This window comes from Hypanus sabinus, chromosome 9, assembly GCF_030144855.1.
Source record: "Hypanus sabinus isolate sHypSab1 chromosome 9, sHypSab1.hap1, whole genome shotgun sequence".
Taxonomy (NCBI): domain Eukaryota; kingdom Metazoa; phylum Chordata; class Chondrichthyes; order Myliobatiformes; family Dasyatidae; genus Hypanus; species Hypanus sabinus.
In genome coordinates, this window is record NC_082714.1 from 33,000,973 (window position 1) to 33,073,061 (window position 72,089).

Below are 72,089 nucleotides of genomic sequence, written 5' to 3' on the forward strand. Positions count from 1 at the left end.
ATCCATCACTTGCTCCCGTGGCATCTCATGACCATGATCGGGGGGGGGGGGGGGGGGCTAAGCAGGTGTTACACCTTGCCCAAGGGTGAACTGCAGGGCAGCAGAGGCAAGAAGCACCTTATACATCCTTTGGTGGAGATGTATCTCTACCCTGCCACTTGAGTATGCACAAAATGGACGAACAGATACTTATTGATACTTATTGAGTTTCTATTGATAATTAAAAACATCAGTAGCATGACTTTAGGTCTTATAGGAAGGTTGGGGATAACAAAGAGACAAAAGATTAATTAACAAGATATAGGGCAAATGGTTTTTTATTATAGATACATAGATTGAAGATTTGTTAGATATGTGACCTGAAATATTAACCCCATTTCTCTTCCACAGACACTGTCTGACTTGTTTCGTGTGTTGAGAATTTTTTCTTTCTATTTCAGGATTTGAACATCTGCAATTCTTTGATTTTCAATTACTACTTCAGAAACAGAAAAGGTTAAAGATGTAACAAGTATAAGAAGGGAAATGGGAGGAGTACATGATGAAACAGAAAGATGGCCTGGGGTGGGTTGCATTGTTGGCTGAAACAAACTATTTGTCATCAGCTTCTAGCCACAGTGACTCACCATGCAAGCTATTTCCATTTGTTTCACTCCCAGGCTCCCAATGCACAATAAAATTGGTGGAATGACCAGAGAATAAGTTCATCCATTTTTTTCATTTCATCTGAGTCCTAGTCAGTACAGATTAACCTCATCCTAGACATTTAGTGGTTCTGTTCATTGCAGAGTTAATGGAGGCGTGATCCGAAATGCCTCAGCAAGTTGCAGAAAATCAGAACACATCTTGCATCAATTCCTCACCACAAGTCACTCAGTCATTTTACTGATGTTGGTGAGCAATATCCAATTGCCATATTTCTCCTGCAGCTTCTGGAATAAATATTTCCTGTCCAATAGACATGAAAATTACTTTTTAGATGGATCACTTTGGACTATGCATGCCAATATCAGAGAGTCTATTCCTTTTGTATGGTATAGATTCGTATGTGCTACCATTGTAAGTGAAATTACTTCTTGCAGCAAATTGTAATGTGAATATGAAATCACAAGTCTGTTAAAGTAATCTCTTTTTATTAATACATAAAAGTATCTCTCTTTAAGAAGCAAACAGGTTGAACCTGTTTAACAAAGAATTTGAAAAAGTCCTGATCCAAGTTTTCATCTCAAATTTAACATTTAATCAATTACTGTAAATAGGTGACAAACATTTTATTAGTTCTAGTTCTTGAACAAATTCCGTACTTTTAAAAATCACAAATGATTAATGGATGGCTATTTGTATTCACTCATCCTTTGTATTACGGAAGATATCCTGATTCTGATTCTTAATCAACTGCAGTTATTTGGCAAACTTTTCTGGTAAACATACTCCAGATGAGTTGGTCATATTCTCAATAACAGATTCGTATGTTGAAGCCTTCTTTAAAGAGACATAACTGATGAATACTTTTCAATTCCATCCGCAGTAGGTTATTTATTTTCTTGTACGGCAATCATCAGCTCATAATCACACATGTGTAATGTTTGAACAAACTTATTATTGAAAGCATCACTAGTGTTAATAATTTCTGTAAAGAAACCTGGAAGCAATATCTACACTTTATTTTCACATTACAAAATATCAAGGAGTATGCTTTGGGCCTCAGTATTGAGAGTGCATAAAAGAATTGTATGGTGTGACAAGCAGAGGTCTTTCAATCAGACTTAAAAATCACCACTATGAACTGCTTGGGCAAAACTTTTTTCTGTTTATGTTGGCTTTACCAACCCACAGAAATGAAAACTCAGGAGATTTTCCTTTATTTCTCATTGAAATTCTGTCTCAGTCAATTTTTAATTCTTCCATTGTCGCATGGACAGGGTGAAAGGTTGAAACTGGGAACCAAGTGATCATATATTGAGATAACTTGAAAAGAAGTTAGACAAAAGTATAATGGATCCAAAAGAGTGAGTTTAATGAATATCTAATTTTCCAAAACCTTTCTGGTCCAGGGTATTACTTAAAACTATTTTTTCCATCTTAGGTTTTGGCCAGCCATTCTATTATGATATCGTATGGGTCTCTGCCAAACTTCCTTAATATTACTTAGGAAGATTCAGTGTGTAAAAAATGTAGTATAAGTGCAAACAGGGTACTTCCTTTGGATACAGTAATAATTAGATTTTTATTTCCATTTTATAAACTTCTGAATCCAGATTCAGGTACGATCATTTCTTAAAATTAATAGCTTGACTGAAACTTTTACTGTGCTGGAAGTTATGCTCTGTCTCTCAGAGAAGGTGGGGGCATCCATCCATTCCTCATGTGGAGGAAGACATCTCCAGAAATATAATCTCTTCAATGCTGCCACAAATATACACTCAGCTGCCACTTCATTAGATACCTCCTGTACTTAATAAAGTTACGACTGAATGTATGTTCATGTTCTTCTGCTGCTGCAGCTCATCCACTTCAAAGTTTGATATGTTGTGCATTCAGGGAACCTCTTCTGCACTCCATTGTTGCAGCACATTCTAACTTGTTATTTGAGTTACCGTTGCTTTCCTGAATGCTTGAAATAGTCTGACCATTCTCCTCTGTCATCTCTTAGTAAGAAGGCATTTTTGCTCATAGAACTGCTGCTCACTCAACGCTTTTTTAAATTTTCACACCATTCTCTGTAAACTCTAAAGGTTGTTGGGTATGAAAATCCCAAGAGATCGGCAGTTTCTGAGATACTCAAACCAGCCTGTCTGGCACCAACAATCATTCCACAGTCAAAGTCACATAGATCACATTTCTTTACCATTCTGATGTTTGGTCTGAATAACAAACACCTCTCTTCAACACATCTGCATACTTTTATGCATTCAATTGTTGTCACATGATTGGCTGATTAGACATTTATATTAATGAGCATGTGTATAGGTGTACCCAGCAAAGTGGCCACTAAATATACGACAAGTCCTGCAAATAGTATGATAACTTCATTTATAACTTGCCTTTTTATTTCAAATCACACTTCTGAATTGTTTCAATATGTTTCTTTAACCCAAATATCTAATCTTGAATATTGACAATTTCTATCTCATTATTAACCTTGGAAATTGATTCTACAGGTTCAAAACCTCTGTGAAAAGGAGTTTCCTTTTTGTACTTGGTTCAAATCTATTAGACATAAATTTGAAAACATGATTTGATTGGTCTAAGATTAGTAGGCTCATGCATACAAGTCTACATTTAATAGACTATTGAAAACTTGCACAGTATTTTTCCTAATTATTTAGAATTATTTTAAATTTCTGTCACATCACTATCAGTAATTCATTTTATTCATCTTTTCAATTCAGTGACTAGCTAAATGCTCAAGGGAATTGAATTTCTAAGTTAAAAGGCCATTGAAATTCAGTCATGTTGTTCAGGACTATTAGGAGGACTCAATTCAAGCCTCCTCAGCAAAAAATTGTGAACGCAAGGCTCCTCAGATATTGATCCTAATATATGTTTGTAATTTTACTGGTAAAGTATGGACAATCTGTCCTAAATGTGGACTCTAAATTTGTATTATTGATAATGCTTTATTAGCCTAGGTTTGGGCCTGGGTCTAGACAGCAGTTGTAAAGCCAAGTACTAACATTTCTCATGGACATTAATGTCAATAAGATGTTGCACAGCATTTCCATTTGCAGTAGTCTTAATTGTAAGAGCTCTTTGGTTTTCATACTCTTTGATTAAGAACGTATTTTGTTTTTAATCATCTTTCTATATATTGAATCAGCTAACAAAGATCCTCAGTTAAATGTTTTTAGAAACCAGCATAGAATTATGGATGTAGCAGGACAATAAAAGGACTGTAGAGGCTGGAATAGATATAGAATATAATGAGATCATTTGCCTTATGGTGCTATTCATGATTTTCAGCTACTGCACACCCTTGATCTTTCCCCTTGTTTCTGTGATTTCTTTCTCCCTTTAAAGTATGCCCAATTCCCTTTTGAAAGTTATTACTGAATCTATTCCCTGTACGTTTTTATGTAATTTAATCCAGAGTAAAGTTGTTTGAAAAGTAAAGTTTGATCTCTTTTATTGCCTCTCATTGTTCTGGCAATCTTATTAAATCTTTGTCTTTTGGTTTTAACTCTTCTAAAAATTGTAAAATTTCTTTATATTTATAATAAAAAATATGCGTGATCTTCCAGAACTCTATCCAATCTTCTCTTTAACCTTTGCAGCTCTAATCAAAACAAACCCAAGCACTCCGAGTCACTTTTAAATTGAGATTGTAGTATGACCAATACCTATAACCACATTGCAATGAAGCAATTGCAAGGTAAAATATGTATTAAAACAGGTAATACATTGTAAGATTTGTAGGAATAAGAATTTGAATGACAAAGCAGCAAAATGAAAGGAATAGTGAGCAAAAAAAATACTGGTCATTTTTAAAAATAGTTAGTTAAATGTGAAGCTTCAGGGTAAAAGATATCTAATCCCGAGAACAAAGCTGACTTCACATTGACATATAATAGAGAGTGGCAAAAAAAAGTAAATTACTCCCTCTGAAAAGAAGTAAGTAAAACGTGAGACCAAAATAAAGGCATGGAAAGTTACATCCAAATATGCAATATGTTGCACAACAGAGAAGTTAAAGGCTGCAAAAGAGAAACAGTGGGATGCAATAAAAGACCTCGTGTGGGCATTCTCAAGAAGTTCTGTTTACAAGAGGGGATTTCTGTGATTCAGAGGTATTTTATGATGGCAACTACAATGCAAAGTCAGCATCTATTGCAGTTGAATTGCAGCTAGGTTATCCAGAATAACTTTAAGACATGATCTGTCAGCCACACCCAACTATAGTGAAGGCAAAATAATCCATGATTGTTACGGTAATATAGACAGGATGGTTGGTTGTCACAGAAGAGTCAAGTAAATGGCTACTGGCCACTTGGTCCTGTCTTCTTTGATTGTGTTTCACACAGTTTGTATGCTGATTTCACAAAGTGTTCATGTTATATAACTGCCATGATTATTAAATAACTTCATACCAAATCTTTTCCTTGCCACATTGGAGGAAGCAATTCTGATTTATACTAATGATGCATTGTGTAAATGCAAATGCACCATGAATCTAAAATCACTGATCAAAATGTTTTCAAATGGAAAATGAGAATGATTTGCAGAGGAAGGAATTTTCTTTCTCTCTACACTTGAATGAGTGCAGATTGCTTCATCTCATTAGGACCACAGAATTGATGTTTAAAATCCATTTTGCTTTGACACTTTTTTTAATATCTGTGCACCTAACATTAAAATAATGTCCTTCTTTAAAACAGCAGAGAGCTGATCAAGTGTAACACTAGTAAGTAAAATGGATGCCAAAAGCTAGAAAAGGCATATAGTAATGATTTCCAGTCATCAGATATCAGATAAGTGCAGAGACAACAAAAGGGTTTTGGAATGGGAATTCATGTAAAAGATGATACAGTTCTGTCTTGAAATGGGCAGGCACCTGGAAAACTTCTCCAGTGGACCTGAATGGCTTAAGTAGTCTGTTACATGTAAAGAGCAAATGAAGATTAATTGAATTTCTGTGACTGAAATTTGGCAAAGCAGTATCAATCATCTAAGATGCATTAGTACAGTGATTAGTCTCTCTCATGCAAAGACTGATAGTCTTCATTAAAAGTGACTTTTTAAACAAATGCAGAAGAAGCCGATTAATTTGTGCATTTCAGGACTTTATGTGCCATGAAAAGGACAGACAATGTAACCGAAATTTGTTCTCAAAACATGATAAATTTCAGCAGGCACACATAGATAATATATTTTATGTACTATAGGTGAATACAATCAAAATGAATTTATTTTTATGCCTCCTACTTGTCAAAAACCACTGTTCCTTAACTGTGCAGAAAGGTGTAAAATATTAATAATCTGTAAACAACATTATAAGTATGCACGTGACCATTTATCTGAATGGTACAAACCATCACCATCTGATCATTTTTTCAAATCAGTCTTAAAATGTATAATTACCTTTATCACCAATAGACTTAAGTAGATTTGTACAATTTCACATATAAAGGAGAATCCTTGGATATTACAGTGTTTATGTTTAAATCTACTTGTATGATCTGTGCTGATTTGGCCGTAAGAAGATAACTCTAAAGGATTAAACTGTTTGCTGAAAGTCCCTAGATATTGGAATTATAACATTAGAGACTCTCGCCCGTGTTCAGCTAGTTGCTTCTGTAAAGTTTGCTGAAAGTAATCTGCAAGCATTACTCCTTGAATTACCCAATTATCAACTAAGTTATAAAAGTCAGAACTGCACCAGCAGCTGTTTCCCGAAGTGACAAAGTATGCAGTGCTAAAAACCTGTGGTAAATATAAATAACAGAGCAGCATTAAAATAAAACCTTCACGTTCCATATTTCCATTGGCTTCAATCAAGGGAACACTTTGCAAATAAACTAAATCAGTGCAACTAATAAACTCATGCTCTAATTACTGGCTGTTGTTGTATCAACTGAAGCAAACGAAAAGCAACCATTAATTATCTAATGAGGCCAACAATATATCAGATGAGGTGGATCTGATTAAATATTAAACAGCAGCATATGGAGAGTGCTGTGAAGAAAAGCTAGTAATCTAAACAAGAAGCAGAGAGCCACATCATTATGGAAAGCAGCTATCAGTGCACTGCTTGCAGCAAATAAGTTAGAAATAGGTAAATAAAAATGAATAAAGTAGCAATGAGATTAGATACAGAAACCATGGGCAGAATTTTAAATTCTGTGCCTGAGTTTGTAAGCAAGTGTGGGGAGGAGGGTTGTGGCGTTGGGGGGGGGGGGGGGGGGGGGGGAGGGGTGTCAAATGCACTGAAATTGGCAGAATGTTGAGAAGTTTAAGAAAACTAGTGGATGAACTTAAAGTTCAATGTACAAAACTAAATTTATTATCAAAGTATGTACATGTCATCTTGAGGTTCATTTTCTTTCAGGCATTCACTATAGAACAAAAAAATCAAGTCAATCAATTCAGTTCACTTTTATTGTCATTTCGACCATAACTGCCGGTACAGTACATAGTAAAAATGAGACGACGTTTTTCAGGACCATGATGTTACATGACACAGTACAAAAACTAGACTGAACTACTTAAAAAAAAACACAGAGAAGGCAACACTAGACTAAAGACCTACGCAGGACTACATAAAGTGCACAAAAACAGTGCACGCATTACAATAAATAATAAACAGGACAATAGGGCAAGGTGTCAGTCCAGGCTTGAGGAGTCTGATAGCTTGGGGGAAGAAACTGTCACATAGTCTGGCCGTGAGAGATTGAATGCTTGGGAGCCTTTTCCCAGATGGCAGGAGGGAGAAGAGATTGTATGAGGGGTGCATGGGGTGCAAAATATAACCATATCAATGAAAACCCGATAGGTCAGGCAGCTTCAGTAAAGGGAAAGGGTGAATGTCAACTGTCCACTCCTGCTCATGGATTCTGCCTGATCCAGTGAGTTCCTATAGCTGTTTGCTTTTTGTTTCTGGTTCTAACATCTGCAGAACCTCATGCCTCCAGTACATTGGGAAGTTGCTTCCAACCTGTGACCTCTGATTTTAATCAGTGAATAGGACATTGGAGCCATCCCATCTGGAGAGGGCTAGGATAGATTGAATATCTGAATAGCTCAATTATCACAGTATTAATTTGGCTAGACATTCAACTAGAAAATCTATAGGTTTCTTGGGATTTTAGCAATTTGGCAGTAACAGTGCAGTGGGAGAGAATCTCAACAGAGGAGAACAACCCAGCTAACCTGGAGTAGGCACTGGCATATGCAATTGATTCCCACAACCTATGCATTCACTTTCAAGGGGACTTCATCTTACCTTCTCAATACTTATTGCTGATTTATTTATTTAGTATTATTCTTTTTTTCCCTCTTTCTTTTTGTATTTGCACAGTTTGGGGTTTTTATTTCACATTGCTTGTAATTCATCCTGTTGGATGTGGTCTTTCATTGATTCCATTGCGTTTCGTGTACTTACTGCAATGGCCCACAAGAAAACTAATCTCAGGTTTATAGAGTTTGTATGTTCTCCCTGTGACCACACAGCTTTTCTCCGAGTGCGCAGGTATCCTCCCACAGTCTGAAGACATACCGGTTGATAGATTAATTGGTCATTGTAAATCGTCCCAAGATTAGTCTAGCATTAAATTGGGGGATTGCTGGGCATCTCGAAGGCCGAAAAGGCCCTCTCTGCACTGTAGCTCAGCAATAAATACGGTGACATTTATGTATTTTATTATAAATTTACTTTGAATAGGTTAGCACTTTATCCTCTGGTGAGTAGGAGGATCAGGGAAGATTTGAAAGAGGTATATAAAATTATGAGGAGCATAGATGGGCTACATCCAAGCAGGTGTTTTCCACTGTAGTGGGGTGAGACTAGAACTAGAGTTCATGGGTTCAGGGTGAAAAGCGAAGTGTTTAAGTGAACATGAAAGGGAACCTCTTCACTCAGAGTGTGATGTGAGTGTGGAACCAGGTGCTGGATGTGGGTTTGGTTTCAGCACTTAAGGGATAGTCGGATAAGTACGTGAATGGGAGAGATATGGAGGGCTATGGTCCAGGTGCAGGTTGATGGGAGTAGGCGGAATAATAGTTCAGCTTGGTCTAGATAGGCTGAAGAGCATGATTCTGTGCTGTTGTGCTCAATGACTCTATGATAAGAACTGCTTCTTGAGGAACCTGGTGATGATGCTTGATATGTGACTGGGAAAACTCATAATCATCCTCAAATGCTCTGCATTGGAATCCCTCTTCTGGGGTTCTTCAGAGCTTCTTGGTGTTGGTGGCATGTAACCTTGTTTGTTTGGGAGGTTAATTGGGGCAACTTTGTCTGCAATGTTGATAGTCAGAATGAATGACCATCTGGACTTGAGGCTGTGAAAGGCTCTAAGTGGCATTTACTTCCCCTTGACCATTGATGTCTTCCTAGATCATCCAAGACTGTTCAATAACCAGCAGTACTTCCATTGCCTTAATGTGCAGCTAGAATGAAACAGGAAAGAAACATCTTTGTTCCTTTGTGTGTAAGACTTCCAGAAGCTTTCATGTTGCCTTCTCCAACAGCACGAGCAAATCCTTCCACAGATATTTGGGTCACAGCTGTACTGATTTCATTGGGTGATATCTCTCCAAGACATGTGGCACAGTTCTCTAGGAATCCAAAGCACACTTTCTCCCATTGTGTATTTATCTGCAGTACTCTCCCTGGCTGGTGCGTGGCGCTGTAAGCAATCCAGATGTTATTGGTTTGAGATCTTGCTCTTTGCTGAAATTTAACTGTAGTTCATCATCCTGTTTATGTTGATGTTACTGTCCTTGGATGAACCTCAGCCTCTGGCAGTTCATGATTCTCTTGTCTTTATTTTCAATGTCTAAATGGATATTATCATTAAAGAGTGCTATTAGATTAGAGGAAGGATGGTTAAACTAAGTGCAAGAAATGGAAAAGATTTGATTTTGCTGCAGTTCTCAATGTAGAGATCAAGGTACGTGATGGAATCCAGTTAGAATAAAGTAACTAAAGACAATAGGAAGTGAGGACTTGGTGGATTGCAAGATTTCACACCAAGGAAGTGGCAGAGATGTAAAGCAAAGGACGTAAACCTAACATAACTCAACATTCTTTGAGATAAGGACTCGTAAATGAGGTCATTAATGAATACTAATTTGCAGTTAGAGGAGAAAGGCGGAGAGGGCAGTCAAAACACAACAAAGGGTAAAACTGGGTTGAGGATCAGAGGAGAGAGAAAGGGAAAAAGGAACATGTGAACTGTTGGTAACTCAATGTTCCTGAAGACTGTCATCCTCGAAACATAAAAAACGAATTTATTATTTTCTCAAATGTTGGAAAAGACAAAGGAAAACTAAAGTTGCAGAACAGCAGTACGCAGAATAAATCATGATGCCCATGGCTCTGAGATGAATTTCAGGGGAGTGAAGTGGTTTCAGGACATGATAGCCTACATGCTAGAGTTGCAAATTATCTGGCTGCAGGTAAAATATCTCCTTTAGCTTTATCCTTCCAGATCTGCCTCCAACAAGGCAATAATCCTCATTTGTGCAAAGAATGGATCTAGCCGGAATCACAGAAATATGTCGTAAAGTTTGTTGTTTTTTTGCAGCTGTCCAATGCAATACTTAAAATATACTAGAAATTATAATAAGAAATATTATAATATATATCAGCTAGGGTTGCAAACTATCTCATTATAATTTATAGCTATCTATATATTTAGGAGATAGTTTAAAGCTTATTTTTCAATGCTGTAAATTAAAATGAGAAATGATGGGTGAGTTCCAATTGTAGAACAAGGTTAATACTTGTTAAAAGCTGCAGATGCATAAGTATTCACCCCCTTCAAGTCAGTATTTAGTAGATGCACCTTAGGCAGCAATTACAGCTTTGAGTCTGTGTGGATAGGTCACAATCACTATCAGTGACAGTGCAATATTTCTCCATTCTTCTTTAACTGCTCAATCTATGTCAGATTTCATGGGGATAGTGAGTGAACAGCCCCAGTTTTCCTCCAGGATTTTTCTGTATTTTGCTGCATTCATTTTGCCGACTACCTTCACAAGCAGTCCAGGACCTGCTGTGGAGAAGCATGCAGCCACCACCACATTTCACAGTAGAGATGGTGTGTTTTTGATGATGTGCCGTATTTGGCTTACACCAAACATCGTGTTTAGTCTGAAGACCAAAAAGCTCAATTTTTGGTTTCATCGGACAATAGAACCTTCTTCCAGCTGACTTCACAGTCTCCCACATGCCTTCTGGCAAACTGTAGCTGAGACTGCGTGTGTGTTTTTCAGCAGTGGCTTTCTTTTTACCACTCTTCCATAAAGCGGTGTCTGGTGAACCACCCATACAGCAGTTGTTGTATGTGCAGTCTCTCCCATCTCAACCGCTGAAGCTTGTAGCTCCTCCAGAGTTGTCATAGGTCCCTTGGTGGCCTCCTCACTAGTCCCCTTCTTGCACAGTCACTCAGTTTTTGAGGACAGATAGCTCTAGGCAGGTTTAAGCTGTGCTATGCTCTTCCCACTTCTTGATGATTGGCTTAACTGTACTCCAAGGGATATTCGCTGACTTGGAAATTTTCTTGTATCCATCTCCTGACTTCTGCTTTTCAATAATCGTTCCACAGAGTTGCTTGGAGTGTTCTTTTGTCTTCATGGTGTAGTTTTTGCCAGGATACTGACTCACTAGCAGTTAGACCCTCCAGATACAAATGTATTTTTACTACAATCAATTAAAACACCTGACTGTGCACAGGGCTCTAAAAACAGATCTCCATTTAACTAATTATGTGACTTGGTGCGTCATATTAAAGCGGGGGGTGAATACTTATGCAATCAATTATTTTGTTTTATATTTGTAATTGATTTAGATCACTTTGTGGAGATCTGTTTTCATTTTAACATGAAAGAGTCTTTCAGTGGTTCAGTGTCAAATAAGCCAAATTAAATCCGCTGTGATTCAATGTTGTAAAACAATAAAACATGAAAACTTTTAAGGGGGTGAATACTTCTTATAGGCACTGTACTTGTCCCTGCTCCCTGCACATCTATTTTCACTCCACTTTGACAAGAATAATCTTGAAGCCTGATTACCTTGATATTGTGTTAGACATGCCAGGTTGTGGAGTTACAGGTGGGGGTGATGTACATTTCTGCTCCAGTGATGTGCACTTTGAAATGTCAGTTCTAATCCAAGTCTATTCCATTTAGTAGAATCATGGGACGACAAAACACAATTGAGGGTGTTCTTGATAAAATGATCGGTATTAAAGTTGTAGACATTTCAGTGAATGCATTAGAATTTAGTAATTGAAGTATAATGTCCACTCAAGAATCATACAGTGGTCACTTGTGCCAATATTATTGGCAGATACATACAGCTTGTTACAAATAGACTGATGAGGACAAAATCAATCCAATTCAATCGTACACAATCCTAAGAGCAGGAAGTGCAGGTCAGTTCTCTATTTAGCTACCGTATTTTTTGTTTATTTGGCAAAAATAGAGAATTAATCTTGAAGTATCAAATTAGAAATAAATGTTAACAAAACACCAACTTGCAGCAAACTTAGTGAGCATGGAGCAAGAGAATGTACATTGAGGAACATTGCACTTCACCTTTAAATCCCAGCACTGACATTTATCTGTCCATGATTTACAGTACACTTGCTTTGTAATAAAGTAAATTTGACTTAAAAATCCCATAGTTCAACAGAATTAAAGACTAAAGGGACTGTACCACCCTGTTTTCTCACCTTCAATCACTCAGTGGATTATCAATTTTATTATATAGGGAATTCACACACAAATCCAAAAAATCCACTAAATATTTTGTCATACAGCATTTAGTGATTCTTTTGATTTGGTTACAGTATATATCTCCAATATAATAGAACTGATTTTCCAGCAAGAGATTGAGAGTGAGGATGTGGGAAGGTGCAATTCCATTAGTCCTTAATTCTGTTAAACCATGGGATTTTGGAATCAAATTTAAGTTACTATGAAACAACAGTAAGGTAACTCAGAGACATATAAATGTCAGTGCTGGGATTTAAAAGAAAAGTAAATCTCCTCTTTGGTAACTTTCATACATTTGCTATCTTAGCACAGGCACCTACTTATTTCAAGCCTTGGCATGAAGGTTCTTTTAAACCTAATGGCAATGAAGCAAATCTCCAGAATAGCATTTTCCTGTTTACTGCAATGTATCTGTATGAAGAGCAAAGAACAGTTGTGTTCCATTGAGTATTTGATCATCTCAGTGTAAGCTTATCCCAGTGCAGTTCCCAACAGGATAGTTGTGTAGCTTCTTAATGGTCTCAGCTTCCATTACGTTTGGCAGGTGTTTATTTTACAAATTTACTGATCTGAGAGGGGGGATAAAAAGTTTTCTTTTAAGCTCTGGACTCACTTGAGGCTTGTTAATTTTTAACATGCATCTCTAGTTCTGTGTTCATAGTTCAAGTCAAAAAGGCTGTTTATATTCCCACCATGTACATATGTCCCTTGATATTCTGGAGATCTGAACCACATTTCCCCTTAATCTTCTTTTCTCTAATTAAAAGCTATTCAGTTTTGTATTTTTCATCGCAGTTCAGCACATTAAATTACCCCTTTTTTCACTTTTGATAATTTTCTTTTAGGTATAAGAGTGCCTTCTCTTTGAAGGCATAGAGCCCAAAACTGCACCCAATGGGCTGAATTAAAAAAAAATCAATAAAACTGCCAATGCTGGAGATCTAAATTTAAAGCATAAAATGCAGGAGATGCTGATCAGTTTAGGCAGCATCTGCAAAATGAGAAACAAAGTTCATATTTCTGTTTGAAGAAGCCTGTCAAGTTGCAAGGAGGGTGGTGGGGAGTGGAATGTCTCTGACAATCTAAAGCAAGGGTGACTGTGGGGATAAACAAGATTATCTAGTCAATGAGTAAATAAGTGTAAGTAGCTGAGAGTGAGGACATAGACCAAAGAGTTTGGAAACCATGAAACACAGAGCAGGAAGCCATTCTCAGAAGGTGAGGATGAACAAGTCCTTCACTTTCAGCAAAATAAAAGAGAGAAAATAATGAAAATGGGGGGTGGGGGGTGGAATGAAGAGGCTGGACCAATATCACAGATGGATGGCTGACACAGACAGAGAAGCAAAGCTACAATAAATATGTAGTCACGTATTCATTGAACAAATGATCAATGCAGAAGGCTGCAACATGCAGTTTCCTTCCACATTCTTGGTGTATGAGTGGATTCCGAATCAGCTACTATAAGTTACTCCTGAATATGGGTAAATGGCAAAAAAGATCAAAAGACATTGATCAAAATGTGTGTAAGTGATTAATTAGCAGGGTACAGGGAAATAAAGAAAGAGGAAATTGGGACAATGGGATTGCTCTCCAGGGATCTGGTATGGATCTAATGCACTGGATTATGTATAAGACAAGAATGACCTCTTCTTGCTTCTAATATGAATGTTCTTCTCCCCTAGTGACAGAACAGGGTTTTCCCAAAGATTGGTCTGACCTCCTATTGAAGCTGAGTTATTGTTGTCCACCTGTCAAATGAGAGCAGCACATGTCTAGCTCAGATGGGCTCACAGGAACTGTGTGCTGAGGGGGTAGGGGAGAGGAGACTCTTTCCCAGACATCATTGCCATCAAGAAGGAATCTTCTATGTAGTCACAAAGTCACTACAGGACAACTGCAAGTGAAGAAGTACTTAGACAGGTTCATGAACCTTAAAATAATGTACGGTGAGATATATGTACTTTAATAATGAGTTTACTTTGATTTAGTCCTTGACTTAGGCATTGATAGGAAAAGTTTGAAGGGATATGGGTCAAAAGGGAGCAAATAGGAGTAACTTCAGTGGAAATCTTGGCCTGCATTGACCAATTGTGATGAAGGCTCTATATGGATATAAAGGTGATTTCTTTTACTATGCATTTATCACAGCATCTGGGTGATTCATAAAGGTCTGAGAGATGAGTGTGCATTGAGTTTGGAGGATGGAAGTATCAGTACAATGATATTACTTTTAGCTCTACATTGTGCTCTAATTAAACCCCCCTGACCTGGCCTTAGTACATTCTTGGCAACCAGCCAAAAGCAAATATTTGTAATCCTACCACTTCAGTTTTCAATTTGAGGACACACATTTCTGCAGGCCCCTTATGCATGGCCACAAAATGCCTCTTCAGTCTTAGCGGCATGTACACAGCATAAAATTAGCCTGTTCTCTATGCCTTGGGGGTAGTGAGGGGACCAAATACCAGAAAATAGAGATATTCAGTTCACACCAGAAAGTGATGAAACGCATTGACTCAAATTGTAGATTAGCCTTATCCAGTCATAGATATTAGTATTGGAGTTCACCAGCCGATAAGAACATTCTGAGGCAGGGCTAACTATTTACAGTCCTAAACGCCTTGCTGACCTGCAGGGACCATCCATTGTAGAAGAACAAGACCAGCGAGGCTTGGAAGAAGTCATTTGCTGCCACACTGTACAGTTGGAGCGCTCAGCTGGCTCACTGGTCATTTGGAGATCTCATCCAAATACCTTGATTTAGTGCAAAACCTAATCAGTATCTTATTTATTATTCCATTGACCTTCATATGCAAAGGGACATATCAGGTTTTGGTGTAAGTTGTCATGCTTCCTGCTTTCCAGTAATCTGGAAAAAACTTCATTCTCCATAGTTTAAGAGATTGCAAATCTGTAATGTACATTCAATCAGATTTTATCATATACATTGACACAAAGCCACTGCAGTACGATTTCATATTTTCTTTTTTTGTTTCATTCCACTTAAATAAGCTGAAACTCTGTGTCACATGCCTTCATTGATAGAACAACTAAAATTGATGCCTGAGGGGAGGAAAGGAAAAACAGATGAGAGAGAAATTAAATTCAACTTTCAATTATCAAACAATTTTAATGTTGGACTTTTCAGTAAGAAAGCAGCTTACAAAATGTACTGGCTTTTTCAAAGGAGCAGCCAGGAGAAAATTTATTGATGAAGATATGAATATTTCATTTTCCTTTCTTTTTAATGAAGACTTAATTTAAATCGTATGCTCTAAAATAAAATTCAGAAAATTAGCAACTACTAAAATACATGGTTGACAAGTCTGGTTGACATACAGTATTCTTGGAGGTTTCCCCAAATGATCCTCAATTCCAACAGGCACATCCAGTCAAGCACCCTTTGCATTTCTTCACCAATAACATTGCACCATGCGTATGTAAAAATCTACACATTTTAACAGTCCTCCATTGCTTCTTCTGGGATTTTACAGCAGTTTTCAAAATATTGTTCTTTAATTCATGGAACTTCAGATCGATTCTGGAAGATGTCAGTCCTAAACCCTAAACTGCATACTAAATTAAGTTTACTCTCAACATTTACCAGGTGATGCACCATCAATAACTCACTCTGAGACGTAAGGCGAGATAGCGGCTTTTATTGACTGGAAGAAGGAACCAGGAGTGAGTGACCATCATACTACGTCCTGGAGACTGAGAGAGAGCAAAGGCCTCAGATCGCCTTTATACAGGGGTCTGTGGGAGGAGCCACAGGAGCAGTCAGCAGGGGCATGTCCAGACAGGCACACGTAGTTCACCACACCAGGTATATAAGAAGTCACACAAAACTGAGTGGAATTGCTCCCTCATTAATCTGAAATACTAACTGTGATTTTTTTTCTCCGTTTTATGCCGTCTAACCTGCTCACAAGTTTTTTGCACAGATGCTTTTCCTATATAAGACTTATGTCCAAGGTATAATGATGCATAAACTGAATTCCTAGCTATTTACCTACTAACCATTTTTTACACCAGTCCTTTCAAGGTAGCTTCAGTATGTCAAGTATGCCCATAGACTCATTGGCCATGAAACTGAACTGTTTAGTACCAGCTGTTTCAAATTTACTTCCAAATTTGAGTTTCAAGTTTTCAAGTTCACATTTTTGTCATAATCTATGTGGTTTGGTAGCTCAGGTAATTAGGTGAAAATTCACTTAATCCCATCAATTCTCATGCAATAGCGATTTGATGTTACCAGATCAAACTGGATACACTAAAGAGATCAGAAATCAGGGTGTGAGGTATGGTTTTATGGGATGCTTTACCACTATAAACAAGTTTGGCAAACTATGAGTGTGAATGGGGAAAGCATCTATTTTCTAAAATGAGGTGGTGAATAATATGCTTATTTTATTTAAATAAGGACCAGTCTTTCAGATTTAACTTTGGGACTTCGGGCAAATCAAATGACAAATGATAAATCAGCAGATTATCTTATTTTCAAGGAAAGGGATAACCAATGGAATATAAAAAGAACCATTCATAATGAATTTCACTCTGTGTAGCATCATCTCTAATTCGTTTAAACTGAATCATCAATTCAAATTCAAATTGAATCAAAGAAAGTCTATCCTAAATGTTGCATAGATTCCCAATGAAATAGAAGGAGCCTGTTTGGCCCATCAAGTTGGTGTCAGCTCTCAGAGCTACCCCATCAGTCTTATTCTCCCACTTGTTTCCTTGGGAACTATGCTCATATGCACATCAAATACGGTAGTCAATTAACCGATCAACCAGCGCAGCTTTGCTATATGTGAAGAAGCCATAGTGTCAGGGGAAACTCGAACATCACAGAAAAAAAATACAAAGCCCACACGGATAATTCTAGAGTTCAGGAGCAAAGAAAGGCCACTGGAGCTGCAAGGTAGCTAAACAACCTGCTGGACTATTGTACTTTCTACTGAATAGTGGTTCAGATTTTAAGCATTGTTTATTGAGACCAGGAAAACAAATGATTTAGGAGAGTCCTTTATTCTGCTGGATATATGATAGGGAACATACACTAGAATTAAAAGGTTATAATTTTGTTTTGTCTCAATAACATATAGTGCTATTTTCTGGTGCTATATTAATTTGGTACTCTGGAATATAGCAGTTCATTTACAGAATTAAATAATCTTTTGTGTGCATAGCCAGAACACTGCTTCAGCAGCAGAAAGATTTATGTGAAAGACAAAATACTTTTGTATTTCCAAATGCAACTGTCAGTATGAGACCTGGTCATAACAGAACTGCAGTAATAGAGTGGAAAGCTATGAAAAACCATAAACACAGTCACTGCAATAGTAAGACAATCAATCAGACTTTATATATTACCTCAGTTAGGCCTGTACAACAAATCAGCCATTGCAACAGACAAAAGTGACATGATTTAATCCCCGATTTAATAAAGTGAAATGAATCAAATCAGCAATGACAGAGTCCTACATCCTCTGAGAGTACATGTTGCAATGGCTGTTCATCATACAGAATTTCATATGCAAAGATGCTGGTGACCTCAAACCCCACCCTAAACTACTAATGTTTCTCTTATGACTATCCTATGAATGTGCTGAGATCTGTGTTTATTAAAACAGCAATGATTTTTCAACTCAATTTTGGTTACTATCCAAAATTATCATCAAAAAATAAATTGTGTAAAATGCACTTCAAGGGTGAGCCCTTTGAAGATGCAGAAATATCATGCCAGTCACTCCATCATTTTACCATGGAACATTTAATTTTAAATTGAAGAAAACTTCAGAGCCATCAGCTGCATTTGTTCTTTAGCAAGATGTTCATTAAAGCCTCTCCAAAGCAGAGGCTGAATACTGAAGTTCTCCAATGGTTGCTTTGCATAAACAATGTTTCACCCTTCCCTTCCTAATATTAGTAATTTCATGCTGAAATTTCACATCACTTAGTTCCAATAAAATTAGAATTAGAATTTAAGTCTGATAATTGAAAATAAAGTTACATTTTTAACAATGTCGTCCCCCCAATGGAATGAGCAGCCAGAAGAAGTCATTGAGGCAGATACAATTACAACATTTAATCAATCAATTAATCAAACTGCATTTATTATCTATAAATTATACACCTTGAAACTTGTTTTGCTTACAGGCAGCCACAAAGCAAGAAATCCAAAGAACCCAATTACAAATAGAAATAGAAATACACTGTGGAGAGAGAGAGACAAGACAGACAGACAGACAGAGAGAAAGGGGGGAAGAACCACATATGCAAACGACAGCATTCTGATCTGGATTGAGTCTTTTGATCTTCTCCCAGCTGCCAGAGTTGTAAGCCCAACCTTGATCTCAAGTTATTTGTATTAGTGGCGCAAATACACCGCAAAACTTGCTGGGAGGACAGCTGCTAGGGAGAGAAATGAACATCGCAGGAGAGCGGGCAAGATCAGTCCAGCCCTCACCTCCATACTCGGGCTTTCCTGTCTATCTGCGCTGGCTTTTAAGTTGTCCAAGCAATTTAAGAAGCTATTTCGACAGCTACATGTATAGGAAAGATTCAAAGTTCAAAGTAAATTTATTATCAATGTAAATATATGTCACATATACAATCTTGAGATTCATTTTCTTGTGTGCATAATAAATCTATCGAATAATAACCATAACAAAATCAATGAAAGACTGCACCAACTTGGGCATGCAAGCAAAGTGCAGAAGACAACAAACTGTGCAAATACAAAAATAAATAAATAAACCATTAATATCGAGAACATGAGACAAAATACCCTTGAAAGTCAGGCCATTGGTTGTGGGAACATTTCAGAGGGATATGAGGCAAATACAGCACAGCGAGGTAACTTGGTCAATTTGGATTAGTTGGGTCAAAGGGCTGTGCAACTCTGATTCGATGACTCTTACTCCCCAGTCAGCAACTTTTTTCAGCCCAATATGCATGAGGTATACTTTCACCTAATCACAAACTATTAGCTTGGGTTTTGAACAAGAAACTAAAAAAGCTTGAAGGTGAAGACTGCAGAAAAAAATTATCTGATGTAAAGTTCTGAACTCAAAGAAAGATCTTGTACACTATACAATATACAGTAGTCAACTACAGTACTCAGGTACTATTATTAAAGGCAAGATGGCCATCTCCATCATTAAGGACCCTATCACCCAGGGCATGCCCTCTTCTCATTGATACCATCAAGGAGGATGCACAGGAGCATTAAGACACACACTCTGCATTTTAGTAACAGCTTCTTTCCCTCCCCATCATATTTCTAAATGGGCAATAAACACAAATACATAACTTCACTATTTTCCCCCTCTTTTTGCACTTCTTACTGAATTTATTTGTTTATAGAGTTGATTCTGGTTTATTGGGCCATCAGTTAATTAGGGCAATCAGGGCAATTATTTATTTGGGAAAACTGTAGAAGAACAAAACCTAATTGCTACTTAACTGGAATAGTAGACAATTGCTAAACAGTTTCTGGCTAGCATCAGTCATGTACATTTATGTGACTGTTAGACACTACACCGACCTTAAAGTGAACAGTTTTTAAATAGCATGAGGTGCAAGTATTTATGTTCAGAAAGCAGTGAGTTTTGCACTAATAGTTGACAAGAAATATACAGTAAGATGACTCAGAAATGTTTTACTCACTAAGGTTTCAAACATTCAGGCTTGGTGATGCTAGAAACAGCCTGGAGTAAAAATTAAATGATTTCACTACTTCAACAAGTTAGAAACGACAAAGAATTTGAAGGTATCAACAATCATCTGGAATGTTACAATGAAATTGAAGATTTGGAGGATACAATTGTTGAAAGCATTGTAGAGCAGTCCATTAACTGCTCTGGATGCCTGAGCTGATTTTGTTCACTTACAGTCAAGCAAAAGAAGACCACAGCATACACTGGATGAATTCCACTATTGGCAACTATTAGGAACTAAAATGCTGTTTTATAGTACTGCAGTAGTAATGGTAATGCTCTAATTTGTTCTGTATTTCACTTAAATACATAATTACAATAGTTTGTCATTTTTATATCTTTTTAACTATTTTTATGAAACTTCTGCCAATTGGGATAACTGGCGAAATTGTCAAAAATGTACTCGTCCCAATAAACCAAAATCTACTGTGTATGTGTGTGTATATATATATATCTTTTTGAATCTTATAGTCTTTTAATTATGTATTGCACTGTACTGCTGCCACAAAACAACAAATTTCATGACATATGCCAATGATATTAAATCTCATTCTGATTTTTATCCAGTAAGAACTAGCCAATAGACAGCAACAACAGGAATTATTGGTGTAAATGGTCCTAATTGAGGTCCAAGTCATTTTGTTAGATTCATTATTATGACTGGTGGTACTGCAGCTCTCTGTATAACATAGATTCATTCTCCATGATATAGCTGTTGTCATCATTATCCAAGGATGGGGTGAAAAAGGGTTTTGGAATTTCTTTCTGGATTGCTGGAATTGGGACTAAAGCTTTGAAATAGCATTTTCATACTTCAGTGACACACACCCAGACTCTATTACCAAAGAAATTTCCACCCTACCACCATTGCAGTATAGGTTTGTTACATCTCTTGGCTATGCCCTAGTGTGCCATTAATAGTGAAGGAAGATGAAAGATACTGGAGATAAAACGTAGAATATTGAACAGTACAGCATGTAACAGTCCCATCAACCCATAATGTTGTGCCTACCTTTTAATCTACTCCAAGATCAATCTAATGCTTCCCTCCCATACAGATCATCATTCTCCCTTCATCCATGTGCCTATCTAAGAATCTTTTAAACATCTCTAGTGTATCTGCCATCCCTGGTGACCTGTTCCAAACTCGAACCACTTTTGTGTAAAAAGCTGACTTCTGACATCCCCCTAAAATTATGTCCCCTCATATTAGCCATTTCCACTCTGGGAAAAAGACGTTGGCTGTCCAGTCTATCAATGCCTTTTATCACCTTATACACCTCTGTCAAGTCCCCTCTCAAACTTCCTTCACTCCAAAGAGAAAAGCCCCAGCTTGCTCATCCTTCCCTCATAAGACACGTTCCCTAATCCAGGCAATATTCTGACAAATTTCCTATCACCACCTCTAAAACTTGCATATCCTTCCTAAAACAGTGTGACCAGAACTGAACATAATTCCATGAATCCCTTGAAATATAATCCCTAGAGTCCCTGAAATGTAGAATCTCTTGAAAGGGAAGCACATATTTTCCCAGATAGAGGATTGAGAATTTCTGCAACTTACTTTGTGAGAGTCGACCACCATAGTCAACATCTGTTGATGGCATTTCTCAGAAATGAAGATGATAGACAGACTCAACTTTGCTTGCTCATTTCACACAATATGAGAACAAGCATGCATTTATTAAACAGTTGACTCACTTTTCACTTTTCAAAATTAATTGGAACTGATGAAGATTTTCAAACTGAAGCATTACCTCTGTTTCTTCTGTTACAGATGCAGGCTGGCCTGCTAACTATTTCCAATATGTTCTGTTTATTTTAGATTTACAGCTTCTGAATACTTTTAGTTATATTTGGAAATTAATCATCTTTGGCAGTAAAACATGTTTATATGATCTGGTCATGAGTTTTACTGCGTTTTTGGCTTTTTGGCTTTCCTCCTATCAAGGTCATTATTAATAGTCAGATTTCTTACATTGAAGCTCTTCAAATATGCCCAGAGAAAAGTTTTTTTTGCTTTGTTTATGCACTGACATGCTGAAAATTGTCAAATACAGTATATTTTGTATACTTGTTCCTTTGTGATCACGTCAGAGAAGAAAATATGTCAATTAATGACTTATGCACAAAAGGTCCAGCACAAAATGTCATGACACTTCTAGAAATGACTTTGAGGCCACAGAGTAACAGCACAGTGAGTGTTGTTATTGAGAGAAATTGTAGCCTCCAAAATGGAGGCTATGATTGATACACATTATAAATATCTCTGCTTTATGCTGCATATATGATTATTCATAATTTCAAACAACTGTGTTACACATAATTTTGTCACATAGAAAGGCCTGGACATCAAATGAGAGGAAGAGATCATTGTGAGTCATTATAATCAGAGTACTCCTCAGTTAATAATGCTGAAGACATCAGAATATATCTAATCATAGAAGTCTGCTTTTCTGTGTAATACACTCAGAAGTAGACACCTCTACCTTATCTCTTTCATATATCCCATAATAATAAAGGAACATTCACTTAATCTGGTATCCATCCTTTAACATGACAGCATGTCAACTCTTTAATTCTACATAAATGTGTGAATAATTATCACAGATTGAATAAATCAGGACAGAACAAGCAGTCCCTAAAGTTCCCTAGACTAACAGAGAGAAACAAAATATCATTTAAGCACATTTTTGGCATAAGAAACAGAAAGATGAAATCTTAAACTCCTCCTTCCCAACAATAAGCTTCGTTTTTGTTCTTTATCCAGTATATTCTTTAAACTTTTCTGATAACCCCTTGTACATACAATCTCAAATGATTAACATCAGTTGTGATAGAGTTCTTTCTCTGCCAATGGGCCGTATTTAAATTCTACACAGAAAACAATCTCTAGCATGGAATTAAGAGAAGGGGGGGAGCAGCGACGAGAGGAAGAAATCTTCTTCAAATTCAGCATATCTTGAGGCAACTGTGCAATACAGCAAAGAAATAGGCTTTTCAAACCAGCGTATCTAGGTTGATTATGTTCCAGTCTAAGCATGTATCCTTCTATTCTCAACTTGCTCATCTGTTTGTCTAAGTGCCTCATAATCATTACTATCACATCTATTGTACCTAGACCATAAGATCATAATATATAGGAGCAGAATTAGGCCATTTGGTCCATCGTGTCCGATCTGCTTTTTAATCATGATTGATCCAGTTCCCTCTCAGCACCAATCTCCTACTTCTCCCTGTTTCCCTTCATGCCCTGACTATTCAAGAATCAATCCGCCTCTGCCTTAAATACATATATCCAATGACTTGGCCTCCACGGCCACCTGTGGCAATGAATTCCACAGATTCACCAGTCTCTGGCTAAACAAAGTTTTCCTCATCCCAGTTATAAAAGGACATCCCTCTATTCTGAGGCTGTGTCTTCTGTCCTTAAATTCTGGCACTATCTTCTCCACATCCACTCTATCAAGGACTTTCAATGTTCAATAGGTTTCAATGAGGCCACCCCTCATTCTTCTGAATTCCAATGAGTAGAAGCCCATAGCCAACAAATGCTCCTCATATGATAAACATCTCAGTCCCGGAATTATTTTCGTGAACTTCCTTTGAACTCTGTCCAAAGTCAGCACATCCATTCCTCAGTAAATCTGTTGTAGCGAGTGTAGTCTTTGCGGCTTTATGTTTGGGGAGCGATGCTGGTGATGCAAAAAGACTAAATAAGCTCATCAGAAAGGCTGGATCCGGCCTTGGCTACAACCCAGACTCTTTTGAGTTAGCGGTGGAGAGGAGGTCACTAAAAATCTATTACCATCATGGATAATCAGGCATATCTTCTCCATGACCTACTGGATAAGCAACAGAGCACCCTTTAAGACAGACTCATTCAGCTCCGCTGTCACAAAGATTGCTACAGAAAATCTTTCCTAACAAACGCAATAAGCATGTACAACAGTTCATCTCTGTGTGACAGGAGAACACACATCATAGTACAATAGGCTCTGTTTTATTATTTCTTACATTATTTTGGCACAGTATTGCACATTAGTGAATTATTTTTGTGTATATTTTTATTCTGTACTTTATTATTAGTTATTACAATTATATTTATTATAATTAGTTATCATTACATTGTGGCATTTTCTGCAAGTTTCACCTTTAAACCTCCATTGGTCTCGTGTATGTGACCTTCTGTCACAACCGTAACACAATTTCTTTAGCCAGTCAGATTTCCGTTGAGACTTTGCAAATTTGTTTTCACTTTCATTCCTGACTGCAGGGCAATTTCATCTCTGGTTGCTGTTTCAATTGATACAGAGATTTCAATTGTTCTTTCAAATGTGAGCTCTGCTTCAGTTAGAAGCCTTTTTTGAATGCATTCTTGTAAGATTAAGCACAAACTAAGTGATCTCTCATGCCTTATTAAGCCCAATGCTAAACTGAGAATGCTCAGACAATTTCTTCAATTAAACGACATAAACTGAAATGGACTCCCTTTCTTTTGATTCTGCTTAAGAAACCTAAGGCATTCTGCAATCAATACTGGTTTTGGTTCTACATGCTCCTGCAATTTCATTCATGATATCAGCAAGCTGTTTCTGACTGGTTTGGTTGGAGGTGTCATATTTCTAAACAAACTGTATGCTTTTCAAACTATTGCACTCAGTAACACTGGTACACACTTACCATTAGCTATTTCATTTACTTCAAAATACTGCTCCATTCATTCAGAATATTATGCTGTCCAGTTATCTGTTGTGCAATCAAATGTGTCTGTCTTTCCAATGTAGATAGCCATTTCTGCTTTTTAAATTTATTTTTATTATCACTATGCACTCATTCTTTATGGACCCATTAGCTTTGTCATATCCGGACTGTTTTTCAACATGACCATCTCTCTCCGTTTCTGAAGAAACATGCGCTGTGCTTTTTAAAAACTCTAACGTCACTCTCCCCCTTCCGAAACGCGCTGCAACTCAACAGGTAAGTAGTCATTCAGGTTTGTTTTAAAACTTCCTCTTTGCCATTGTTATCTTTTGTAACTACAGAAAAACATGGGAGCCTGGAATACTTGTGTACTTAGTTTTCTTTTAGTGAGTCATTCACATATGGCATGGTATAATGACATATGCCATTCACATACTTCTAATATATTACCTATAATACAACATGTAAACAAGCAAAGAATAATTAATCAAACATAAATTTACAACATCACTCAAATATTACTAAAGTATTAACTACACTACACCTCACACTTGTTTGACTTAAACACCATCTGCCATTTCTCCACCAAAATTTCCAATTGATCTATCCTTTCGTTGCTATATTGCTATATTGATCAATTGCTATATCCTTTCTTTCTCACTATCCACAACTCCATTAATTGTCATGTTGTCTACAAGTTTACCCATCAGGTTATCTATATTTTCATCCAAATCACAAATAGCAGAGCTTCCAGCATTGATCCTTGCAGAACATAATTGTTCACAGACGTGCAATCAGAGAAACATCCCTCCACCACAACCCTCATTTACCCTCATTTTTTTTTATATCTCTCTGATGCCCACTGCTCTATTTTCTACATCACAACTCTGTGACTAGGCCAGCTCAAATGCCATTAAGATGGATCAGCTGATTGTGTGGTGTCACGGCAACAGTCTTGCACTCAACGTCAGTAAGATCAAGGAATTGATTGTGGGCTTCAGGGAGGGTAAGTCGAGGGAAAACACACCAAGGAATCAGAAGTTGAAAGTGTGAGCTTCTCTGAGGATCTATCCTAGGCCAATGTGCTGGTGCAATTAAAAGGAAGGCACAACGGTGTCTATATTTCATTTGGAGTTTGAGGAAAGTTGGTGTTTCACCAATTACTCTTGCAAATTTCTACTGTGGAGAGCATTCTGATTAGTTGCATCAACATTTAGCATGGAGGGGCCATTGCACAGGATCAGAAAAAGCTGCAGAATGTTGCAAACTCAGCCAGCTCCATCATGGGCACTAGCCCTCCCAGCATCCAGGACACCTTTAAAAGGTGATGCCTCGAAAAAGCCACATCTATCCTTAAGGACATCTATCACCCAGTACATGCCCTCTTCTCTGTGCTACCATCAAGGAGGAGGTACAGGAGCTTGAAGACACACATTTCAGGAACAGCTTCTTCCCTTCTGCCATCAGATTTCTGAATTGACAATTAAGCCATGAACACTCCTCAGTATTTTCACTATCTTTTTGCATTACTTATTTAATTTATTTTTTATAATTGCCTATTCCTGCTATGCACCTACTTTTTTCTCTTAAACAGGGCTTCAATATCTCTTGAAAACAAAGGATCCCCACACTTGTTACCTTTACCTTTTATACTGACAGACACATACAACTTTGTACTCTCAAAATTTCAGTTTTGAAGGCTTCCCACTTTCCAAGTACACTTTTGCCAGAAAACAGCCAGTCCCAATCCACACTTGCCAGATCATTTCTGATACCATCAAATTTGACCTGTCTTCAATTTAGAATCTCAACCCATAGACCAGATCTATCTCTATGCACATTTACTTTGAAACTAATAGTGACATGGTTACTGGAAGCAAAGTGTTTCCCTACACAAACTTCTGTCACCTGCCCTGTCTCTTTCCCTAATAGCAGATCCAGTATCGCATGCTCTCTCATTGGGACTTCAAGGAAGCTATCCTGAACACATTTGCCAAACTCTATCCCATCTAGTCCTTTTACAGTATGGGATTCCAAGTCAATATGTGGAATGTTATAATTACCTACTCTAACAACCTTATGTTTCTTGCAGTAGACTGTGATCACTTTACAGATTTGTTCCTCTAAATCCCTAGGACTTTTTGGTGGTCTGTAATATAGCCTTATTAGTGTGGTCATCCTTTCTTATTTCTAAGTTCTATCCAAAACGCCTCACTCGTCGAGTTCTCGTCTGTTCTGAAGGACCACTGCCATGATATTTTCCCTGACTAGTATTGCCATACCTCCTCCTTTATTCCCTCCTGTTCTGTCAAGTCTAAAACAACAGAATCTGGGAATATTGAGCTGCCAATTCTCATTAATGGCTATAGTGCTCAGGTCACTAGTCGCATCATGCTCAACTCTTCCATTGTCTGAGCTCTTACCAACATCGGTCTCCACAACCTCTCCACTATATTTTTCTGGTTCCCATTTCCTTGCAACTCTAGTTTAAACTCCACTGTGCAGCATTAATAAACCTTCCCAGTAGGATATATGCCCTCCCTCCTACACCAACTCCTTAGCTATGTGTTATACTGTGTAGTCTTCTACTTCTGACTTCTAGCATTTTGCGCTCCCACTTAAGAATACTAAGGACTTGATTTGAGAAGTCGCAGGCCTGGCACCAGGAGGCAACATACAATCCGTGAATCTCGTTCTCACCCACAGAACCTCCTGTCCGTTCCCCGAATTAATGAATCCCCTATCACCATAGTGTGCTTCCCCTTCCCATCCTCTTCCCTTCTGACCCACAGAGTTAGATGCAGTGTCGGAGACCTGTCCACTGTGACTTCCCAACCAATGTGATATAGTTGTTGTTGAGGGGATGGCCACAGAGGTACTGGCTTCTTAACCCCTTTCCCCTTCTGGACTGTCACCCAGTTTCCTGAGTCCTGCGACTTGGGTGTAACTATCTCTATACATCCTGTCTATCACCCCTTCAGCCTGACAAATGATCCAGAGTTCATCCAGTTCCAGCTCCAATTCCTTAACACAGATTGTTAGAAGCTGCAGCTGGATGCACTTCTCACAGTTGTAGTCATCAGGGACACGGGAGGTCTCTCTGCCTTCCCACATCCCACAAAAGGAGCATTCCATTATCTCGTCTGGCTTCTGTACTGTCCTAAGTTAGCAGATATAAAGACAGAAAGATAAAGAACACTTAACCTAGAGCTTTACTCTTATTTTGTTTTTCTCCCTCTGATTGAAGCCTTGAAGAGATAAAGCCTGAAGGTCACCACTATGACCATGGCCACTGCGCTTTTAATTCGCTCTTGCTAATCAACTTCAAATGTAGATTGGTCGCTGGTCAAAGCTCTATTACACTGCTGCTTCCTATTCTACTCAGTGATATTAAACCTGATTCTGATTCAGATTCAAATTGTGTCCATAGGAATCCTTTACAATAATTTTCTTACCACTGACATGCTATAGAATATCAACATACCCCTCTCTGATACCACCATCATCTATGCCATTTTCCATAGTGGAATGCCAATCCAGTGTTCTTATTTAAGACCTTGCCTACTTCTTCTATATCCACACATAAATTTCCTTTTCCTTTTGCTCCAACTGTTTTTATAGAACCATAGAACCATAGAAGATTACAGCACAGAAACAGGCCTTTTGGCCCTTCTTGGCTGTGTCGAACCATTTTTCTGCCGAGTCCCACTGACTTGCACCTGGACCATATCCCTCCACACACCTCTCATCCATGTACCCGTCCAAGTTTTTCTTAAATGTTAAAAGTGAGCCCGCATTTACCAGGCAACACGAGTGAATCTGCAGATGCTGGAAATAAATAAAAACACAAAATGCTGGCAGAACTCAGCAGGCCAGACAGCATCTACGGGAGGAGGTGGTGACGACGTTTCTGGCCAAAACCCTTCACTTCATCTGGCAGCTCATTCCACACTCCCAGCACTCTCTGTGTAAAGAAGCCCCACCCCAATGTTCCCTTTAAACTTTTCCCCCTTCACCCTTAACCCATGTCCTCTGGTTTTTTTCTCGCCTAGCCTCAGTGGAAAAAGCCTGCTTGCATTCACTCTATCTAAACCCATCATAATTTTATATACCTCTATCAAATCTCCCCTCATTCAGAGTCCTTAATCTTACTTGCAAGGACATTTCCTTGTCCCTTTCTGCCTTAAATCCTGCTTCCTTTACATACCTCAAAGAGCTTATATGATTTCAACTTCCTAATTCTTTCTCATCTTAAAATATCACTTGTCCCCAAAGCCTTGGCATCCTTATCTTTCATCCTCACAGTACACGATGGTGTTTCCAAGGTCTCTTTGATCTTTCCTTACTGCTCTCTTGCAGACAAATGGAACTGATATTAAGCTCTCCTGGAAAGGAGATTCCTGGAGTAAGTGGTGGCAATTATTAGTTTGCCACTTATGTCATTCCCACATTCCCAAGGGTACATTTCATAGTTAGCTTTGCTCTTCATGGTTGTGGAAGATGAAGGATGTTGAGATGGCTTGGAATGTGAGCTTGAGAATGCTAGACAAGTCCACACAAGATTGCTTGAGCTCATTTGAAAGTGGTGGGGGGGGGGGGGGAAGGACATCAAGATTAAGAAGACACCAACTTACTGCCCTCTACTGTGCCTATTGTCTTGTCTATTATTTATTGTAAAGCCTGCACTATTTTGTGCACTTCATACAGTCCTGGGTAGGTCTTTAGTCTAGTGTAGTTTTTTTTCTGTGTTGTTTTCACATAGTTCAGTGTAGTTTTTGTACCACGTTGCACCATGGTCCTGAAAAACGCCTTGTTTTTACTGTGTACTGTACCAGCAGTTATGGTCAAAATGACAATAAAAAGTGACTTGACATGACTTGACTTTTGGCTGCTATAGTTTAAAGGCATCTGCAAGAATTTCTCGTTAAAATAAAACATTTACCTAAATGAGAACTGTACAAAAGTCACAGTTAAGCTATAATTTTGGTGGCCATGGTGACAACATAATATTTACATAGTGAGTTAAAATGACTGTGAGGAACAGAAAAATCCTTAAGAGAATAATAACAGGAGTAAACTGTGACTCTTCAAACCTGCCTTCCCGTTCAAAATGTTGATGGTTGATCTGCCCCAGAATTCATTTGCTGGAGGAGTTCTATTGGCTCAATAAGCAAATGTGCAGGAGAATGAAAAACAGAATCAGGGAATTTGGATTTAAAGGTATAACAGATCCTCAGGAATAACAAATCCATAGGCTTGAATTCCTCTCAGTGTCAGATTATGTGGCAGAGCTGGCTATAAACACAGAAATACTACTAATTGTCAAAACCCTTTTGTGATGCTAGATTCAAATATAGGATCATCAAGTTAATGAGAGAGTAGGGATCCCTCATTACTTTGGGATACTTTCCTCAACAGAATGGACTTAAATAAAAACCAGAACTATAATGGAATATCTGGATCAGCACAACTTATTTATTACAAAAGGAAAACTGGCTCAATCTTTCTATTATTTGTTGTGTAACAGTTGTTCAGGGATTTGGTGGTGACCCATGGTAGTTTTGCATATACAAGAGTCATCAAGGGCGTTCTGCAGTGTACTCAACTAGCATGAGTTAAAACTCAAATGGGAACTCAAATCTACATGATCATTTGCACCAGTCAGCGTGAGTTAAAAGCAGGTTTCAGATTCTCTAACATAATTATTTGCAATACTTTTGATCCCCTTCTATGTCACAAACAGCCAAATGTTTTGCAGTTACATGCAGATTTCTATTTGAACTGCTTCCCAAGTCGTGAGGTTATCTGTAAGGCATAATTCAATTCTTCGTCTAGCACACTGCCATGGGGTTAGAGTTTTAATCACATACATTTAATTTTGCATTTAATTTAATTCCTAACCATTCTGACTGTCCTTTGCTGATCAGTTTTGTAATTAATAATTCATGAGCAGGAATAGGCCACAGCCTGTCATCTTTAAATTCAAGATTACTAACATTCTCAAGCTTTTCATACATAGAAAAATATAAGAAGGTCAGCTTAAAAATGAAAGAGTGCTGATAATTTATTTATATTTGTGAAATAAACTTGAAGATCTGTTTTTACAGTGAATACTGATGACAATTTCAATGAACTAGCTTGAAGAAGGTGGAGTCCGTGACAATGCAAATCAGGTGCATTAAAATGTAGCATTGACGCCAAACCACTCCAGGTTAATATCTCTCTCTATTGATCTTAATTTTGCTCTCTCACACTGATGCAAGCTCATGAATGTGAGAGAGATGAATTAAGATCAGCAAAGATATAGCCAATGGCCCAGTGTGATCCAGCTTCAACTTTGCATATTAATTTGTATTTCTCTCACTGTTGGGCACTGAAATTCCTCTTGGGCCAATCTCTAATGCAATTTGTAACATCTGTTTCTTAAATAAAACTATTCCACAAAACACACAGAGAAATAAACTGAAGCCTTTGCATTCTTAAAGGGGGTCCTGATCTGAAAATGCACTATATCCAGAATAATGATAAAATGGGAAGGAATCAATTTGAATATGAAGTAATGCTCATTTAAGGAGCTAAAAGCATTATAAATAGAATTTCAGTTTATTTTGTGCTGTATGCTGTGCCCTTCTATTTCTGTTTGGCAAATCAAACTCATTACCGTTATGAATAAGTGCAACAATGCTTGCATGTCATTTACATTCATATAGATGCTGCTTAGCTTTAAACTTAAGAAATTTATATGCACTTTTCTTTCTTTAGTGACCTCAGACATAAAGTAACAATGCTTGGGAGGCTGGAAAGGCAAAAAGAACAGTTTGCATTAAAAAGAGGACCTTCTGATATTAAGTTTTGAAGGCAGGCTCTCAGCCACATTTAATAAACAAAAGGTAATCCTAGACAGAGCTATAGTTTATATAGCAAGGTGATCATTAGGATTGAGAACTGAGAGTTATAAATAAAGTTGAGGTACAACGTCTAGAAAGCTATTGTGAGCGTGAAGAGGCAATGTTGCACTGAATTGGAATCACAGATAGACACTTGTCATCTGTGGTAGGGATTACAAAACATAACATTGTAAGATAAGTGGCAACAGCCCATCACTCCTGGATAAGCTCCATGACTTTTATGCAAATTTTGATCGAAAGGACTATGTCACACCCATATGAGCCCCCTCATTTCTGGAAGACCCTGTAATCTCAGTCTCTGAGGCTGATGTCCAGGTATCCTTGAACAGGATGAATCCATGAAAACTGCTCCATCTAGTATACCTGGCTGAACTCTGAGGATGTATGTTGACCAAGTGGTTGGAGTATTTATAGACATGTTCACTCTGCCGCTTCTGTGCTCTGAAGTTCTCACCTGCATTAACAAGGCATCTATTGATACTAAGTGATACACAGGGAGAATGTACAAACTACACACAGAGAACACCCAAGGGCAGGATTAAGCCCAGGTTTCTGGCACTATGATCCAGCAATTCTACTAGCTGTGGCATTGTGTCATCCTTGTGGTAATGGAACAATATGACTATGATGATATTCTGTACCACAAATCATCAGTAAATATATACACCTGGGATTCTGCCTCTACTCTCTTTAGTGATCTCAAACGTAACTTGGTATCTGACAGATTGAATCAAAGTGGCTAAAGAGTGACTTTGTGCTGCTGTAGGTTCAGGCTGTATTGGATCATGCATTAGATACTTAACTTCCTTGTCTTTTCACCTAGATGTATGACTGTGTTGCCACAGAGATTAGGATTATCAGGGAAACTACTTAGCTCAGTTACTGTTTAGTTGTTACCGTGGCAGACTGGATATGGTTTAACTTGATTTGTTGCTTGCTTATCTTGCTCTGTCTACAGTTTGCTGCTTCGATTATGCTGCAAGATTTTGTTCTGTTGTGTATTAACTGAGATGGCAATTCTTTCATGATGTTAATGCAAAGGGTTTTCCACTTTTCACCAGATCTACACACCCACATGTGTATAGACACTTTTTGAGGCCCAGTAGTTAGAGTTACAGGTGTTCAAGAGTCGAACACTGTAAGAATCACTGTCTGCACTTTGAAGAGCAGATACCAATCCCCTAATGACACTTGTACAGTCCACGTACCAAAAGCTGGTGACATTTGCTAATAGAAGTGGCAGGCTGCAAGAGATAGATATATCCTCTTAGGCAGTCTGTACAAAATAATTATATCTCCTTTCGAAATAGTGATATTTTAAACAATTCCCATTAGGTTTTAGTGGAATGGTGCATGTATTTCACACTGAAATCATTTTCCTCTTCATTCCCACTTAATGATAGAAATTCACTATGACAAATGATGAGAAATATAGGAATAAATTGGCTCCTAAATAAAATTATTTGAACAATTTTCTTTATAAACAGCTTGCAATATAATGTAATGTGATTATTAAAGAAGCGTAATCAAGTGATGGAGATGCAGGTGTTCCTCATGGTTAGTCATAGAGAGTGTTCAGCATGGGTACATAGGCCCTTCGTCCCAACTCATCCCTTCTGACCAGGATATCTATCTGGGCTAGCGCTATTTGCTTGCTCCTAACTCATTTACCTCTAAACCATTTCATTCAGTCCAAATCTCTTTTAAACATTGTAGTTGTACCCTCCTCTGCAGTTTCTTTTGGAAGCTCATTTCATCTATTCATCAACTCTTGTATGGAAAATGTTGACCCTCAGGATCCTTTTAAATTTGTTCCCTCTCACCTTAAATCTATGTCCTCTAGTTTTAAACTTCCCTACCTGGGAAAAAAAAAACACCTTATCTATGTCCATCATGATTTTATAAACTAAACCTAAATGACTTTATAACCTAAAAGATTACCCTTCAGAATCCAACACTGCAAGATAAACCTATCCAGCCTCCCAGTGAAACTCAAGCCTTCCAGTCTTGGTAGAACTCTTGCAAGTCCTTCCTGCATCCTTTCCAGCTTAATGGCATTCTTCTTATCACTGGATGACCAGAACTGCACCCAGTACTCCAAGTGTGTATAAAGATAAAACTTCCTGATTCAAGAATGTGTTTACTACAAAATAGGTGATGTTACCTTTGAACGCTATTGCCGCTTGAAAGGGCCAGTGATATCAAAAATGAGGAGCCCTGTGCCCTTGAAAGCCACAAGCTGCACCACCTATGATTCAAAACCTCACACGCTGTGCTCTTTTAATCCATTTTACAAGGTGTAGGTGTCATCAGCGAGGCAGACATTTGTTGCCTGTGGGAAGGTGATGTTGAATTACCTTCTTGCTTTTTGATATAGACTCGCAAACTTCTGAAGAGCAGAAACAGACCTTTTGACCTTCAAAGTCAATGCTAAACATCAAGCATAATTTTTAATGTAAGCTAATAGCTAGCAAGACCATTTCAGCCATGTTGTTATGGATCTTGAGTCAATTATGGACTATACCATATCAGAAAGGCAGGTTTATTTCCCTGCGGGACTTTGGTGATCCAGATGGAATTTTTTGACAATCTATTGCTTTAATTTACTATTACAGCTATGGGCTGCTTTTTGCCACTTAAATCCAGATTATTCAATGAAGTAAATTTTAAATTGCACAACTCCTTTGGGGGATTTGAACTCACAACATTGGATTGTTAACTCGGGCATTAAGGTCAGTCATTTAACCACTTGCAGCAGGTTTCCATGAAGCTTATAACTGAAGAGAATGCAGCAGAATATAGTGAAAATAAGGGAAGTATTCCTTGAGTACAGGTAGGTGAAATGGCTTTCTGTGTAATGCTCCCTTGGTCCTTCACTCAGAAATCTCCACAAAAACCCTGTATGAGTTTTGGATGTTGTCTTTCTTGCTATCTCTGGTTCCCATCATGAAGGTACCATCCTGAAGCATCTATAACTATAGCTATACCAGAGGCAAACCACAGTTTAAGATCAGCTATATAACTTTCTACAGAAAACATGAACCAAATTGATAGAATGCAACAAAGAAGGTATGCTGGAGTGTTAAGCACCAACTAGAAACACAGAATTTGCAAGTACCATGTGCTCTGTTGAAACAGCACAGGTGAAAAGGCCCTTGAGCCAGTTATACCATGTTGTTTTGTTGAAGATAAGCCTGTGACAGCAAAGAAGCATTAGGCATTCAAAACTTGAAGTATATCCGGCAAAACATGGATGACCCTAATTTAGCTGAACAATGCTTGAACTCCGCCCACCAGTGGTAGATCAATTGGTTATTTATGTTTACATTTTCAGATAATGGGAGAATTAAATGAGACCAAAATGGTTTTCTAAATAATTGGCTTTATAGACAGTAATTTGACAGATAACTTTACCCAATAGTACAACTCAAAACCAAGGATGATTAATCCTTCTTCAGAGAGATCGAGGGGTTAATTCCGCTTCAACATCTTTGAATTGCTGCTTCTGTCTCTCAGGAATCACTGTTAAATTGCTGCGTTAAACCTTTTTGTGCTTCTGCAGAAGAGGCTGCTCATGTTTATGACAGTTTTTTCACAGTTTTCAAGATCCAGCCAGGCAGCTGTCTTATCTCTCTGGAAGTACCGCAGGTCTCTTTCTCTCAGAACAGTCTGAAGCAACAATAAAACCAATGATACCTTTTGAACTTGGTCAAGTTTAACAATACCTCAGCATGCCTTATGATTTCAGCCAAGTTTAATCGTTTTTGATTCCTCCCTCTCTTGTTCATACACTCAACCATATTTTGCTCTTTTATCAAGAATGTAAGGTCTTAAGTTGATTCTTTTAGTCTTTTAATCTTTAAATCAGGTATTAAAAGTCTAAATTGAAAAATCCAATATCCTTCAGTGCCCCCCTCAATTGACTGTGAGAGATCTCACATTTGCCACAAATCTGATCACTTTATGAATCTGAATTACTCTCAACACAAAAATCGTTCAAGTGTTGTTGTCAGAAGAAGCTTCAGTCATGTGATATCTACAAAGGCTATGAAAGAAAATCTAAAAATAGTGTGGTCTTAAAAAATAGCCGTCCAAAAGCATATGGTGTATACAGGCACTGTACCAGACTTTGTCACTCAGTCCATCATCATTTGTAAGGATGCAAACGTCCCCAAGAGGCACAGTAATTAACTCTTCTTTCCCAACTCAACATATTTGTGTGTCCATTCTTTATTTGATGTCTTGTAGTGTTTGTGCTTCCCTGATTTTACATCTCTCACAGAAGCAAATACAAATCTTGTCATTCCTAAGTATTGGTTCTGGGTATCTAAAGTACCACATTCTCAGCACACTCAGATATCAACTGGTGATGTAGCTACCCTGCTTATATTTTATACCCTTAGACATTCACTCTTGTTGTGCTTTCATCCTGTATTTTTGCTTTATGCCAATCAATTTTGGTATGCTGGAACAAGCTTACCACACAGTAAACTATAACTCATTACGTACTGATTTATTAAATTACTTATTAGGTATGTTTTGTTCAAGACTGATGCACCATCAATAACTCTTGGAGATGGGAGGCAAACAACAGGCTTTTATTAGCTGCAAGAGACCACGATTAGTAGCAAGAGACCACCACACAACATCCTGGAGACTGAGGGAGGAGCAATGTCTCCAATCGCCTTTATACAGGGGTCTGTGGGAGGAGCCACAGGACCAGTCAGCAGAGGGGTGTGTCCAGACAGGTAAATGTAGTTCACCACAAAGACATGAATGCATTTACTAACCTATCACCTTGCAGCCAGCCTCTTTTCCCTTACCCCACTTTTTTATTCGGGTACCTTCCCCTTCCTTCTCAGTCCTGAAGAAGGGTCTAGGCCTGAATTGTCAAATGTTTACTCTTTTCCACAAATGCTGTCCGGCCTGCTGTGTTCCTCCAGCATTGTGTGTGTGTTGCTTTGGATTTCCAGAATCTGCAGACTTTCCTGTGTTTGTGAATTAATACACTTACTCAGTTGCCTACAGATCTGGTCCTGAACTTCAAAACATCACTAGGTGAGAGGAATTAAAAAGTATTCCCTGTTCATTTTTTTGGTCTGACAGACTACCTTAAATAATCTTGTGAGTGCTCAGACCATAAGACATAAGACATAGGGCCAGAATTAGGCCATTCAGCCCACCGAGTCTTCTCACATAATCCAGGAAATTTGATTGTTCTTCAGAAATGGATGTTCACAAATTTTTTTTTGCTATAATGTTTTCAGGATAAAAAAAGGTGTGATTGACCAAGTGGGCAAATTCTGTTTTTACCTCAGTTGCCACTTTATTAGGTACCTCCTGTATGTAAGAAAGTGGTCACTGAGTGAATGCTTGTGATCTGTTGCTGTAGCCCATCCACTTTAAAATTTGATGTGCTGTGCATTCAGCAATGCTCTTCTGCACACCACTATTGCAATGCATGAACGCTTGAGTTAGTTTCACCTTCCTGTCAGCTTGAACCAGTCCGGACATTCTCCTCTGACAACTCTCGTTAACAAAGTATTTTCGCCCACAGATTTGCCACTCACTGGATGTTTTTTTTTGTTTTTTCCACCATTTTCTGTGAACTCTAAAGACTGTTGTGCATGAAATTCCCAGGAAGTCAACAGTTTCTAAGATACTCAAACCGCACCAATGATAATTCCACTTCTTCCCTATTCTGATGTACGTTCTGAACAATAACTGGACCTTTTGACTTTGTCTGCATCTTTGGAACTCTGAGCATGATTATGTGATCACATGATTAGATTTTTGCATTAACAAGCAGGTGTATAGGTGTACCTAATCGAATTGGATATCTTATGGTCTTTTTGGGAAGAAGGCAGGAATATGGGGTTGAGAAGGATAATAAATCAGCCATGATTTGGCAGACTCGATGGGCCAAGTAGGCTAATTCTGCTTCTTTATCTTATGGTTTTATGGTGATATCCCTATTGGTTCCAGTGTTAGGGCATATTCTGGAGTTAGGGCGTATCGCAAATATTTACTTTACCAGCAACAAATCTTCAAACATGAATGTGAATTAGAGATTGAATTTAACAAGTAGCTCTGAACAATAGTTTTCCTGAAGTTGATTGAAAACCAGACAATGCTGATTAACATTCATTTTGAGTTCGGGAGTGTGGGTACAAAATAGGAGGTGTATGAAAACTATATGTAATTCAAAGGAAGCATTGTAGATACAATGTAACTATAAAAATGTCCTGCCTGTGATTTTTAACATATAAAAATGTCATCTAATATTGGGTCCAGAAGCCTCTTCATCCATGAGTGTCTCATTTTGTGGAATAAAACATTTTTTGATCCACTAACCTCAGTGTCTCTCCAGTGACTTTGTTCACGTTACAACACCAGAACTTTAGCGGCAAAGTGTCAGGGTGTCAGTGTCAGAATGTAGATGCAGTTAATTGTTCCATGCACCTGTGTAAACATGCATTGAAAAAACGATACTGAATTTATCTGCCTCTTAGCAAGGAATCTCAATTTAGCCCTTTGGATTTACAAATTGTTAATTAATGCAAATGGGAGCATCCTCAGGCAAAGAAAATTATCAATGACTTTCTGGCAATAAATGGACTTCGTTATTCAGACCCTCTATACTCAGAATCAGGTTTAATATCACCAGCATATGTGTTGAAGTTTGTTGACTCTGCGGCAACAGTACAATACAATACATAGAAAAAAACTGTGAATTAAATTATCTATATGTATATCAAATAGTTAAGTAAGTAATGCGAAAACAGTGCAAAGTAGTGACGCTGCCCAACGGTGACTCCTTTGTGCTTGCATCTTCGAAAACAGTTCTATTTTCATCTTTAATATCTCTTTTTTTCCCCTTCAGCATAGTTTTGAAGTCCCTGACCTGGAATTACACACTGACTACGGTTCTTTGCAGGAATGGGACGCGCTCTCGGGGTTCCACAATCAGTCACTATTCGGCATGCCAAAGGCTTGGCCTAAGATTTCAGCTTGGATTAAGAAGCCTGGGAACTTGAGGAACTGGAGATGGGTGGATCAAGGGTTGGTGTCGCCACAGGATACCCCTGTCTCAATAGACAATAGACAATAGGTGCAGGAGTAGACCATTTGGCCCATTGAGCCTGCATCACCATTTTGAGATCATGGCTGATCATCTACTATCAATACTTGGTTCCTGCCTTGTTCCCATATCCCTTGATTCCCCTATCCATAAGATACCTATCTAGCTCCTTCTTGAAAGCATCCAGAGAATTGGCCTCCACTAGCTTCCGAGGCAGCACATTCCAGACCCCCACAATTCTCTGGGAGAAGAAGTTTTTCCTTAACTCTGTCCTAAATGACCTACCCCTTATTCTCAAATCATGCCCTCTGGTACTGGACTCTCCCAGCATCTGGAACATATTTCCTGCCTCTATCTTGTCCAATCCCTTAATAATCTTATATGTTTCAATCAGATCCCCTCTCAATCTCCTTAACTCCAGCGTGTACAAGCCCAGTCTCTCTAATCTCTCTGAGTAAGACAGTCCAGACATCCCAGGAATTAACCTCGTGAATCTACACTGCACTTCCTCTACAGCCAGGATGTCCTTCCTTAACCCTGGAGACCAAAACTGTACACAATACTCCAGGTGTGGTCTCACCAGGGCTCTGTACAAATGCAAGAGGATTTCCTTGCTCTTGTACTCAATTTCCTTTGTAATAAAGGCCAACATTCCATTAGCCTTCTTCACTGCCTGCTGCACTTGCTCATTCACCTTCAGTGACTGATGAACAAGGACTTCTAGATCTCTTTGTATTTCTCCCTTACCTAACTCTACACCGTTCAGATAATAATCTGCCTTCCTGTTCTTACTCCCAAAGTGGATAACCTCACATTTACTCACATTAAACGTCATCTGCCAAGTATCTGCCCACTCACCCAGCCTATCCAAGTCACCCTGAATTCTCCTAACATCCTCATCACATGTCACACTGCCACCCAGCTTAGTATCATCAGCAAATTTGCTGATGTTATTCTCAATGCTTTCATCTAAATCGTTGACATAAATTGTAAACAGCTGTGGTCCCAATACCGAGCCCTGTGGCACCACACTAGTCACCACCTGCCATTCCGAGAAACACCCATTCACCGCTACCCTTTGCTTTCTATCTGCCAACCAGTTTTCTATCCATGTCAATGTCTTCCCCCCAATGCCATGAGCTTTGATTTTACCCACCAATCTCCTATGTGGGACCTTATCAAATGCTTTCTGAAAATCAAGGTACACTATATCCACTGAATCTCCCCCATCTAACTTCCTGGTTACATCCTCGAAAAACTCCAACAGATTAGTCAAGCATGATTTACCCTTGGTAAATCCATGCTGGCTTGGCCCAATCCTATCACTGCTATCTAGATATGCCACTATTTCATCTTTAATAATGGACTCTAGCATCTTCCCCACCACCGATGTCAGGCTGACAAATCGATAGTTCTCTGTTTTCTCCCTCCCTCCTTTCTTAAAAAGTGGGATAACATTAGCCATTCTCCAATCCTCAGGAACTGATCCTGAATCTGAGGAACATTGGAAAATGATTACCAATGCATCCACAATTTCCAGGGCCACCTCCTTTAGTACCCTAGGATGCAAACGATCTGGACCTGGGGATTTGTCAGCCTTCAGTCCCATCAGTCTACTCATCACCGTTTCCTTCCTACTGTCAATCTGTTTCATTTCTTCTGTTTCTTGCGTTCGTACCTAATTTTTTCTCCCCGTATTGCCTTTTAGTTAAGTTCTATTGTTCCTTAAAAACTTCCCAATCATCTGTCCTCCCACTCACCTTAGCTCTGTCATACTTCCTTTTTTTTAATGCTATGCAATCTCTGACTTCCTTTGTCAACCACTGTGGCCCCTTTCCCCCCTTTGAATCCTTCCTTCTCCGGGGGATGAACTGATTTTGCACCTTGTGCATTATTCCCAAGAATACCTGCCATTGCTGTTCCACTGTCTTTTCTGCTAGGATATTCGTCCAGTCAACTTTGGCCAGCTCCTCCCTCATGGCTCCATAGTTTCCCCTGTTCAACTGCAACACTGACACCTCCTAGCTGCCCTTATCCTTCTCAAATTGCAGATAAAAACTTATCATATTTTGGTCACTACCTCCTAATGGCTCCTTTACTTCAAGATCACTTATCAAATCCTGTTCATTACATAACACTAAATCCAGAATAGCCTTGTCCCTGGTCGGCTCTCGTACAAGCTGTTCCCAGAATGCATCCCGTAGGCACTCTACAAACTCCCTTTCCTGGGGTCCAGCACCAACCTGATTCTCCCAGTTCACCTGCATGTAGAAATCCCCCATAACTACTGCAACATTATCTTTGCCACATGCCAATGTTAACTCCCTTTTCAACTTGCACCCAATATCCATGCTACTGTTTGGTGGCCTGTAGACAACACCCATTAGGGTTCTTTTGCCCTTACTGTTCCTCAGTTCTATCCACACAGACTCTACTTCTCCTGATCCTATGTCCCCCCCTTGCAAAGGACTGAATCTCATTCCTCACCAACAGGGCCACCCCACCCCTCTGCCCACATTTCTGGCCCCACAATAGCACGTATACCCTTGTACATTCATTTCCCAGGTCTGATCTCCCTGCAGCCATGTCTCCGTTATCCCAACAACATCATAGTTACCCATTCGCACCTGAGCTTCAAGCTCATCCGCCTTATTTCTGACACTTTGTGCATTCAGATATAGAATTTTTAGCCCATTTCTCCTCTCTCTGTTTGAATCGCTGTCTATTGTGCTTAACCCAGCTCCCTGAACTCCCATCGGGCTATACGCCCCTAGAATTTTGTTGTCCTTCCTAAATTTACTTATTCTTACTGCACATTTAAGTCCATGTTCCGTCAGACCATCCCTCTGTACATGTGTCCTCCTTATCACTTGTTCTGCCTCACCTTTCTCTACTACACACTTAGTATGTTGTCAGGGGAGTTGGAACATATGCTGTGCACCTGGGGATCAGGGATCTTTGCAATCCTCAGGCACAGAGCTTGAGAAGATCGATGTAACGGACTTTCAACATCGTAAACCAGCTAGTTGTTTGTCATGTCTCTCTGCTTGTTGGAAAATGGAGTCACCTCTTTCTCCATTATTAGGAGAGAGAGAGATCCTGCAGTGCGTCAAATAATCGAGTGAACAATGTAGTCTTTGGGGTAACTGCAAGTCTGTGTCTTTGCTATTGCTTTGCTCACGCTTAAGTGCTGGTAGCGGGTGCACTTTATTTTTGCTGGTGGGGGAGTTGGATTGTTGCTCACTGCCGCTTACATGAGGGGGGAGGGGAGCTAGGGGAGGTGTCCTAACATTTAACTGTCATTTATTCTTGGGGCACTCCTCTGTTTTTGTGGATGGTTGTGAAGAAAAAGCATTTCAGGATGTATAATGTATACATTTCTCTGACATTAGATTGTACCTTTGAACCTTTGAAAAAGTAGTGAGGTAGTATTCATGGTTTCAATGTCCATTCAGAAATTGGATGGCAGAGGGAAAGAAGCTGTTTCTGAGTTGCTAAGTGTGCGCCTTCAGGCTTCTGTACCTCCTTCCTGATGGTAACAGTGAGAAGAGGGCATGTCCTGGGTGGTGTGGTCCTTAACGATGGACACCACCTTTTTGAGGAACTGCTCCTTGAAGATGTCTTGGATACTGCAGAAGCTAGTAGGCATGATGAAGGAGACTAATTTTACAATTCTCTGCAGATTACTTTGATCCTGTCCAGTAGCACCCTCTCCATATCTGACAGTAATGCAGCTAGTCAGAATTCTCTCCACAGTACATCTGTAGACATTTACGAGTGTTTTAGGTGGCATTCCAAATCTCCTCAAACTCCTAATGAAATACTTTTCCTATTGTCACCAACGAATGGGATAACCATTGTTTTTTATTTTAATAGTGCATCTGGATATGTTCTTTTTGCTAATTAACACTGAGTTCTCCATGTTAACTCATGGCGCTGGCTGGATCATCAACAATTCAGCAATGCATGAAGAATGGTCATTTATATACTTTCAGTGTGCATAAGAGGGACACGTGCTGGTCACAAGTCAACCTGGTGGGCAGTCTGAATCTTCCAGAAATCTGTACGTGTGGAATGCAATCTAGATATGCTATGAGAACAATTTTTGTAGCCCTCTTTGTTACACATATATTGCAATGTGTCAAGTATGCACAGTTTGACACTTTGCATATATAAACTGGGAATTATGCAAGTTGAACTGTTGTACAAGACATTTTGAAAATTATGTTCAGTTTTGCTCTGAAAGATACCATTAAGTTGGAAAGAGCACAGAGATTTATGAAGATGTTGACCAGTTTTAAGAGACTGAAATACAGAGAGTGTTTGAGCAGAGTGGGACTTGCTAGAATGAGTGGTGATCTTATTGAGACAGATAAAATCAGCCGGGCTGTAGATAGACTCAATGTAGTCTTTTTCTTTGTGTTGGGGGTTCAAGAACTATAGGGATAAGTTTCAGGTGAGGAGGAAATATTTAATAGGAACTTGAAGAGCAGGGTTTTCACCATGAAGATGGTCAGAATATGGAGTAAGCTGCTGAAGGAGGTGGTTGTGGCAAGTACACCAACATTTAAAAGGCATCTGGACAAGTAGTTGGATAGGAAAAGTTTAGAAGAATATGGACCAAACATGGTTAAATGGAAATAGCTTAGATGGGAATCTTATGGACCAATTAGTTGAAGAGCCTGTTTCCATACCGTGGGACCCTGTGACTCTATGTAAAGCCAGAGTAAATTACAAAGTGAAAGTACCCTTGTGTTATGGTCTGGTCCAGAGCCCGCTTTCCAGGTCTTGATATGGTCCGTGTACTCTGGGTCTTGTAACCGTCCCTCCTTTCACCCTTAAGCCCAAATAGGATAATCTTGGCTTAAGGAGGTGCACCTGAGACCTATTGGCTTGCACGTGGATATAAGGGGCTCTGGGATTGAGACTAGTTGGGGGGAGGTTGTTTGTCTGGCTATCCTGTTTTGAGCCTGGCTGGGAGTACCTGCTGTTAATCATCTAGTTCTGTAAGTCTGTTCTTTTAGTCAACCTGGATTGAGCTCCTTCCAATTGCTTGCCTTTATTGGGTAAGCAGGCTGGGCTGTTGTTGCCTGGTGGGGGACTCTGACCTGTTCCTACCCCTCTCTTCTGATGGGTTGAGCCCTGCAACCTGCCCAGGTGCCCTGTGTTCCTGCCTGGCAGGCTGGGCCCTGCCCAGAAGCAATGTGGCCTGCCCAGGTGGTTATCCTCCCAGTGTTCCTTGTCCCATAGATCCTGCCTTTGCCATGAACTCCCTGAACCCCAGGATCACCTTTGCATGCCATGTTCTACCTCTAGTTGTTCCTGTCCTGTCCCTAGTACTTCAGTGCCTGTGTCCTGCATTTGGATCCAGTCTCCATGTCCCCTGTGACACCTTGAAAGGCCAACTCCAGACATTATAATTCTTGTTTCAGATACACAGCACTCAGATTTAAAAGAAAGGTGTGATTCATTAAAACAACTGAATTTGAAAAATGATGTCCTTTGTATACAATGTACAGCTAGCAGAATGACACTTTAGGAGCCTGGTAGGCTATCCATAATTTGCCAGATTTCTGGTCTGTTAGATCTGGGAAGTTACAGGATGTTCATTTTGAATTGTCTCATGATTACAATATTGGGCTGGATTGTGCTACCAGACTTTCCACCCAAAGCAAATCACAATACCTCCCTATGAAGGGTTCTAAGCAATTAGATCTCTTCTGTCAAGAAGCACCAAAGAGATGGAGCAGGCATCAAATGGTGATTAGGTCTCTGTTATATACCCAGTAACTGGGTGTCTGACCAGCAAAGATAGAAGAATCTGTTAGAGTCTGGTGGTACTATTTTCAAACAGTGTTTATTAGTAAAATTTACAAATCAATATCAACAATGCAAATATATAGATAATACATGTTAGCAATGCTAAACCTAAAAGTGTGGGAATAATAATAATAAACAAGCTCTATCGATGTCTAGGGGATAATGAATTGTCATATGTGAATATAAAGTTCAGTTCATATGTGCTGAGGTAGTTGTTGGTTCTTGTGTTTTAATTGTGAGAGAGTGAGTGAACAGTGACGGCTACAGTCATGCAAACCATCCTTTCTGTTTTTTGATCTGTCGATGTGTTGTGGCCATACAGGTATGACCCCTCTGTCCTTTAGCTAGACCGTTCTTCTGTGGTGGACTTGTCACCCGGCAAGGGTGGACACACACACGAGCCCCCCCACCGGCCCTGCTATAACACTGAGTTAAACTGACCGATCCTTCATTCGGTCCCCGATGCCCCACACCTTCTCGTGGGTTCCAACACTCAAGCAGTGCTCACTAGTGTGTCTGAGGGGTGTCTCCCCAGACCTCACTTTTATCCCTACTCACGGGGTCTCAGGTGTCAATCAGTTTTGAATGGCTTAGTCCATCAAACCAGCCCACTCCGGCTGTCCACTGAGGAAATTTTAATGAACAGAATGGTACCAAGTAAACAGCCCTCTCCAGAGCCATAAGTCTTACAGGAGTCATAATATGGTGGAACAACAAGTCTCTCTCCCCTCTCTTATCAGTAGCAGATGTTTTGGCATGTTTTTGTTCCATCTTTCTCTCTCATTAGCAGCATGGTAACAGTAACGATTTGTAATTCTCCCAGGGGAGGGGACATGGGCAACCATGCACCCTTCTGCCCATCAGAGCTGTTCATCCTTCGTAACACCTCAATTGATATAGTATTCAAATCAAGTTTATGAGGTGAGGTGCTGGAGGAAAACTAATGTTGTTCCATTGTTTAACAAAGGCTCAAAGAATAAGCCTGGAAGTAATGGGCAGGTGACCTGATGTCAGTAGTGGGTAAACTATTGGAAGGTATTCTAAGAGACAGGATATATAAGTACTGGAAAGACAGGGCCTAATTGAGGATAGTCAATATGGCTTTGCGTGTTGTAGGTCATGTCTAACCAATCTTATAGAGTTTATCGAGGAGATTGCCAGGAAAGTTGAAAAAGGAAAGGCAGGTGACATTGTCCACAGAATGCTTACCAAGGTCATTGACAAAATTCTGTATAGTAGGCCAGAAGGTTTGTTTGGATTTCAGGATAAGTAGTAAATTGTATTAAACATTGGCTTAGCAGGAGAAGCCAGAGAGTGGTAGTAGATGGTTGCCCCTCTGACTGGAGGCTTGTGACTAGTGGAGTGCTGCAGGGATCGGTGCTGGGCTCATTATTTTTTTGTCATCTATATTAATGATTTGGATGGTAATATAGAAAACATCACTGGGGCCATAATTGACAGTAAGAAAGTTTATCAAAGTTTGCAAGTGGATTTAGACCAGCTGGAAATAAAAAATGGGCTGAAAAATGGCAGCTGGACAAGTGTGAGGTGTTACACTTTGGGGGGGGGGGGGACAAACCAGGGTAAGGCTTCTCATAAATAGTGGGACACTGAGGTGTGCAGTAGAACAAAGACCTGGGGAAACAGATCAATTATTCCTTGAAAGTGGTATCTCGGGTAGATAAGGTTGTAAAGAGAGCTATTGGCACATTTGACTTCAATGTCCTGATTTTGACACAAGCAAAACATTGAGTAAGGGAGTTGGGATGTTTATTTGAAATTAGTAAGATGAAATTTAAGGCATTGGGTGCAGTTCTGGTCACCTAACAACAAGCTTGAAAGTGTGCGGAGGAAGTTTACATGGATATTATTGGGACTTGAGGACTAGAGTTACAGGGCTCAGTTGAATAGGTTAGCACTTTATTCAATGGCGCTCAGGAGAATGAGGGAAGACTGTATAGAGGTATATAAAATTGAGGGTTTTAGAAATTGTGGATGAATACAGGCTTTCTCCTTACAGGTTTGTTGAGACAAGACTAGAGGTATGGAGTAGATTCAGGATGAAAAGGTGACATACTTGAGAGGAATCAGAGGGCACTTGTTTTATACAGAGGGTGGTGTGTATGTGGAACTAGCTGCCAGTATAAGTGGTAGATGTGGGTTTAATTGTATCATCTAAAAGAAGTTTGGATAGGTAGATGGATGAGGGTGTACAGAAGGCTAATGTTCATGTACAGACAGATGGTATTGACTCTCCACTGAGCCAGTCCCATCCAGTGAAATGAGCCATGGAAAAGGTGAGCAGTTTCAAGTTCTTGGGTGCCAGTATCTCAGAAGATCTATCCTGGGCCTGACATAATGATTCAATTACAACAAAGGCTAACCAGCAGGGCTATACTCATTTGGAGTTTGAGGAGATTGGGTATGTCACCAAAGACTCCAGCAAATTTCTACAGATGTACTATATCGAGGACATGCTCTCATCTCATTACTCCCATTAGGGAGAAGGTACAGGAGTCTGAAGATCCAGACTCAGCATTTTAGTAACAGCTTCTTCCCCTTTGCCATCAGAATGATTTGTGAACATGACCTCGCTATAAATCTTTTGCACTATTTATTATTTATTTTATTGTATGTTGTAATAATTTGTTATGCCTGGATTATACTACTTCGAGAATTTTCATAATGTACATTATGCCAGTGGCTATAAACCTGGTTCTAATTCTGTTTATGCTGAGACAGTAAACCAGGCTGGCATGGACTAGCTGGGCAGAAGGGCCTGTTCCTCTGCTGTAGAGCTCTACAAGCCTGTAACTACAATTTAATTACAATTAATTTAAAAGCACAACATAAAACAATACATAAACAAAACACCAGTAGAAGTATTTCTCTGAGAGGTGGTATTTATTCAAAGGAAGTTCATGATGCATCACTTTCTCAGCACATGCCGGTTCTGGCCTTGGGTTCAATGATGGATCTGGCAGCAGAGCAAGATGCACCAGTATTTGAATTCATCCACATCTGGTTGAGCTTGTGTGAAAATCTGAAATAAGCTGTATCATAAAGCGCTGACAAACTGTGGTTCCCTGTGGAACTGCTGGCTATTGTCAGCATGATTCAGCCCATTATAACTCCTTGTAGTATTCTTTATCTATTTAAATAACTCATTATCTACTCAGTCACCTTGAGCTTGCCCTTGTTAATTGTTGCTGATGATGACTTTGTTGCCCCTATCATTATTAGTCTCAGTACTGTTTCTGTCACTTTTATTCATTGAATGGCAAATGCAGTTCTATCCTTATGAAATGGCTCATTGCTTGACCTTATTCACACCCATACTTCTGTGTATAGTTCATAGTGTATTCATAATAGCAATATTCCAAAGACATCATGCATCACAATTTCATTTAATATTTTGGATTCTCCTTTTGTTTATTATTCAAATACTCAAGAAACCATTAAGTCAGGAAACTGCTCCCATTCGAATCAGGCTGTTGGTTTGCAATTACCTCTGCACAACAATGTGTGCATTCAAAATCACACAATGCATCCCTTCTATTTTTCATAAAATTAAGTGTAATATAAGAGCAGAAGTAGGCCATTTAGCCCATCAAGTCTGTTCCGCAAATTCAATCATGGGCTGATCAAATTCTTCTAGTCATCCTCACTCCCCTGCCTTCACCTCAAACCCTTTAATCCTCTGGCTAATAAAGAATTACCCATCTCTGCCTTAAATGTACCCAATGACTTGGCCTCCACAGCCACTCATGGCAACAAATTCCACAGATTTACCACCTCTGACTAAATAAATTTTTCTGCATCTCTGTTCTAAATGGACGTCCTTCAATCCTGAAGTTGTGCCCTCTTGTCCTAGACTCCCCTACCATGGGAAATAACTTTGCCATATCACATGTTCAAGGCTTCTACTTGGAGGCGGATGATAAAATAGGCCAAAGTCAGCATGGTTTTCTGAAGGGCGAATCATGCCTGACAAATCTGTTGGAAATCTTTGAGGAAATAACATGTAATTTAGACAAAGTAAAGTCAGTGGACATTGTTTATTGGGATTTTCAGAAGACCTTTGGCAAGGTGCCACACATGAGGCTGCTTAACACAAAAAGAGCTTGTGGTATTAGGGGAAATGTACTAAAATGGATAAAAGATTGGCTGACTGGCGGGGGAATAAAGGGGGCCCTTTCTGACTGGTTGATGGTGACTAGTCATATGCCACATGGGTTGGTGTTGGGTTTACATTCACTTCAAGAAAACTAGAATATAAAAGCTAGAGTGTAATGCTGAGTCTTTGTAAGGCATGGGTCAGATTGCACTTGGAGTATTGTGAGCAGCTTGGTGAACCCTATCTATGAAAATTGGTGCTGGCATTTGAGAGGGTCCAGACGATGTTCATGAAAATGGTCCGAGGAAAGAAAGTGTTAACAAATGAGGAGCATTTGATGGGTCTGGGCCAGTACTTGCTGAATTTTTGAAGAAGAAACTCAGTGAAACCTAATGAGTATTGAAAGGTCTGGATGTGAAGTGGATGTTTCCTATGCTGGGGGAGTCTAGGACCTGAGGGCTCAGCCTCAGAATTGAGGGACGTCCATTTTTAACAGAGATGAGGAAAAATTTCTTTAGTCATAGGGTAGTGAACCTGTGAAATTCTTTGCCCCAGATGGCTGTGCAGGGCAAGTGATTGGGTATATTTAAGGGGAATGTTGATAGATTCCTGATTTATCAGGGTGTCAAAGGTTATGAGGAGAAGGCAGGAGAATGGTGTTGAGAAAGATAATAAATTAGTGATGATGGAATGGTGAAGCAGATTTGATGGACCTAATTCTGTTATAATTTTGAACTTTGAATTTCAGTTGAAGGATAAATGTTAGACAATGCTTTGCGGATAAATGTTCCATTCTTCAAAACTGAGAAATCTAATCTTTTAAATCTGATTGCTGAAGGAGAGGATACCATATAACCATATAACAATCACAGCACGGAAAGAGGCCATCTCGGCCCTCCTAGTCCGTGCTGAACTCTTAATCTCACCTAGTCCCACCTACCCGCACTCAGCCCATAACCCTCCACTCTTTTCCTGTCCATATACCTATCCAATTTTACCTTAAATGACACAACTGAACTGGCCTCTACTACTTCTACAGGAAGCTCATTCCACACAGCTATCACTCTCTGAGTAAAGAAATACCCCCTCGTGTTTCCCTTAAACTTCTGCCCCCTACCTCTCAAATCATGTCCTCTCGTTTGAATCTCCCCTACTCTCAATGGAAACAGCCTATTCACGTCAACTCTATCTATCCCTCTCAAAATTTTAAATACCTTGATTAAATCCCCCCTCAACCTTCTATGCTCCAATGAATAGAGACCTAACTTGTTCAACCTTTCTCTGTAACTTAAGTGCTGAAACCCAGGTAACATCCTAGTAAATCGTCTCTGCACTCTCTCTAATTTATTGATATCTTTCCTATAATTCGGTGACCAGAACTGTACATAATATTCCAAATTTGGCCTTACCAATGCCTTGTACAATTTTAACATTACATCCCAACTTCTGTACTCAATGCTTTGATTTATAAAGGCCAGCATTCCAAAAGCCTTCTTGACCACCCTATCTACATGAGACTCCACCTTCGGGGAACTATGCACTGTTATTCCTAGATCTCTCTGTTCTGCTGCATTCCTCATTGCCCTACCATTTACCCTGTATGTTCTATTTGGATTATTCCTGCCAAAATGTAGAACCACACTTCTCAGCATTAAACTCCATCTGCCAACGTTCAGCCCATTCTTCTAACCGGCATAAATCTCCCTGCAAGCTTTGAAAACCCACCTCATTATCCACAACAACTCCTACCTTAATATCATCGGCATACTTACTAATCCAATTTACCACCCCATCATCCAGATCATTTATGTATATTACAAACAACATTGGGCCCAAAACAGATCCCTGAGGCATCCCGCTAGTCACCGGCCTCCATCCTGATAAACAATTATCCACCACTACTCTCTGGCATCTCCCATCTAGCCACTGTTGAATCCATTTTATTACTCCAGCATTAATACCTAACGACTGAACCTTCTTAACTAACCTTCCATGTGGAACTTTGTCAAAGGCTTTGCTGAAGTCCATATAGACTACATCCACTGCCTTACCCTCGTCAACATTCCTCGTAGCTTCTTCAAAAAATTCAATAAGGTTTGTCAAACATGACCTTCCACGCACAAATCCATGCTGGCTACTCCTAATCAGATCCTGTCTATCCAGATAATTATTAATACTATATCTAAGAATACTTTCCATTAATTTACCCACCACTGATGTCAAACTGACAGGTCTATAATTGCTAGGCTTACTTCTAGAACCCTTTTTAAACCATGATACCATGGTTTAACACTCCATTCTGCACCCATTGGCAATACTACATGCTCAGTTAATATTTGTTTGAAAACATCTCTGGAGTGCAACATGACTACATTTCTAGGCGTAAAGGTGAGTGCTACCAACTGTGCCTTGGCTGAGAAATGAAATAATGCTGAGACAATGAAAATGAGCTTAAATAAATAAAACAAGTGAAGCTAAAATAAAGTCCTTCATTAAACAGTACAATACCAACTCCTACTTCTGCTTTAAAAATCCAGTCTTTGTTTCCAAAAATAGTTCTAGTTTCTATAGTGATTTATTATAAGTGATTTATTGTAAGAAATCCCAATTCTTACCAGGCCATTTCTGACAACAAGCTGGCTTCTGTAAGCAGAAAATCCACTTGAAAGATTATAACTTGCAAGCAGGCAAACCTAGAGCAGCATGGCAACGTAGCAGTTAGTGTGACACTATTACTCTGCCAGAAACTGGGTTGAATTCTGTTGCTGTCTATAAGGAGTTTGTACATTCTCCCTATGACCATATGGTTTCGTCTGGGTGCTCCAGTTTCCTCCAACATTCTAAGGATTGGTAGGTTAATACATCAAATGGGTGTAATTGGGCAGTGCGAGCTCCTTGGGCCAGAAGGTCCTGTTAACATGCTGTATCTATAAATAAATAAAAACCTCCACCATCCTCTAATCCTACTAACATAGCTAATATGGATGCAGTTGTGATGAAGTCTCTGAGATCAAACAATAAACTTTATATTGAAAAGCTCTGAAAATGGGAAAAGAATTAAAGGTGTACTTATCTACTGATCCGTACGTATCTCCTCAGCCTTCTCTCGATGGACCTTGTCTATACCTGCCTCGGCAAAGCATCCAGTATAATCAATGACTCCACTCACATCGGATATTCTCTCTGTTCCACAGAGCAGAAGATACAGAAGCCTGAAAGCACATACTACCAGGTTCAAGTTCAGCTTCTATGCCACTGTCTAGAAAATGATTCCCTAGTATGATAAGGTGGACCTTTGACCTCACAATCTACTTCATTCTAATGTTGCACCTTATTATTTACCTGTACTGTACTTTATAAATATTACACTTTATTCTATATTCTGTTGTTGTTTAAACTCATGTAACAATTTGATCTGTACTAGCAATATGTAAGGCAGGCTTTGCACTCTGAATTGAATTGAATTGACTTTATTTCTTACATCCCTCACATATGTGAGGAGTAGAAATCTTTACTGTCTATCAGTACAGGTGCATAATAAACCAATTCCACTTCCAATTCCAATTCTGTAGGAAAAGGGGGAATTGTATTGCATATGGTGTCATTATGCCTGGAATGGAATATTTCAGAGACTGGATAGATCGGGTTTGTTTTCCTTGGTGTGTGAGAAGGTGGGGAAGAAAGATTTACAAAATGGTGAGTGGCATAAATAAAATGTATGGTGAGAAACCTTTCTCCATACTAGAGATGTCTAGAATCAGAGGACATAGGTTTACAATGAGAAGTAAGAGAATTGAATGGGATATGAGAAAAAAATGTTTCAATCTGGAGTGACTGCTTGAGAAGATGATGGAAGCAGGTACTGTCATTTTCTTAAGAAATACCTGGACTACTATCTTAACTGCCAAGGCATAGAAGGCTGCAGACCCTGTACTTGTAAATGAAATTAATATAGATATGTAGTTGATGGCCATCGTGGATTTGGTGGATTGAAAAGCCCATTTCAGTAACTTAAAGCTTTTTCTATAGCTTAAAGCTCAATTTTCATGTCTTCCAAAGATGTCTTAAAAAATAATAGTTCCAGTGAAAAGTTCAACTCAACTGGCATTTGCTTGAGTTCTGCACTTTGGGCTGAAAATCATCCAGTGTCTCATAAAATTCTGACATCTACAGAATATAGGAAATAAATGTTGCAAACAGATGAAATTATGCACATCTTTGCCCATCACTTTACAAAAGTGACAACATCCATATGCAATTAGCTCCAGCAAAATTAACTTTGCTTTTGTTTTAATGGGCCATCAAATAATGCTATTTTATCCTTGCTGTGTGTATACTACCAGAGGTCTATATCAATCACTTTCATATATTGAATCAAGATAACAAGCCTGTTTCTTGCAATTCATTTCCATTTGTTTATTCCACTAACAGCTTAGACCCTGATATTTGGCTCAAAACAATAGCCTTGGCATGGGGGTGGGGGAGGGGTTCTCATTGAAACCTAATGAATATTGAAAGGCACAGATAGAGTGGATGTGGAGAGAATGATTCCTATGGTGAGGGAGTACTGGACTAGAGGAATAGTAGGATGTTCCTTTAGAATAGAGATGAGGAAGAATTTCTTCAACCAGATGGCAGTGAATCTGTGGAATTCAGTTCCACAGACGGCTGTGAAGGTCAAGTCATTGGGTGCGTTTAAAGCGGTTCTTAAAGAGTAAAGGTGTCAAAGGGTACAGGAGAATAGGGTTGAGGAAGTTAATAAATCAGCCATGATGAAATGGCGAAGCATCTGAATAGTTTAAATTCTGCTCCTACGTCATATGGTATTATGGTATTGATCTTGTTAGTCTGACTAACAAGCATTTGAGCAGAAAAACACACACAAAATGCTGAAAGAAATCAGCAGATGTTGGAACTGTCTAAACAAGACTTTTGCCCACATATAGGAATGGAGCATGAAGTTTATTCAATAGTTTTGCATGTAAAATGGGAGTGGACCTTATGATCACCATTCTCATGGGTAGATCCGATACTAGGTTCCTCATTCAGAAACTGGTCTTAGAAAATGTTTGCTATTGCTTACAGGAAACCAAACTCAAGTCTTTACCACCCATTAAACTTATTAACTAATCTATCAACAATTGAATCAATGACTGGAGCTCCAATTACATCTAGGATTCTTTGGATCCCAGTTGAGGGGGGGTTAAATGGCACCCAGGGAAGAAGGCAAGCTGGGTGCATTCTGGGAAACATTCCTCCTGGTCAGCATTTAATACTGTAAAGGTACTTATTTTTTCCACAGGTTTTCTAAGACCTGAAAAACTCATAGGACAGGGTTATAACTGGAGGAGAAACCAAAAAGATGGCAGTCAGGTTATTAAGGTGACTAAACCATCTTCCTGTCAGTGAGATAGTCTCACAATTCTCATCTATTCTTTTCTGAAACCAAAGTCGATGTGTTGAGGTGAAGTCCAATATTCTTAATAAAGTGAACATTAACACTGAACTCCAATCTTCCTATATGCTATTGTCAAAATTACCTCCTTCATAAAAAGTAGTGTCTTAGGGCATTGCTGTTGAAAGTTAGAACTCCTGTGCAAGTCACCAAAGCAACACAATATTGGAATTCCCCCAGTGTCCCAGTAAATATTTAACAAGACCATTAAGAATTGATTACCTGATCAATAACCTAACCATTTGTTGTGAGACACTGCTTTTTGGAAATTGGCTGCTGTGTTTTCATTCAGACAATGGCATCAACATTGCAAGAGGATTTAATTGACCATGAAGTGCTTTGACACATCCTGAGCTGTAAAAGGTGATGCATCAATGTTCAATGCAAAATTTTTAACAGCTGTTAATACCTTGCCTCTGACTTTCACCTGATAAATTTTTGTTAACATTTAATGTACCATGCTAATTGCGCCTGAGTTAAGGATACAGTTATAAGTCTGGAATCAAATATAGCCTCATTGGATAAGGATAGCAAATTTCCTTCCAAGAAGGACAATAGTAAATCAAATATGTTCCTAAGGCAATCCATTAATTTCCTAGTAGTTTCATATTGTTTATTTTTATTTTAGATTTTGTTAGTTGATTTTAAATTTGTCTATCATTGTGATAGGATTTGACTTCATGTAACTGTTCAGGCCTTTAGACATTAGTCTAGTAACACAGAGTCAGATTATCCAAAAATCTTTCATTCCTGTTTTGAAAAATGAATTCCCAGGAACTGGAAATTGCACAGCAGCTGCCTACCTTATTAATATCTTCAGTACACTTTTCATCAGGTGAACAGTGCTTATATTTGCAAATTAGTGTCATGGGATGGTAAGGATTCAAAGCATAAGTGGTTAGAGCAGGGGTGGGCAAACTTTTTGACTTGTGGGCCACAAAGGGTTCTAAAATTTGACAGGGGGGCCGGACCAGGAGCAGATGGACAGAGTGTTTTGGTAATACACCTCATAAGAGAAAATAAAATATCATGGGATATGTAGAAAACATGTGCTTTAATTTCAATTGAAAATGAACAAATGCATTACAACAAAATATCTGTCTTTGAAGTCCCATGGTATTTAGCTATTTATTGAAATGACTTTTAAAACACTGAAAATTAAATGAATAAAATACAGCTTTTTTTAATAGTAACAGTTATTATTTTAAAGCACTGAAAATTCTGTTATCCTACAAGATATTATCATCATCACTCTCCTCCTGACTGTCTTTATTTCAAAAACGGTAGGAGATGCAGGTCTACTTGTCCTGCTCCTTCTTATTCAATTGTCCCCTGTGCCAAAACTCAACAATGACCAGCACAAAGACAGAACAATGACAACGCGCCAGTATGCGGAGCGCGTTATTTGATCTGGAGCGCATTTTTTATTTTGAGAACGTACGTGCACCTGCGCACTACTCATGTCCATCACTTAACAGAAATGACATGTAACATGTAAGGCTCATTGAAAAAATATTTTCAAATGCATTTTTTACATAACACAACGAAGAAACTTATTTTTAATTTCAGTGGGAACAGTGTTGTTGGTCTCCCTTTTCAGCCAGCGCATCAAAGTCTGGATTTAGTTTTGTTGTGGCGATTCTCAGGATGGATCTGAGGTGTTGGTCAGTTAACTTGGATCTGTGGCTGGCTTTGTTGATGTTCATGACGCTGAACGCCTGTTCACACAAATAGGTCGAGCCGAACAAAGAGTAAAGCGCAAATGTGGAGTAATACGCTGCACCTCAACAAAGGTCAATGTATATAGAGTGCGTCATCTATTGGGAAAATGCCAGAATTGCGGGGAAAAAACGTTAACAAGGTTTATTAATATAATTTCACCAAGTTCTGCGGGCTGGATTAAAAAGCTTAACGGTCCGCATATGGCCCGCGGGCCATAGTTTGCCCATGCCTGGGTTAGAGTCTATACCACACTTACTCTAGCTAGATGCATCGTTGCTGCTGCCACAACTGGAAACCTTTAAAGGAACTATACTAGGCTATGCACAATTGCCATAGGAAACTGCAATGATTTACTTTGACAATAGCCCAGAATAATTTCTTTAAAGGCTTCTCTTGCTACCATCCATTTCTCCTCTCCAAGTTAAGGGACCTAACCTCCAGGTGTTAACCTTGAAGTGAAAATGGCACATTATTTCTGAAATGTTGAAGAGCTTAAAAATAGGCTCCAAACTGTGGTATTATTAATACAACAGGAGAAGGCAGGACTAATGTCTGTTCCTGTCGATGTCCTGTTGATCCTGTTGCCTGTCCATTTGAGCCATTTTAATCTAGCTTTTCCGCAAATATATTTGCCACACTGCAAATTCACAGGCTCAGTTTTATGGTAAAAATGGGCAAAAGCAATGATTATCAAATGTGGTTAAGCATGTAACAATTTGCACAGAATTCCACAGTGTTTTAAACCAAATAGTAAATGCCTCAGACTGTATGAATAAAACTCAAAATTTGGGGTTGTTGTGTCCAATTAGAATGCTGTGTCCAATTAGTTAGCTTGGAGCATGAGTTTGAAAATTTAGGTTGAAGAATGTGGTGTCATTTTCCAGCTTTCTTCAGGTTGAGTAGTTCAAGCAATTTATATAAAGTGTTGAGGGGGAATTAAAAAAGCAGCATCCGGGGCAATCAATTGGGTCTAATTTGAGATATTATTTTTCTGTTGTGCATCACAGGAAATGCTTAAAATGGGTGTGTAACAGCTTAAGCATTTTCTCTGGATAATGTTTGTTAATTTATGAAGAAGTTACAATTTCTATTTTAGTAGAAAATTATCATGAATATTCTAGTACAGAGGACACCATGAAAGTAATGTTACAGTTTATCTGGAGGATGGAAGGAAGAACAGAAGAAATGATGGAAGATAGTTGGCATTATTGCACCATTACCTATCACCTCAGAATGTTTAAGAAACAAGTATATGTTTTGAGATGTTAAGCACCAAATTTTCACTTGAGATCCTGCAACGGCAACATCTGGGATGGTCTGCCTTTACAGGAGTTGGTTGAGGGATGAAAATAGATTAGATTGAGGAGATCATTGTGCTAGTAGAGCTGCTGCCCTTCTGGAGCAGAAACCCAGGGTCAGTTCTGATCCAGGCTGCTGTCTAATTGGAGTTTGCATGTTCCCCCTGTGACCATGTGGGTTTCCTCTGTGTGCACGGGCTTCTTTGTTCTCTGTCACATTAATAAAGGAAGTGTCATAGGTATGTTAATGGCCTCTGTAAATTGATCCTGGTGAGTAGGGGAGCAGTAGAACATGGGAGGGAATTGTTTTGGGGTGGTGGGAGCTGATGAACGTGTGGGGAGAAAAATAAGATTAACATATGATTAGTTCAGTATGGATATTTGATGATTGGTGTGGACTCGGTGGGCTGTAAGGCATGTTTCTATGTTGTACTCAATGATTAAGACTCTACCTCCACTTTATCTCATTGGAGTAAAGTTCAAAGGATATTTATATTGATTGGAGAACTTGGTTTAATATGCCATTCAAATGATGACAGTTTTGTTAATGATGTACATAAAAATCTCAATGGAGAGAATAGATGATAGATTCATACAGACAATCATTAGATTTTCAATATTTTTAAGAGCCCATTTATTGGTACCTAACAGATAAATAAGGGCTATGATACATCAAACTGATGGAATTGGATAATTGAACTAAGGAAAGCACAAACATTGAATATGTACAGAAAGTTGGATAAGATCATTGTGACTCATTGAATATTGCTAATTTTTTTTCTGTTTGCATTATTTAGAAATGCTAACATAAAAGCTGATGACTTTGCTAAGTAATACAGCTACTGTATATATGCCATAAAGTAACTGAGGTACAATGGAAAGGTTGGACAAAATCTTGACACACAGTTTGAATGCTGATAAATATTAACTTGTGCAGGAAGGAGATCATCTGAAGAAACAAATGTGCATCATTAAAAAAAAAGAAAGTACTCAGTGAGACAGATATTACTTAAAATACCCATTATTCTGTGGGTTATAATGGAGTCATAGTGTCATGAGAGCTCAGAAGGAGATGCTTGGCTCATTAATGTTTAATTTTGCATTTTATGAATCAGACCCAAAATTCCAACATGCTATCTCTATACTTGCAGTCCTACAAATTTGTTTTTGGCCATTTCCCTTTTGAAGTCATTTAAAATCAAACATAGCCTGCCTTTTGTAAATCCACACAGCCTCTGCTTTCAACATCCTCATAGGCAGTGAGTTCCAAGTCAGTGCCACTCACTATATCAAACAATTGTTTCCCCTCCATGTTACTTTCCAAAAAAATTAATGTTCATCTCCTGGTCCTTATTTTGGAGGTAATCTCTCAGCAAAGGTAGTCCTTCATGAGAAACTCACCACTACCATGAGTTCAATGCCTCTGGAAATCTGAGTAAAGGACTGTTAAAACTCAAGACCTCAGACTGGGCAACAAAATTAAGGTCCGTTAGATAGGAATATTCCTTGACCCAGGTTTGCTTCTGAGACTGGACTATCTATGATACAGACAGCTCAGGGCACTGGAGCGATACCACAAACTGTCAGAACTAGATATCATATGAAGTACAGTTCACATTTCAGGCCGAGACCCTTTGTCAGCACCAGCTGAAAGAAAAGATAGTAGGAGATTTGAAAGTAGGAGGGTGAGGGGGAAATCCAAAATGATAGGAGAAGGCAGGAGGGGGAGGGTGAAGCAAAGAGCTGGAAAGATGATTGGCAAAAGGGATACACAACTGGAGAAGGGAAAGGATCATGGGACGGGAGGGCTAGGAAGAAAGAAAGGTGGAGGGGAGCATCAGAGGGAGATGGAGAACAGGCAAGGAATGATTGTGAGGGGGCAGAGAGAGAAAAAAAAGGAAGAGAGAAAAAGGGGGGGGAATAAACAAATAAATAAGTGATGAGGTAAGGGGGAGGAGGGGCATTAATGGAAGTTAGAGAAGCCAATGTTTGTCCATCGACGCAGACAGGGAAACAGTTTCACTGAACAGTTTCACTGATTTCATTCAATGGCCTCTCTCTTTCATCGCCAAATTATTTGATTAACCTTGTTACAACTCGATGTTGGATTTCTTTTCTTAACTTAAAATTCTCCAATTGATTACCTTTTTTTTCCTGATGTTTGCTTCCACAGCCTTACCCAACACGTAGTATTAAACAGGTCTGCCAGCAGACACAAGTTGTAAATATAGCTTGCTTTCTTGAACAAATGAATTACACTTACCACTTTCTAAATATTTGGCACCTTCCCGGTATCTAAGGAAGTTCGAAAGGATATGGCAAGCCATTCCACTATCTCCACCAACACTTCCTTTTGAAACAGAGGCAGTCAGCCATCTGAACCGGGCACCATCAACACTAAACATATCCAGCATTTCTTCTATATCCTGTCTCAGAACTTTCACTCAACTCATTACATTTTCCGTGGGAACTTAATCACTTAGAAGTGTGCTCTTTAAGCATATTTATTAAAACAAATTATATTAAAACTTCATGTAACATTGGTGAGAGCACATTTCAAAAATCTTGACACACTATGTTCAAAAATCATTGATGCATGGCAAAGTTGAGGAAAGTGGCAAGAATGAGGCCAGAGAGTGTTCTGAATTATAAAGACAGATGCACAAACATGAATTGGTTTTATTACATAGAAAAATGAAAGTAGACATGAAACAGATTTTTAAAATATAGAATGGGAATGCATAATACATCGTGAATTAGATCACTTAAACAAGTCTATGAGCAGAATGAAAATAACAAGCCAGCCGAGAGTTTGGATGGATGTATTTTCTGACCAGACCAATTGATCTATTGAGCAAATTCCCAATTAATATTGTTTGTAGCTAATCCCTTTAAATGAAATTAGATGAGTGTCAGCCACTAGCAAGGGTTTGACATTAAAGATAATAATGGAATTTTGATATAATTGATCGCTTTCTGCAACATATTGGCTGCAGTGTGCAGAGACCATGGGGATGTTATGTCAAGGATGACAGGTAGTTCTGAATGCAGAAGATAAACTGAAGTATTAGATAGCTATTCTGGGGTTTGGCATGGCCTAGTTATCATGAGAACAGATAAATATTTCTTTTAACACAAGAGTTTAAATAGATTGGCTTGTGTCAAGGTGAAGTGTACATGATTTGACATTAATTTATCTTTCTAGTTCAGTATTCTTGTGTTTGAATGTTCCTTGTAGTTTTGCATAATTACTGTAACAGTAAACACAGATCCAGAGAGGTTTATGCCACAGGAGGCAGTCAGTCAGCCCATTCTGTCTGTGGTCATTTAGAGAGCTATATGCAGCCTAAGTTCACTTTCCAGCTCTTGGTCCATAACTTTGAAGATAGCAAAATTCAAGTCATATTCCAGTTCTTTTAAAGAGCAATGGGGTCAATGCCCTTACACCTTTTAGCAGAAGCTTTGCATGTACAGGTGAAAAAGTTACCATCACTTCCTTCAAAATGCTTCTGTCAATTCACCCACCCCTGATACGGGTCCATAGCAGCTGTCATCCTTCTGCCTACACTCATCTCTGGAGCATCTTGTCAATAAAAGGTCCTATGTTAGACTATTGTTTATTGTCTATAGCTTCACCTTCAATGTGATAATTACAGAAAATCTCACTTCCATACTCCTAAACCCAGGACTTAACATTTCCCTTTGCAACCAGATCCTTGATTTCCTGGCCAATCAGTGAGAATAACCAGTGAAACATCACCATGATTATTCTCAACACTTGTGCTATACATGATGCAGTTCTCAGCCCTCTATTCTATTCCTTGTTCGTTCTCTCTCTCTCTCCCCCCCTCTCCCCCCCTCTCTCCCCCCTCTCCCCCCTCTACCCCCTCTCCCCCCCCTCTCCCCCTCTCTCCCCCCCTCTTCCCCTCTCTCCCCCCCTCTCTCCCCCTCCCTATTCTCAAGTTGGGGGAACTCAAAATAAAAGTGGCTCTACAGACTGTAACATTGAAACGGTGAATGTTTGTCTCCCCTCTCTCTGTGGAGGAAGTGATATCTCTTTCTTGTTAGTGAGAGAGAGATCCTGAGGGATGTCAAATTGTTGGAATGCACAGTAGTTTTTGATAGACTGTAGACCATGGTTTCTCTTTATGGCTTTGCTGTTGCTTGTGTGGTGGGTGTTGGGAATGTTGCCAGAAAGAACAAGGGGAAATGCTGTGACAGGATGAGGCCAGATTGTCATGGTGATAAGCTATCCAGTCAAATAGGTTTACAGAGGTATTTAGAGGATGTTTACATTTCTTTGTGGGTTATGTATTGTTAATTGTGAGCTATAGGACATGCCCAGTAGGTCAGGCTCTGCTGCTGAATGAGGAACACTTAGCCAATGAATGGAAGATTTACAGTAGACTGGTCATTTCTGATAGAGGCAGAGCATTTGTTATTGAGTCCAGAAAAAATGCAAAATCACTTGATCAGATTTGTGTTAGACCTCATTGTAAAAATACAGAAACTCACAGACAGTGAAGCAAGGGTGGGAGTGGGATGCAGAATTAAAATGGCAAGTAGTCAACAGGAAGCTCAAAATTGGTCATATGGATACTATGCGGGTGTTTTACAAACCAATTAGCCCATCATGTATTTGGTTTCACAAAATTCTTCAATTCTGGAAATGCTCTTGTGAGTGTCCTCTCCAACCTCCTTGGTCCTTTTTATCCTTTCCATAAAACTTCAAGGTATATAGAAAGTTGTAAGCAGGTCCAGAAGATCATTATTCTAACATTATGAAACATCTGTAAGGAACAATGTCTGATGCATTAGAAAAACAGTGGGTAGAATACAGTGCGAAACAGAATGGGGCAAGCGTGAGAAGAGGGTGGGATGAAGAGTCAGAGAAAGACTCTCATTAGACAACTACAGCAGCCCAGAATCTAGAAGGACCAATTGTCTATTATGAACCTCAGTGCAGAATAATGCTTGAGACAATAATCTCTTGCTAAAATGTTTAACCAATCATTTAATAGTAAGTTTGGTAAAAGATAATAATTCCTTTACAAATTGAAACAACTCTTAAAATTGCAATCACACTAGTAAGTAGCTCTCCTCCATGGAACATGATTTAAACATTTTAAAATGTATGATTAAAAAATTAGTTTTTTAAGTGTAATCTTTAAACTTGTTTTATATGTAATGTTACCTGCCAAAGAGAAGCATAGAGGACATTTTGAACTAGATATTTCATATGCAATGCTAATAATAGCCAATGTGTTTATCTACGTTGGTTTCTTTTTATTCTAGTATAGTTGTGGTATTAAAGTAAAAGGCTACTTTTTTAACAACATCATAAAAAATGAATGGTTGCTTATTGTGATAACCCACCAGGACGATTTGATAGTCATGCATTGACTCAGGTTTAATGATGAAATTTTAGTGTGATTGATTTTAGTGCACCAGGAGCTTGATATATGTAAGGGGATATCACTGTCTTCAAGCTTGTTCTAGTTTATCTTGTTATCAGTTCCCTGGAGAAACTTTACGCCGGGTTTAAGATTATTATGAACACATCTGCACTCAAAGCATAGCTTTCAGGCAAATAGGGCGGTGCAGATTTTTATTTTAAAGGATCATTGTCTAAAACATCTGTTATCTGAAAGTGGTTTGCAATGCATATATGAATAATAAAACCTACATCTCCAAGGAAACTTTAGCAAATCATCATTACCTGTCCAGTTCTCACCGACGACGTGAGGTAATGCTGGTTACATTTGTAGTCAAAATTTCTTAGCTGCTTAGAAAGTGGAATATGCTTTCTTTTTCATTTCAGCCAGATGAAATACTTTTGTTTTGGTTCACAGTACACAACCTTACTAAATATTTTGCTCAAAGTTGCACTGGTTATTTTCAACTCTGATTTGACTAATTCAACCATCACTTTGCACAATATGTAGTATGTTTATTGATGAAATGTCAAGCTGGAGGTTGAGAAATTGGGTTCTGCCATGGTGTGTCCTTCAGGGTAACTGGATCCAAATATGACAAGCCTGAGCATGTGCCCCAGTCATGCTTCACCCTTGCACTGGACTTATCACTGGCAGGCATCAGTTTGTAGGAACTTGGTTCTAGTTGTATCAGGAGTAACTGTGAATTAGTCAGCATTCACCCCCAGAGCAACCATGCTTGCCTCTATTCTGCAAGCAGCTCTTGTACAAAACAAATCTCTCCACTTACCTTTGGATCCAGGTTCAACTTTGCATGGAATTGACAACCATCGGCAACATTGTCAGCACATTCATACCCTGATCCTTTTGTTTCCAGTCCTGATTCTCCCACACTTTCTGCCACCCTCAACTTCTTGATCACACCTTCCACCAGGCTCCCAGATCTTGAGTTACTGATGTCTGACCTTGAGTCAGAGATCATGTCCACCCTCACCATGAACCCACTGTTCTTCCGAGGTTTGCCTGGACTTTCCTTCAGATTCTTCTTCCTTCCTCTACTTCGCACACCTTCCTCTCTCTCTGAACACAAATCCTCGATCCCAGATCTCAACTCCTCTTCTGATTCTCCTAACCCACAGAGCACAGTCAAGGTGCTGTTTAGTTTTCAATTGATTCCATTTCTTTTGTTCAAAATGCTAATCAATGGGTAATTTTGGGACTTGTTAGAAGTTTTGGACTTTTTAGAGGCTTTTGGAAAATCTGGAACACCTATTGAACCTGCTCCCTTCCCAGCAGTCAATTCTACATTTAATAGAAATAATATCAGAAAATGTTAGAAACACTTCATAAGTCAGGCAGCATCTATGGAATGAGATAAGTTAAAAGAGGTGGGGAACGTGTTGGTCATTTATATATCATGTTGAGGAATATTATCACGTAATTTATTTTCAATTATAGTCTATCCTCGGGAAACTAAGAACACAAGTGGGTGATTTGGGCTGAAAGGTACATACAGGTGGTTCAGGAGCAGTCACCTTCGAACCTCATGGTTGCCACCTGTACCCATAGGCATCCAGAACATGCCTTTTTAGGTTAATGGCATGGTAATGGCTATGATGCAGGCAATTATTAGCAGAACACACAGAGTGCCAGAGGAACTCAGCAGGCCAGGCAGCCTCTATGGAAGAGAGTAAACAGTCAACGTATCAGGCCAAGATCCTTCGTCATGACTGGAGAGGAAGGGGACAAATCAAAAACAAGATGGCGGAGTGGAGGAAAATGTATAAGGTGGCAGCGATAGGTGAAACTGGGAGAAGGGGAGAGGATGGAGTGAAGAGCTGGGAAGTTGATTGGTGAAAGAGATAAAGGACAGGGGAGGGGGGATCTGATAGGAGAGGACAGAAGACCATGAAAGGAAGGAGGAGGAGGGAGGAGCACCAAAGGTTCATGATGAGCAGGTAAGAAAAAGTGTGAGAGGGAAACAAAAATAGGGAATGGTGAAGGAGAGGATGAGAGGCAATTACTGGAAATTCAAGAAATTAATGTTCATGTCACTAAGCTACACAGGTGGAATATAAGGTGTTGTTCCTCCAATTTGAGTGAGCCTTCATCCTTCAGCCTTCAGTAGAGGAGGCCATGGACTGATATGTCAGAATGGAAATGGGAAGTAGAAATGAAGTGGGTGACTACCAGGAAATCCTGCTTTTTGTGGTGGAAGGAGCAGAGGAGCTAGGAGAGGTGGTCTCCAAATCTATGTTAGGTCTCACTGACAGGTAGGAGGTCACACCGGGAGTACGGGTGGATGACCCCCAACAGGCTCACAGGGTGAAGTGTCACCTCTCCTGTTTGAGGCTCTGAATGGTAGTGAGGGAGGGGGTGTAGGGCAACTGTGGCACTTCTGCTTGCAAGGATAAGTGCCAGGAGGGAGATCAGTGGAGTGGGATGAGTGGACGAGGGAGTTACTTAGGGAGCAATCTCTGGGGAAAGGGGAAAGTGGGGGGAGAGGGAAAGGCATTCTTGGTGATGGGATCCCATTGGAGATGGTGGAAATTATGTGCTGCCTGCCTTTGAAGTTGAATATATAATTGAATCAAAAATACCTATCGGCTTCATGTTGTTTAATAATCGAATAAATACAGACAGTAATGTTCGGCTTTAGAGATAAAGTGTTAAAAATACACACAGTGTTTAGTTGTATAAATATGAAGTTGGGCTACAAAGTTGTGCAAAAAATAGACCACGGTGGATTAATGGATAAATCTGCCTAATTTCCTTTCAAAATAGTCAAGAAGCTTCTGGGTTTTTATAAGATCAAATACCTTTAAATAACACCCTCATGGGAAAGATAGTCTGTTATGCACAATAGGTAGTAAGACCTATAAGATATATGTTTCTTCCTCTGCTATTAAGCACAGAAATTTGACAGAAAGAGTAAAGAATAGAAGTAATCAAATGAAAAAGAATCGATGGGACTTCCAAGTAAGGAAGATTTTGCTTCTTAAAGATCACATGTTAGAGATGATGAGAAACACAAAGCGTTGTCTTAGACATCTCTAGGAATTCTGTTTACAAGACAAGTTTTAGAATCTCAGGATAATTTAGAGCAGATGGATAAATGCAAAAGATACCATTTTTGGAGCTGCCTGAGTTCAAAACAGAAGTTTAGAGTAAAGGGAGCTCTACAAGCTGGAACAGAAACATCATGAAGGGATTGTCACTTCAAGCACTGAAGGAAGCCAATTAACCCATTACACTTACAATCTCTCAGTTGGGAAGAAGTCTACACAGACTATTTCTAAATGTACAGTTGTTCAAATACTCAAGCAAGTTTTTTTTTTGAACATGTTGAATCCTTCTGCTTCCAGCATCCTCTTTAGGTATTGAGTTCCAGGACTCTACTATTACCGTGGCTAAAAAAATGCTCTATTTATTCTCCTGCACCCATCTCGAAACCCCTTTAATCTTCTACAGTTGTTTCAAATGTTATGTACCCGTGACGCGTGACAGTGGTGTACTTGTCACGTGACAGGTGTTGAAGCTATACTGGACTTGAGGTAATGGTCTTGTGATGATGGAGTGACATCATTTTCCTGCCAGTAGAGGTCATGTGACAGGTTTTTTTTACAGGGTATAAAAGGAGGACCCCTCCCTGTGCGGAGGGGCAGTTCGTGGCTGGATTTGCCATGTTGACTTCATGCCACTGTGTGATTTAATGTTATGACGCAGTTTAGTTGAAAGATGAAGTTTTATTTAATGCCTAAAGTTTAAAAGGTCATTGCCAGCAGTTTCTTTATAATACTTCTAGTTGAGAATTAGTGGAGAGAGAAGATCAGAGTTCGGGAGTTAGAGGATCGAGAAAAGTCGATATCAATGGTGAAACAGGTTCGACCTTGTTTGATCCTCATTCGGAAGGAATTTGTTGACCGTGCTCATGTTAATCCCTGTGAATAGCAGAAAGGATTGGGAACAGTTGTGTAAAGGAAAGGTCAGTGCCTTTAAGCCATTTCATTTTTCCATCTCCGTAAATTCTTCGTGGGAAGTAGTTCGACTGGGAATCGAAGCAAAACGACGTGAAAGAGAATTTAAATTGTCTTAAAAAGTCTCTCCCTTAAATGGACTGTAAGCATTTTGAACTTTTGCAATATTACTTTGAAGAACTGTTTTTGCAACATTGCTTTAAGAACTGTTTAAGCTGCCGCACAGCAGCCGGTTGCGTTAGTGATTTGTTTACTTTTGGGGGGGTTTGTTTTCAGTTTTTAATAAACGTGTTATTTGTTACAAAAACCCCTGCCTCCCTCGTATTTATTGTTGCTTGAATCGGTAACACAAATCTTTGATCTTTGATCTTTGGTTGGAGAAATAGGCCATCCCTCTGCACGGAGAAATAGATCTTTCCTACTTTTTAATAACCCTTATAGATTTACATTTAATAGTTTTATATTTGGCTGCCCCTTCTTTCAAAGATGACAACCATAGCCTATTCAATCTTTCTGGATAGTTGCACTTTCCCTTGATGCCACCTGGGATTTGATTCAGGTCAGTTCAATGATGCAGCTGGGAAAATGCACGTGGACTTAATGGGGAGCAAAAATATCAAGAAGTTTAGAAAGGCAGGGATTTTGGAAGTTGCTGCTTGCAAGAACAAAGAGATCAATGTGAGGTTTTCAAAAATATGCATGGTCTGGAGTGAGATCTGCATGTACTCAAAAATGTTTATATGTTTGAGCTTCTGTTTCAAGGTTGATAGTATTCCTTGGTAAATATTGTGTACTTGACCAACAGTTCAGATCTAACACAGATTTGTGATGAAAGCTTGACTTTTTAAGAAACTGATGCAAACACTAAATCTATTGATTTGCAAATGCATTGTTAACCTGCATTTGAATTATGGAAGATATTGCTTGGAATGAAGTGCTGACATTGCAAGGAGAAATAGGATGGGACATTTTATTTTCTCTCTGGAACACGAAAGGTTTAGAGCAGAGTTCCCAACCTTTCTTATCTAGAACTAGGAGCACAGAGAGGAAAGTAATTAAATGGAGATCTAGGAAGTAATTTTCTGAGAATAGTGGTTACCTTGAACAAGCTGCCAAAAGAGTTGGTAGAGGCAATTGCAACTTTTAAAAATCATTTTTTCAGGTACTCAGATGGGAAGGGTGTAGGGAATATGGGTCTAATGTATGCATGTGAGATCACAACGGGTATGAGTGAAGTTGGCCAGAAGGGTCTGTTTCTGGCATTCTATGATTTTATGCATTAATATGTGAAGTCAGTAACTGTTAATAACAACTCAGACAGGAAGAGAAAACAACTTATCAGAGCATAGTTAAGTTCCTGAAATAGCTGCACTATAAACAGGATGAATGCAGGCTGTGAAATATGTAGATCTATAATTGAAAGTTACTCTAAAACACCATAGTGGTGCCGGTGCCAACAAAATACTAAAGAGTGGATGATAACTCCGAATACAGACTTCAGGCTAGATATTTGATCTATTGGCAGGTATTTTTGTGGGAAATATTTACATTATTATATTAGTTCTTTGGATCCTGTTCATTGGGACATTTGGCCAGATACTTATACGCTCAATTCGCCATAATGTGGCTGACCTTTCCCAGCACAATCATGCACTTGATGACATCACAAGACACTTCCTACACTCCCAGTGATAAATACAACAATGGTGTAGTCATGATGAAGCTTGAAAGCAGTTCCAAATGAAAACCTGACAGATCCCATTTTGTTGCTTGGTTCTGTGTGCGAACACTTGGGTTCTTTTAACATGCCCTTGATCAATTTAATGACTTTTTGAAGGGGAGATCTTTGGACATTGGTGCTCTTTTTCATTAAAAAAGAGGGTTATTTCCAGTTTATATGCACTTGAGTTATAAAATTCAGGACAGTCAGAAAAAAATCATTGAGGATGATTTTATTGCTTGGCACCAGTAAGTTCTGCCTGGTCTCTTAAAAATGCAAGTGCTAGGATTCTGTTTAATGTGTATGAAATATGAACTTTCTACTAATGTGTTGTGGAATTTCTCCCTTGTCCTAATTGTGTCAACACCATTTTCAAATATTATAAAATCAAATCCTTTTATACAGGCAGATAATGAGGAAAACGACATGCATAATATTATATAAATCATTCATCACTTCATATTCTTGCTTTGCTTCTGTAACATACAAATTAGAAAAAGATAACGGTTTAGATTCAGACTCCAGAGTAGGATCCTTAAGAACACAACAAGTGTTCAGTTGTTTAGAACCTGCTCCAATGTGAGTGTGAATGGTTCAGTGTTTGCTTTTCCTGTGTTTAGCTCAATATCAATGGGTCACCCAAGTTCCATACTAAGTTGCTGCTGGGCATTTTAAGGAGTCCACTTCTCGTCAAGCATGTTGTCAAGACCCTGGATTGACATAAAAACACACAAACTTCTTTCAGGAACATTAGTGAACCAAATTGGAATTGGGTTAGTATTGACATATGTACCAAGATCCTGCGAAAAGCTTGTCTTGCATACTGTTTATACAAGTCAGAATATCACACAGTGCATTGAGGCTGAAGAAGATGAAAGCGCATCAATGCAGAATAAAGCGTAACAGCTACAGAGAAAGTGTAGTGCAGATAAATAATGTGTAAGATCATAACAAAATAGATTGTGAAGTCAAGTGTCCATCTTATTGTATTGGAGGACCATTTAATAGTCTTATAAAAGTGGGATCAAAACTGTCCTTGAGTCAGGTGACACATACTTACAGGCTTTTGTCCTGAAGAAGTAGAGGCACTGGTGAAAATTCATGACAAACGAGGCCAAGCTGTTGGTGATGTTCACTCCTAAGGTAAACTGAGGTAAACAGGAGCATGTGGATTGCTCCTCCTTCTGAAGTCAATGACCTGCTCCTTTGTTCGGCTGACAAAAGATTGTTGGCAGGTCACCATGTTGTGAAGCGCTCTCTCTCTCTCTCTCTCTCTCTCTCTCTCTCTCTCTCTCTCTCTCTCTCTCTCTCTCTCTCTCTCTCTCTCTCTCTCTCTCTCTCCTCTCTCCTCTCTCCTCTCTCCTCTCTCCTCTCTCCTCTCTCCTCTCTCCTCTCTCCTCCATACTCCATACTCCAACTCATCTTTATTAGAGATACCGCCTATTATGGAGGGTTCATTTGCAAACTTGTAGGTGGAGTTAGGGCAGAATCTGGCCACTCAATCATGAATATACAAGAAGTAGGTAGGGGACTCAAGAATCAAGCTAGGGAGCACCAGTATTTATAATGATCGTGGCAGTGGTGTTACTGCCTGTTCTTACTGATTGTGGTCTGTTGGTCAGGAAATCATGTATTCGGTTGCAGAGTTGACTCCCAATGTTGCTGATGTGTTTGTTGGAATTATAGTACTGAAGGTGAATCTGTAGTCAATAAAGAATAGCCTGTTGTAGGTGTTAGATGAATTGCACTGGGTCAAAGTAGGCTGGAAGGCTAGAGTTAATATGTGCCAATACCAGCCTTTGAACCATTTCATGATAGCAGATGTCAGAGCCACCGGGTGGTAGTTGTCTAGGCACATTATTTTGCTTTTGTTAGGTACAGGGATAATAGTGGTATTCTGAAAGCAAGTGGGGACCCACATTAAAGCAGGGAGAAGTTAAAAATATCTGCAAATACCACCACCAATTGATCTGCACAGGATCTTAGGGTAAGCCCAAAGACACCAACCGGGCCCAGATGCTTTCCATGTGTCCTATTTATTACTAACCGGCTTTTTTTAATTGTGACATTTACTGATACTAGTTTATTAATACATATTTATTTAAATTAGTGAAATGAAATTAGCTGATGAACAAGCTGGGATATTCATCTGTATAACGAATCTTCTAACATAAGATCTATCCAACTCAATCCCTGCATAAGTGATTATAATGCCTAATAGGAATATAATCCTCAGCTAGTTGGGTATTTCATAAATTGTCAGCACCAGAACCATTAATAATTTTAATGAATAATTCTACTATCTTGGCAGTCCCTTCCATATCTGACTGAAGGTTTTGGATGCAAATGATGTAGCTACATACTTCGCAAGTTTACAGGAGGTGAAGTTGAGTTTCTCCTCTTTGGGAACCTACTCAAACAGACAGCTTCATCTTGGCCTGGTTACAGCCATAAAAGAGTTACAAAATGACAATAGGCACTTTTACCTAATAAAAGTCAGGTGTGCCTTAAGTTTTAGGTGCAAAATCCCAAGGAGTTCTGTTTAATGCAATTTGTTTTCCTCACCCTTTGAATTCTAGTGTTCTTACTGAGGTAGAATTGTTCCTGGGTTTTTTATGTGGCATTAGAATAATGCAGAGCCTTTTTTTCCCTGATGTCTGCGTGGTGTATATCATGAGTTACATATTCAGGACCTGTTGTCTATATTCTACATCATTAATGGCAGATATTTTTGCAATATAATTCACAATCTTTAATTTTTTCTGCAGTTGTCAAGATACTACTGTCATAAAGGGACATGAGACTGGACCCAAATGCAGGATGCTGGCAGTGAAGTACTAGGGCAGGACAGGACAAGCTAAAGGATAGGACAAGGTGTGGAGACCGTGGCGTTCAGAGAGATCTTGGAGTCCAAGGTGGTCTTGAGGCTGGGATCTTGAGGCTTGGCTTGAGGATGGGTTCTTGGGACTAGGAATGCTGGGAGGATAGCCCCCTGGGCAGACCGCAGAACTCCTGGGCAGGACCTGGACCTCCCAGGCAGGACACAGGGGCATGTCGCGAGGCACAACCCGTCGGAGGCGAGGGATAGGAAGGGGCAGAGTTCCCGGCCGAACAACGGCAATACGGCCTGGCTTATGCGATGGAGGCAAGGGATAGGAAGGGGCAGAGCCCTCCCCTGGGCAATGGCAATCTGGCCTGGCTTACCTGATGGAGGCAGGGGGTAGGAAGGGAGCATGGTTCACTGTGACTTCAAGACTCACTGAGGCCGGAAGACTCGGGGGCGCTACGGAGCAGCCCAGCCCATCACTCACTCACAGAACTTGTCGTTAAGGGTGGTAATCAAGCAGGGACAGACAGGAAGACCCCCCCCCCCAACTATACTCAATCCCAGAGCCCCTTATATTCACAGCCAACCAATAGGCATCAGGTGCACCTCCTTGTGCCCAACCGAGCTAAGATGATACTCAGGTGTGAATATTTGAGTTCAAGGTGAAACGAGGGACGGTCGAAGGACCCGGAGTCGGCGGACCAGATCAAGGACCAGAATGCGGACTTTGAACCCAACCATAACAACTACAACGCTTCATTTAAAATTAAATATAGTTTCTTTATACAGCCCTAAAAATAAACAGTGTAGATGAAAGTCATTTGGTCCATTGTGCATTTGCCAACTCTTTAAAAGAGTTG